Below are 70,441 nucleotides of genomic sequence, written 5' to 3'. Positions count from 1 at the left end.
ACCAGCAGATCTGTCTGTCTGTCTGTCTGTCTGTCTGCCTCGGGCAGCACACATTTCTGGGTTTGTTTTCACTCCCAGGGTGGCACCTGGCTCTGGGTGTCACTGTTTGGGTCTGGGGTGCTGCCCCAGCAGGATGAAGGGCTCTCCTAAGAGGGGAGAAACCAGGAATGCCAGGATTTAACCCTCATTTATGCTGCCAAAGTAACCACATCTCTTCATTAATGGATAATTAGCAGTGAGAAACTCTGCTGAGGACTCCAAATGCTCCAAGAGGTTTTTTGGAAGGGGAGCAAGCCAGGCCTTTCAAGAAGTGCTTCTCCAACAGGAGACAGGAGCTGAGCATGGGGCAAAGGTGCTGCTCCTGTGGCCCCTCAGCACTGAAACTGGGTTAGAGCTGACCCAGAGCACTCAGAGGTGGTGCAGACACGAGGATGGGGTTGGAAATAACAGCAGGAAGGGGGAGGGTGGGCTGGGGGCACAGAGATCCACCCAAGTCACACAGAGTCACAGAATCACAGAATGACCAGGTTGGAAGAGACCTTCAAGACCATCGAGTCCAGCCCAGCCCCAACCCCTCACCTAAACCCTGGCACCCAGTGCCACATCCAGGCTTTGTTAAACACACCAGGGATGGGGACTCCACCACCTCCCTGGGCAGAACATTCCAGAACTTTATCACTCTTTCCGTAAAAAACTTTTTTCCTGCTATCAAAGTCACTGAGGATTGGGTTCAGCAGGTTCCCTGGGGACACTCACCCCAAACCTGCTCAGGCCCAGCCAGTCCCACCAACACCTCCAGAGTAGCCAGTGCATTAAAATGTAATTTAGAAGGGAATAAAGGTTTAATCCATCTGGTTTAAGAACAGTCTTTTCCCATATCCTGCTTTTGGCACGTCCCCCCAGCTGGGCCATTGCAGCTCGCTCTGTGACAAGGGCACAGCTGCTGGAGGCACCGAGCAGCCAACGAGCTGGGGATGTTAATATTTTATTTTTTATTAGCTTTTTTTTTTCCTTTTCCCCCCATTTTCCCCTTTCTTCACCACGGCTCCCTTGGGGCCCAGTGGAACACCTGGCCAAGCCACTTCTGGTTCCATTTATTGGCAGATAATTTATTTGGGGATCAGCAGGGAAAAGTGACCCAACAACTTTTACTGGATGTCTATCAGCTGACCCTTTGGTGATGTTGGAACGTGGGTTCACTTGGTGTTTGGGGCCTGATCCACACTTCCAAGGGAGTCAGATCTCCCCTTAGATCTCAGTTCAAAAACACTGGGGGAAATTAGCCAAATAAATACTCTGGGAATATAATTACATATTATTCACTCTCTGGGCGTATTTGAAAGCATTATTCACTCCTTGTGCATATTATGAGAGCAGCTCCCACTCAGAGAAGGATGTTAAATTATAAAAATCAGTGGGTTTCTTGATCCTTTTATCTTTTATGCTTTCTTTTCCTGCCATTGCTTTCTTCCAACCTTTATTTTTTGATAAGGATAAGGGAGAAGCACCCCAGATCCCAGGAACACTTGCCTTCCATCATCCCCGGTGGGTTTTGGTGTTGTAGCAGGAAATTCAGCTCATTGCATCTGAAAGGTGTCAGCAGGCTAATGCTCCCTTGCCAGCAGACCCTTCCAGGCACTCTAAAGCCTTTCCAATGGCCATGGACCCTGTTCAAATTCTGTTCCCCATGTTTGGCTAAAATTATCCACCTTTCAAAGATAGAAATGATTTCTTAAATTTATTTTGTTTTTTTACTTGCACAATCAAAAGCATGGGCTTATTTCCCCTTTGAATCAAAACACAGAGGTGTTTTCCAAGGAGACATTTTGGGAAAAAAAAAAAAAAAAGAATGAAAATTCTGCAAATTTTGCAGCCAAAAGCAATTGACCCCTCTCCCCGGGGAAGGGTTTCATTTACTTCTGGCATTGCCACACATACCAGTGCTCAACCCCAACATGGACAGGGCTGATCACAGCAAGAAAAATGGAACAGGATTCTGTGCGTGGGCTGTTGGGAACAGCCAGAGCCTGGGCTGTGCAGGGAACGTGTCAGGGAACCACCAGCAGCAAACCCTGCTGCCTTCCTGCTGCCACCAGAGCAGCAAGACCCAGGAGCTGGCAGAGGATCACATCTTGTTGGCTAAGAAATTTCCAAACCACCCTGAAAAAAGCAGTTTTCCTGTTCCTGGGTAGCACCTGGGGACTGATGTGGGTTTTTACAGACCCAGCCCTTGTGCCAGCCCCCCCTGAGCCTATTTAACAGCTTTGGTGAACTGCTAACACCCTGCTCTGCCCTCAGGAATGTGTTACTGCAGGAGCACGAGCAGCATCCTCTGCAGAATCCCTGGTGGAAATGCTTTCTCCAAACAGACCCCGTGCAGGTGGGACTGTGGTGAGGAGACAAATCTCCTCCCAGGGGGTGCTTGGGGACACAAATCTCCTCCCAGGAGCAGGTTCACAGCAACAGAAACACTGTCTCGGCTTGGAAAGCCAGGTGTCTGCTAAGGAAGGCAGGAACCTCCCCTGAAATGGAAAATGTAAACCCCCTCCCTCTGAATTGTTATAATTTCGAAATTAAGGGGCTCTCAGGCAAAGATATGGGAACAGGAATAACAGTTTTTATTAGGGAAAGAATTAAAGAAATAAAGATAAAAACAAAAATGCAATAATACAAAACACCCCTGCCAGAATCAGAGAACGCCCTGTCCCATCCCAGGGGGCTCAGGCTGGTGGCACAGTCCCATCCCAGGGGGCTCAGGGTGGTGGCACAGTCCCATCCCAGGGGGCTCAGGCTGGTGGCACAGTCCCATCCCAGGGGGGCTCAGGGTGGTGGCACAGTCCCATCCCAGGATGTCTCAGGGTGGTGGCACAGTCCCATCCCAGGGGGGCTCAGGGTGGTGGCACAGCCCCATCCCAGGGGGGCTCAGGGTGGTGGCACAGTCCATCCCAGGGGACTCAGGGTGGTGGCACAGTCCCATCCCAGAGGGGCTCAGGGTGGTGGCACAGTCCCATCCAGGGGGCTCAGGGTGGTGGCACAGTCCCATCCCAGGGGGCTCAGGTGGTGGCACAGTCCCATCCCAGGGGGCTCAGGGTGGTGGCACAGTCCCATCCCGGGGGGGCTCAGGGTGGTGGCACAGTCCCATCCCAGGGGGCTCAGGGTGGTGGCACAGTCCCATCCCAGAGGGGCTCAGGGTGGTGGCACAGTCCCATCCCAGGGGGCTCAGGGTGGTGGCACAGTCCCATCCCGGGGGGGCTCAGGGTGGTGGCACAGTCCCATCCCAGGAGGGCTCAGGGTGGTGGCACAGTCCCATCCCAGGGGGCTCAGGGTGGTGGCACAGTCCCATCCCAGGGGGCTCAGGGTGGTGGCACAGTCCCATCCCAGGGGGCTCAGGGTGGTGGCACAGTCCCATCCCAGGGGGCTCAGCCCTCCTGCAGTGCCAGCTGTGGCTCTGCTGGAGCAGGGATCCTGCACAAGGGGGGAGTTTTCCTCTGCAGCTCCAGGGCTGCTGGAGATGGGCCTGCTCTCCCTCTGGGAATGCAGGGCAGCAGAAAGCTGCTCCTCTGGGAATGCAGGGGGCAAAGGCTGCTGGGCTGTTCCCAGGGCAGATTGGATCCAGGTAGGAATGCTTGGCTCCTCCCCTGGGCAGAGCATCTCCCCATGGGATGGTGGGATTTGATCAGCCCTGCAGGGACACTCCCTGGCCATGGACAGCAGATAATTAATAATGGATGGCCCATGGACAGCAGAGATCTCCTGGAGGGAGGATGGGCTGTGGCAGAGATAAAGAAAACTGCCCCAGGAACAGCAGAGAGCTGCCCAGCTCTGACAGATGTAAATAAAATACACAGCCCCATTTCCAGCCTACGACAAACACACAGATGGATTTTAATTCCCCTGGCATTGGTGGGAAGGACTTTGGCTTGTGCCAGGAGTGCTGGAGGTCATCAGGAACTGCCCAGCATTTGGGGCTCCTGCAGGAGATTTCCTTTCCACCTGCCTGACATCAGAGCTCAGGGTGGATTTTCAGCTGTAATAAGAGCAGCTTTTCCTGCTTATGACCAAATCCAAACAATTAAAAAAAAAAAAAAAAAAGAGGAAAAGAAGAAATCCAAGCCAGGAATGAAATCACCACGTGCTCTCATATCTTGGTAGGGCTGCAGGGTGGGTTTCAACCCTGCTGTCCTTTGCCTTTTATTTCCAAGTGGGGAGGATCCAATGGGGCTTTGGGATGAGGAGACTGTTTATAGAAACAAACTTCCCCATCAGACTTCTCCTGATGGATATTTGTTTGGAAAGAGAGTGATCTCTCAGTGATGGTGGAGTTCACTTCTGCAATGCCTTCGAACTTTCTGGCTTACTGACCCCGCTCAGGGCTTCCCCACTGATGGTGAAACAGTTGGGAACTGCAAAAGGAGAGTCCCCTCCAATGCCAAGGGATTGGGTGCTGCTCTCCTCTCCAGCAGGGACCTCCTGCCTGGCCCTGGCTGTGTGCCATGTCTCCTCTGTGTCCCTGTGTGCCCATGGATGTGCTGCCAGCCTGGGGAAAGCCAGGCATTGGTGGTTTTAGGACAGTAGCTGCAGGGATGTTTGTGTCACTGGCTCTCTCTGTGTTCCTGCCTTTCTAAATCCTGAGCCCTTTCAGTTTCTTGGGAAAGCATCTGGTTTCCAGCACTGGGTCTCTCCAATCTGTCATTTTACATAAATATACAAACATCCCTTTTTTGGATGATGGATTAGGGCTGCACTCTGGCTCGGATCACACAGCCCAGACTGCAAGAGGGGCTTTGAAGCATGAAAATTTCACATTCCCCTACTGCCAGAAGAACAGTGCACAGGAGAGACATCCTTGCTGGGAATCACAAACCTGGCTCCTTTACACTGCTCCAGCATCACCCCCTATAGCATCACACTGTTAATCCACACAAGAGGCATCACTGCCCTCTGTTTCCTCTGCAACAGAGGGACCAAGGTGGGTCTCCCATGGATTTACACAGGAGAAGGAGCTCCTGGCTTTGATGGAGCCTTTGAGCCCCCACTCCCACAGATCCCAGCAGCAGAGTGCTGCAGTGCCAGCTCAGGGCAGGCACAAACTGCCTTCCCAGCAGTCAGATCCTTTCCCAGTATCTCCATCTCCCCACACCATGGGGATTTGGGTTGGAGGCTCCTTGGCAGGGGGAGCAGGGCCTGCAGGACTCAGCACTGAGAAAAGCCTGTAGTCTGGCTCCCAAAATAAGCACGGGGGGTGCTATGCTGGGTCCCAGGACCTTTCACCTTCCCTGTGAGAAGGCTCCACTTGGAAAAATATCAGCCCCCACTGTGATGATTTTTCTGCTGATTTCCTCACTGAAGCCATAAATCAGCATTGCCAGGGGCTGGAGCTACCTGGCTGCTCCAGGGACTGATGGAGCCAACTGCCAGGAGGAATTACCTAGAAGCAAGCTTGAGTCTGAAATCATTGCTTTAGGCCTCAGAGCAAGCTCAAATATTCCGGTGATTTATACAGGAGGAAGAGTTTATGTCCTTTGCACTGGAGGTCTGAGCACTGCCAACAGACCTGCCAACCCTCCTGCTTTCAGTCTCATGCTCACTGAGGACAGCACCAATGTCATGAATTTACATTCTGAATTCACCTTTTGGTTGGGTTTATGGATGAACTCCTGCCCTCAGTGGCAGAATTTGCCTTAATCTTCTGCAGAGCAACTCTACCCACCGTGGGCTGCCCATCCTTTTTTAATCCCAATTTTAACATTTATTTTAGATATGGTCCTTGTGTAACACCCACAGAAATGCTCCTCAGATGAGGAGCAGACCAGATGGAGAGGGCTTGTTTGGCTGTCCAGCAGAGCAGAACTGGCTGCATTAGGAAAAGGACATCGCGTGTGGCATGCAAATAAACAGATGCAAATAATGAGTCAGGTGCCAGCAGATGGTGCTCAATAATTTGCAGCATCCTGGCTGGGATGAGCTGGTCCATTCCCAGCAAATGAGGATTAAAAAGCATTTGTTGCACCAAAAGAGCTCCAGCAAGTTGAGGCACAGTTTATTGCTTCGTGCTGACTTTATTTCAAACACATTGTGGTAATAACCAGAAAAGCACCTTTTTATTGACCCCGCTTCTTGTTTGCATCCCCACGGTTTAGTTTGGTCAGAAAACATTTGGAGGAGGAAAAATAACATGAAGAAAGGACATTGCAGTTCAGTTGCAAAAGAATCCCTCAGTGGCCTGGGAAGATAAAACTCCCAATGGTGTCATTGGCTCTATCTCCCCTGGATGTGCCACTTCCATCTGCTGCAGGGGAGGCTTTGGTTTTTCTCATGAGCAAATGGAAAAGGATGAAGCACAATGGTTCAGATGAGCAAGTGGCCTTGAGGCAGGAGGGGAAGGTTTTCCTTTCTTCTCTTTCCATGGCTTGCAAGCTGCTCCTTTCCTTTTCAAGGCCAGCTTGGATGTGCTTGGAGCAACAAGTCTAGTGGAAGGTGGGGGGGGCTGGAATGAGATGAGTTATAAGATCCCTTCCAACCCAAACTATTCTGGGATTCCTGGATATCCCATTGTCTGGGACACCTGCATGCCTGCCCTGTCCCTGCTCCCATAACCTCCTCCTGGAATGCCCAAGGTCACACAGGAGGTGCCTGTTTTCTTCTTCTCTGTTCCAGCTTCAGATACTGCAGGGAGAGAAGGTCACTAACAAATCCTCCTCCTAAATATCCCAAACTGGGATGGCTCTGGACACTGGGATCAGGTAGTGGCAGGATGGGCACCCATCCCTCCAAAGGATGCTCCAGCCTGCAGAGCACCACAGGATAAAAAAGCTGCAAGCAGCTTGGAGCAGAAATGCACTTTTTGGACACGGCTGGTGCCCCACCTGCCAGGAAAAACAGTGTTCTCCCAGGGGAGCAGTGCCATGAGCTCATTTCCCATCAGCACAAGGAGCTGCCAGTGTCAGTGCCAGTGAGATCAGGCAGCTTGGGGCACCCTGTGGGCTCCCCATCCCCTGCATGGCCCAGCATCCTGGCTGGAGGCACAGCACGGACAGCAGGTGCAGGGATGGAGGCAGGAAATGTTTATAAGGCTTAGGAAAAGCTGAGGTTTCTGGCAGGTTCCCGAGACAGTCAGCTTGGCCCAGAGCTCCCTGCTGTATAAATTGTGGAATTAGAGTCAAATATGAAACTGGAGCAATAGGCCAAAGGCAGAGCTGGCAGCTGGGAGGTCAGGTTTAACTTCATGTGAGCGTGACCCAGCCAGGCTTTCCAAGGAGAGAAAGCTGGGAGGGGGCAAACAAAGAGGGGGAAAGTGCAGGGAACTGGGGGTGGAAAAGCCCCCAAAGGAAGAGGGATGGGGCAGCAAGGGAACAGAGAGTTTGGTTCAGAGACTGGGGAAGTGGGAAGCAGCTGCAAGGCAAAGCAAAGGGAGATAGGGAAGGCAACACCTTGCAGGGAACTGTGTCCCAGGTGGGGGCCAGCAGAGCCAGCCCTGCTCCTTGGTGGCACTGGGTGGCACTGGGTGGCACTGGGTGCTCCCTGGCTCTGCTGCCCTGCCAAGGGGAGGCTGTTTCTCCATCCCTGTCTTATCCCTGGCTTTGCTCAAGATGCAGCTCTGCTTTTCAGGATCAGGACCGTGCACTGGGTTGACCTCCCTGCCGTGTGGTTTGGATTAGCTGACTCATTGTTTATGGCCAGGCTTCAGGGCTGCTTGGTGGGGCCAAGATGCACAAAAAATATCATTTGTGTTGGGCACAGAGGGTGATTTTGTCTGCAGAGCAGGAGAGCAGGGTTTTCCTGGGAGTCTTGGAAAAACCTGTGCTTTTTCATAGAGAATGTCTTACATGCTGCAGGTAACCCCTGGGACCAGGGAGATAAACAGATTTCCAGCACCAGAGACCTTATCTCCATCCTCCCAACTCTTGTTTTCTCTTTCCAGTCATCCAGACATGCTGGGGCTAGAAGTCAGATGTGGTCTGAGTAGATATGAGGAATTCAAGTGGGGAAAATTGTACCAGGTGGATGAGGTAGGAATCTGGGAACAGAGACATTGGTTGGTGCTGTCTCCTCCTCAGCATGAACTACTGAGTAACCTTCATCAGAAACCAGTGAGCTCAGCTCTGAGGGGCCAGGGCGGTCTCATCAACCTCAGCAAGCCAAGAGTTCTCCTTTTGGAGGCCACACAGAGCACCAAGTCATACTTCTTCTTGGTGGGGTGTGCCAGCAGCTGTGCCACAGCAGCAGGTGCCCTCCTGGTGCCACTGACTCCAGGCAGGGATTTGCTGAACAAACTCACTCCTGTCTGCAGCATCAAAGGATGTTTGGGGCCTGTTCCTCGTGGAATGTGTGACCTCAGAGGCAGCTCAGGGCCGTGGAAGGAGTCAGGTCCATGTGCAGATGTCCACGGGGTCTGTGGGTGTTTGGATTGCAGATTCCTTCCGGCCCCAGCCCCGTTCCCATTGGAACTCACAGGAGGTTTCTGTTGACTTCACCATGATCCAAACAACAAAAATTCAACAAATGCAGCTGCTGTCACCAAGGAGCCCCAAACCTGCTGGCACAAGGCTCCTAAATAACCAGGGGGGCTGTCACCCCTAGAACTGCCATAGCCTGAGCAGGGATCCTGCCCTCGCTGCTCTCCTTGGTGTCAGACAGGCACCACCACCCTCAAGCATTGCTGGTGAGCAAATACCTATGGCCTCAGGCCTAATTTGGGTTCAGCCAAAACTGAAACAAAGGCAAAGTCACAAAATTTGGATCAGACCATATTGGGCTCCAAACTCCAGTGCAGGGCTGTTCCCAGTAATTTGCCTTCCTGCAGACCATCCATGAGCCCTGGTGCAGAGCAAAGGGCTTGGCACTGCTCCCAGAGCCCTGGAGCAGCACGCTGTGGGCCTCATCCTGCTTTTCCTTCCCTGATGGAGCAGCAGTGGGAGCTCCCTGTGGCCCTGCTGCCATTGGGACCCCAGGGAGATCCATTCCTGCTCTGGAAGGTGCCTCCTGAACCCTGAGCTCCTCGTTTGGTTTTGTCAGGCTTTGACATGGAATACTGGTGCTCAAACCTACGAGGTGGGCTGGAATGGGAGCAAGACTGAGCATTGAAAAGCTGTCTTAGGCTGGAAGGTGTGTCTGGGCTGGGTGTTCTGTCCCCATCTGTCAGAGCTGGGGCAGCTCTCTGCTGTTCCTGGGGCAGTTTTCTTTCTCTCTCCCACAGCCCATCCTCCCTCCAGGAGATCTCTGCTGTCCATGGGCCATTCATTATTAATTCTCTGCTGTCCATGGCCAGGGAGTGTCCCTGCAGGGCTGATCAAATTCCACCATCCCAGGGGGAGATGCTCTGCCCAGGGGAAGAGCCAAGCATTCCTACCTGGATCCAATCTGCCCTGGGAACAGCCCAGCAGCCTTTGCCCCCTGCATTCCCAGAGGAGCAGCTTTCTGCTGCCCTGCATTCCCAGAGGGAGAGCAGGCCCATCTCCAGCAGCCCTGGAGCTGCAGAGGAAAACTCCCCCCTTGTGCAGGATCCCTGCTCCAGCAGAGCCACAGCTGGCACTGCAGGAGGGCTGAGCCCCCCTGGGATGGGACTGTGCCACCACCCTGAGCCCCCCTGGGATGGGACTGTGCCACCACCCTGAGCCCCCCTGGGATGGGACTGTGCCACCACCCTGAGCCCCCCTGGGATGGGACTGTGCCACCCCCCTGAGCCCCCTGGGATGGGACTGTGCCACCACCCTGAGCCCCCCTGGGATGGGACTGTGCCACCACCCTGAGCCCCCTGGGATGGGACTGTGCCACCACCTGAGCCCCTGGATGGGACTGTGCACACCCTGAGCCCCCTGGGATGGCACTGTGCCACCACCCTGAGCCCCCCTGGGATGGGACTGTGCCAACACCCTGAGCCACCTGGGATGGGACTGTGCCACCACCCTGACACAGAGGGGGCAGGGCATGGTCTGACTCTGGCAGGGCTGTTTTTTTGTACTTTGCTTTTGTATTTTTTATTTTCCTAATAAAAACTGTTATTCCTGGTCCCATATCTTTGCCTGAGAGCCCCTTAATTTCAAAATCATAACAATTCAGAGGGTTGGGGTTTACATTTTCCATTCCAAGGGAGGCTCCTGCCTTCCTCAGCACACACCTGGCTGTTCAGACCAAGACAAAAGCACAAGTGAAAGACTTTGCTGGCGACTTTATGCCCTTGACCCCTGTGCCACCACTGCACGCTGCTCCATGCCACCCAGAGCTCTTGCAGACAATACCCCATTGAGTCCAGCCCGTGCAGAGGGCTGTGCTGACCTTCTGCAGTGCCACAGGGCCCCCAGGCACCCTTGGGAGTGGCTCACACAATGCTCAGCCTGTGCCCCCCGACACACGCGGGGCCAGCAGCACACACAAAGGGGTTTGTGGTGCTGGGGCACAGCCCTGCCTCTCCCAGCCTGGTGCACGTCACCAGCTTCTCACTGGAGACAAAATGCCCTTTGGAAATAAAGCCCAAGAGCTGAACTGGCCGTGCTTGGGCCTGGATGCTGCCTGTCCCCCTTGCGTGGCCTTTCCAGGGGATGCCCTGCCCCAGCTGATAACCCCAGCTCAGGCTGGCCCAGCCCTGGGGAGAAGGGAATTAGCACTTCATATTTCTAACATGCCAGGCAGGAGCAGAGGCCGTGGCAGACAGCATCCAGGCTGCCAAAATTCCTCCTGCTCCTCAGCAGCAGCCCCAGTTGGGTTTTGTCTGAGCCCTTTTTCGGCATCACCCCCAAATCTCCCTCCTCCTGGGACTGTTGGCAGCAGAATGTGAGAGGCTGGGGCCAGGTAAAATGCTGAGGAAACCTCACATTGAACAGAAATCCTCCTGGCTGTGAAATTTGGGCAAAGTTTCCAAAGGACTGGGCTCCTGCTGGGGTCTCCATCCTCCAGCATCATCCTCGGGGTCATGCAGGGGCCTCGTCCTGGGCTGTTGTTTGGTTGTGCTGGTTTTTTGTTCTTTAATTTTTGTTCTTCAATAAGGGATTTTTATAGCAGCCTCTTTCCCAAGCACGCCCTATAAAATCTCCAAGCCATGTCCCCCCTCCCTGCCCCTTCTTCCCCAAGTAAATATTTTTAGCTCTCATAAACACAAGCCATCAAGCACTCAAGAGAGAAAAGCAGAGTTCTGGGGAGGCACCACTGTGGGGGCAACCCACAGTCCCCTTGTTAAAGCACAACCCAAAAACCCCTTTATGAGGGGGTCCCTGCACTTCCAGGGGTTCCATACCTCCAGATGTTCAGCACTTCTGCCTGGATCCCCTGGGGTGTGTTTGGGACCCACCAATGCTCAACCCAACTCCTGCTCCCCTTTTTGGGGAGATGGGAGGAGGCAGAGCTCTGCAAAGTGGGTGCTAAACTGGGATTTTTTGAAAGGAAAACCAAAAGGATGAGGCAGACAGATCTTAGGGGCTTGCAGTGATCCTCAAAATGTCAGAGAGCTTGGAAAATTCTCATCCCTTGCCTAAATCCTCCCAAGGCTTTGCTGGACACCACACAGGAGATGCTGTTTACAAAGAAGCTTTGCTGTCTCTTGGTCCTGGGTTGTGTGATTTGATCACAGAATACCTGTGAGATAAATTCCAATGCATTTCCTAAATTTAATGGAATATTCACCCTTCTTCTGCACTCCCTCATGTCGAAATGTTGGAATTTGGGGAAATCTGAGCAGCCTCATAATTTCTCTGTGTTCTGCTGGAGGCCAGCACCCCTGACTTTATACAAATTGCACAAGGGACCACAAAGGGGATAAATAAATTCCCTGCAAGGATCACTGAGAGCAAGGCAGGGAGAAATTCTGTCCAGGTCTTGGCATTGAAGCCGGGTTGTGCAATGAGCAGGAGGGTTGGGATTGCACTGATGAGTGCAAGATGTCCCCAGGGAAGGGACATCCAGAAAAGGCTGGAGCAAGGCAACAGTGCCAGGAAAGGACCCTGGGAAAGGTTTTGATGACAGCAGAGGTGACTCTGATGGGTGCAAGAGTCCTTAGAAGAAGGAAAGGGGTGAGGATGTGGGTTTGGACAAATGTGGCTGTTTGGGCTCTGGAGTGTGGGGCTCAAGAGCTGGACCCACCAAGGCAAGGTTTAGGGACAAGGGCTGGGAAGGGCTTAGTGGCACGGCTTGAAGAGAGCAGGATCAGAGCTGGGCTCCCCTCCAAGGTTCAGGGCAAGGCACAACTCTGAAGTTTCCCAAGCTGCCCAAGCCTCCTGGGTCTGCAGCTTTGCAGCCTCCCAAGATCACATTCCCATGATGGATTCTTAGTGGCAGGAACACAGAGCTTCCCCAAAGGGCCCAAATCCCATCTGCTGTGCAGCCTCCTCAGGCTATTTGTGATATTTAGGATTCTGAAGAAATCAGTGAACAAGGAGGAATTTCTGCCTGCTTTGATGCTCCTGCTTCCCTCCTCCCTGGGGAACGTCCCCTCCCCCTGCTCCCATGAAAGTCCAAGGTCAACCCATCCAAGTTCCCACAATCCACAGCCCAAAACAGCCTCCTGCTGGGAAACCACCCTGCTGCCATCAGGTGCAAGCAGACCTGCTCTCCTTCTGCATCAGGCATTTACAGGGTTTCTTAAGATGGGATTTCCACAATTTAGGAAAATGAGGGCGTTTTGAGCTCTCCTAATCTCTGAGCAGGATCATCCCGATTTTTGCAAGTCTAGAAGGTTTTCATAATTGTTCCTTTCCCTTCTGCTTCTTTCTCACACCTTCAGTGCCAGCTTTATGGAGGAATTGTGTCATTGCTGAGGCTTTGTGGGCTTTGCTTTCCAGATGGAAAGGGATGCTGAGCACCTTTTCTAACCCAACAGCCAAGCCCTCAAGCATTGTTTTCCATCCTATGCAGCCCTGAAACAGGAGAGGTCTCATCACCAGCTGGTGTAAAGGGGGTGACATTGGCTGGGAATGATATTCCTTTCCCTCTTTCACAATAAACCCCACCCATCCTGCTGCACTGCTCCTTTTCCTCTCCCCTCTCCCTGTTTCCTGAGCCATGGATCCAAACCCCTGCTCTGTGGATGGGGTTTGCCGGGCCTGCACCAAGGCAGTGCTAGGCTCAGAATGGGGGGAACGTCAGCTTGTCCTGAGTCACAAAAAAACCACACACATCCATTTTCCTGTCAAGTGGGCTTTAAACAAGCCCAGTGTGAGTAAACAAGGGAGCACAGACTGCTGAGGCTGTGCAAACACTGCTGCACACCGGGTTATCCCTGCAGATGTGAGTGGTCAGCAGGCAGGGATGGGCCAAGGGGCAAAGGGAGAGGTGCTCTGGCCTCTGGAGCTGCTCCTTCCTCCTGGGTGGGGGCAGGAGGCAGCAGCTCAGAGTGGTGTCTTCTTGGGCTGCCTAAAAACAGAGACAAAGTGAAAGGAATACAAAGCATTCCTATTTATTGAAGGGCCTTCAGGTACATTTAAGGCAGACAAAGCCCCCCGGGGGCTACACCCAAAAATGGACTCAAGGGTTTCACACTTTTGTAAGTTTGGTCCATTTGCATTTTGGGGGTCAATCTTCCAATTCCAGCTCCAGCTAATGCAGTCATGCAGTCAACTTGACCCCAAGTTTGCTGCCCCAACTCCCTTTTGTTCCCATCTCTGGGCCCTGAGGCAGTGAGGTGTCCTTGGCTGCCAGGCCTGGAGAGGAATTGTTGTGTCTGCCCCAAATGGGGAAGCAGCAGCTCCCACTGAGTGTGGGGTTTGGAGTTCTGCACTAAAGAACTGCAGGTTACAAATAGATGGAAAATAGAAAAGTTTTAGTTACACACTGCAGAACTGCAGGATTACAATTTCATCATTGTTCCTTTCCCTTCTGCTTCTTTCTCACACCTTCAGTGCCACCTTTAAGGGGGAATTGTGTCATTGCTGAGGCTTTGTGGGCTTTGCTTTCCAGAGGGAAAGGGATGCTGAGCACCTTTTCCAACCCAACAGCCAAGCCCTCAAGCATCATTTTCCACCTCATGGATCCCTGAATCATATGAAAAATAGAAAAGCTAAAATCCTAAGGCATCGAGAGCATCCCCAAACCCACTCCCACCCGCCTCATTTGGCTCTGACTCAGCTCAGATCCCCCAGGGGCTGTGCTGGGGGGAGATCACCTTGGTGGGGCAGGCTCTGGGCAGGCTTTGCTGGTTTATTATCCACAGGGGCTGGGCTGAGGCACGTGTAGGAGAGCAGCCACCACCCTGCAATAATGTTATCTTAGCAAATGGGTTTGTTATGGTTGTCAGCTTCCTCCAGGAGCCTTTCTTAATCTGGAAAAGCAGCAGGCCCAGTGCAGAGGGAAGTGTTTCATTATGGGCTCCGAGGAGTTCGGAGATGAGAGATTAGGGGGGAAGGCACAAATCCACTGTTCCAGGAAAGAAAAATACAGGATTGCTCTCTGCAAGATGTGAAAATACCTTGCAAGTACTGGCTGCACCCAGAGCAAGATATTGCCTCTATTTGGATTGTACTGTTATATATTAGTATGTATTATATATGCTATGCATCATATATTTCATATATTATTAGTAGTAGTAGTATTAGTATTAGTATTAGTATTAGTATTATTAATACTATAGCAAACAGGAGTTGAACTCAATGATCCTTCTGGGTCATCATTTCCAACTCAGAAAATTCTTTACTTCTGTGATCATTGAGTTGCATTATTAGATATCATGATGACAATGATGACAATGATGATGATGATGATGATGATGATGATGATGATGATGATGATGATGATGATGATGAATCTATAATGTGGCATTTCCATCCTGCACACCACAGGCACACCCAGGACCTGCAGCCTGGCTGGGAATCAGGAATTCCTCAACATCATGGGGCTGCACCCACCAACTTGATATTTTTTTCCCATTTGGGAAAAATTATAGGGGAATTTGGTTTTTTGTTGTTTTTTGGGGGGGTTTTTTGTTTTGTTTTGTTTTTTGGTTTTTTGGTTTTTTTGTGCTGCAAGATCTCTTTTTATAAGAAGCACCTGCAGAAACTGAAGGTGATGGGTCAAGAGAGGAGTTTTGTTCATCCCCTGCAGCTGGATGGCCTCTGATCCAGCAAAGCAATGTGATTTCTTGTAAATACAAGTTTTTCTAGTGAAAAATTCCTTATATGTCTTTGCTCATCTTCCAGACTTGAGCCCTAGCACAACTGCAAAGGCTTTGGAATCTGTCCAGCAGGAGCAGCCATGTCTTGAGCAGGGACTGAGCCTCTGCAGCCTGGATTTGAGCAGGAGCTCAGGTTTAAATGTGGCTTCAGAGGTTGTTTGGCACAACACCCTGCAGTCGGGGGAGAAGGGGTATAGATCTATATATACTGATAAATTAGATATAAATATAGGTGATATAGATAGAGATAGAGATAGAGTAGAGATAGAGATAGAGATAGAGATAGATACAGATTTATAAGTATAGAGATAGAGATAGATAGAGATAGAGATAGAGATGATAGAGATAGAGATAGAGATAGATAGAGATGATAGAGATAGAGATAGATATTGATTAGATATAGATATATGTATAGATAGATATAGATAGATATAGATATCGATAGAAATTGATTAGATATAGATATAGAGATAGATATAGAGATAGATAGATAGATATAGATAAATATATATAGATATAGGTGATTAGATATAGATATAGATATAGATGTAGATAAATGTATATATAGGTATATATAGATGATATAGATATAGATATATAGATGTAGATATGATAGATATACATATAGATATAGATACAGATATAGTATAGATAGATATTGATAGATATTGATTAGATATAGAGATAGATATATAGACATATAGATATATACATATATAAATATAGATAAATATAAATATAGATATGGATATAGATACAGATGTATAGATATGAGTACAGATATAGATATAGAAAACATGTAGATATAGGTAAATATATATATAGATATAGGTATAGAGATATAGATAGATATAGATACAGATATAGATATATATGGATAGATATTGATAAGACATAGATATAGAGATAGATATATAGAGATATAGATATATAGATAATATAAATATAGATGTGGATATAGATACAGATATATAGATATAGAAAAAATATAGATATAGATAAATATATGGATAGATATAGGTACAGAGATATAGATGATACAGATATAGATATAAGTATATAGAGAGATAGATATAGATATAGATACAGATACAGATACAAATATAGATATAGATATGGATAGATATTGATTAGATATAGATATAGAGATAGAGATAGAGATAGAGATATAGACATATAGATATACAGATAAATAAATATAGATAAATATAAATATATGTGGGTATAGATACAGATATATAGATATAGGTACAGATATAGATAGCTATAAATATATACATAGATATAGGTATATAGATAGATAGATATAGATGTAGATATATAGATAGATATAGATATAGATATAGATATAGATATAGATATAGATATAGATATAGATAGATATAGATATAGACACAGATATAGGTATAAATAGATCTATAGCTATAGATATACATTTGAACCAATTTGGGGGACAAAAAATGTGACGCGGAGAGTGGAAGGGATGGAAACAGCAGCACAGGATGCAGAATGTCCCATCCCAAGTGGGTTTCACCCTAATACAAGCGAATCTCACTGCTGCTCCAGGAAGGATTTATCCCCAAATGCCTGGGCTCAGAAAAGGAGGATTTGAGGCCTTTTCCCAGACATCTGGGCTGGTGTCTCTCCCAGCACACTGCTGGCATCCAGCAGGGGAGCTCCACGTCCCCTTCCCGTCTGTCCCACATTTTCAGCCTCTCCACACCACGAGGGAAATGCTGTCAGGGTTTTTTTAATCTCCTTCCCCTGCAGTTTGATCAATTTGTTATTTATTTGGGTTTATTGCCTTCCTTGTCATGTTGTCGTTCCGTTTACTCAGTCCCCCAGGCTGCTGAAAGAGGCACCGAAAAAGAAAATATAGGACAAATAATTATTATTTGCATGTTCTCTGGAACAAGCCAAGATTCTCTGGGGAGAGGGTGGGATTTGCCTCTGTTTGTTTCCTCAGAGGCAATATTAAATAGAAAAACGTGGCTGGAAGAGTTAACCCTTCCCAGGGCCACATCTCTGCACCATGGAGAGGGGGCTGAGATGCCCCAGCAGCAGGATGGAGACAGAGCAGGAATCAGAAACAGGTTCCCTGGTGCTTTTGGCTTCCCACCAAGCAGGAACAATGGGAAAAACAAAAGGCAAGAGGAATCCTTGGCAGGGAGCAGAACAAAGCCCTGCAGTCAGGGCAAAGCCCAGGGCAGGGTTATTCCTTTCCCATTTAAACACACACTTCCCCATCCCCAAACATATATATATATATATATATATATATATATATATATATATATACACACCCCCTGGCATTGCTAGGAGTAAATCCCAGCTGGATGGGGGGAGGGATTGGCAGCCTGGCTGTGGAGGTGGGTGGCAGGTGCCAGGCTGAGTGCCCAGCTGGGTGGGAGGCTCTGCTCAGCACCACCCCAGGGACCAGGACCAGCCCTGCCCTCCCTGGGGCAGCTCCCAGGGGAATATTTGGATTTGGATCTCTTTGTACCCTCACTTTGTGGGGCTTTGGTTTTTCTTTACTAGGAGGAAACAAACCATTGATGCCTCCAGCTCGTGTGCCACACAAATTCTGGGAAATTTGGCTTTTCCAGACCCAAATAGGCCCTGAAACATCAGCCAGGACTGGAAAACCAACACTTCCAGCAATCCTTTGGATGCATGAAAAATGGGGAAGAGGAGGGAAGGGAAAGAGAAAGGGAAAGAGAAAGGGAAAGAGAAAGGAAAAAGAGAAAGGAAAGAGAAGGAAAGAGAAAGGAAAAGAGAAAGGAAAAGAGAAAGGAAAAGAGAAGGAAAGAGAAGGAAAAGGAAAGAAAGGGAGGGAAAAGGGAAAAGGGAGGGAAGGGGAGGGAAGGGGAGGGAAGGGAGGGAGGGAAGGGAAGGAAGGGAAGGGAAGGGAGGGAAGGGGAAGGGAAGGGAAGGGAAGGGAAGGGAAGGGAAGGGAGGGAGGGAAGGGAAGGGAAGGGAAGGGAAGGGAAGGAAGGGAAGGGAAGGGAAGGGAAGGGAAGGAGGAAGGGAAGGGAAGGGAAGGGAAGGGAAGGGAGGGAAGGGAAGGAAGGGAAGGAAGGGAACGGGAAGGGAAGGAAGGGAAGGGAAGGGACGGGAAGGGAAGGGAAGGGAAGGAAGGGAAGGGAAGGGAAGGGAAGGGAAGGGAAGGGAAGGGAAGGGAAGGGAAGGGAAGGAATTGTGGAGATTTGTTTATGCTGGAGAGAGAATTTCTACAATAAAGAGCAGCTTAATTGCTTTAAAATCCTGTGCTTCCCATTTTCTTCAAGATGCCAGGTCCTTGCTCCTGACAACACAGTCTAAGGGCTGAAGGGAGCTGTGCCATCAGATGTGTCATCACTTCTCACTTCCCTTCTCTTCCTCAAACGCAGAAAAAAATTTAAATGAAAAATTAAATGAATTAAATTAAAAATAAATTTTTAAATTAAACTTAAAATAAATTTTTACATTTAGTCCTTTTCAAAACACTACACACTTCAGGCAGTTTGACACACCCCAGAGAAGCTCACTGTGAACAGCAGACCAGGGATTTTCCTTCCCTCTCCCATCTCCTGCCAGCCCCTCCAGAGAGGGAGCAGCAGAGCAGGCACCAATCCCAGAGGGGCTCTGGCTGCCCTGGGCTCCTCCAGGGGTGTGGAGCAGCCAAACCCACCAGGACTCAGGTGGGATAACATCTGCTTTGCATTAGCATCTCCCTCTTGAGGTTTCTCGTGGTTTTATTCTTCCTCCTCGTTTCCTTTTCTCTCTGCTCACTCCTTTTCTCTTTCCTTTGGGAGAAAACAGCTCAGCCCAGGTTCTCCCTGTCCTTCAGTGTCCCCTTTTGCCCCGTGTTTGTTTTTCCAGCTAGGATATCCTCACCTCCACAGGCAGTGCAGCAGCCCAGGGGTTAATGGGCAGCTTGGGAAAATTGATCCAGGCCATTCCTGGCCCTGGTGACCCTGCATGACCCCAAAGCCCAGAGCTCACCTCCTGAATCCTGGGGCTGTCTGGAGATGGATGAAGAAGTGGCCTTTCATCTCCCTAATTTCACAAATCATCCAGCGCTGCAATATTGGTTTTTATGCCCAAATTCCCTGAGATTTCTTTAAGATGCCCAGATAGGCCATGCTGTGAGAGACTCAGCCCTCATCACCATCCTGCTGCTCCTGTCCCTCCATCCCTGGTCCAGATGTCCTTCCCTGCTTCTCCTGCCTGGGTTTCCACAGCTGGGGCAGCACATGGAGAGCACGGAGATCCTTCATGAGCTCTGTCAGGATGATTCTCTGCAGTGAGCACATTTGGAGATGTGTTTATACTCTCCAGAGCCTGGGTGCTGCCCTTTGAAAACATTCTCAGTGACAGAGCTGCAGAAAAGGCCCACAGCACCCCATTTGTGGGGTGGGGAGGGATGAATTTGGGGTATTTTCTCCTCTCTGAACACCCCAAAGGCTTTGATTCAGCCTCAGTGGAAGCTTCCAGCTTTGCTTGCAGGCTGTATTGAGCAGGGAGGTGCTGAGGTCCCTGCTCAACATTAAGGCTGTGATTAAGGGATGAAAAAATGTGCAGTTTTTAAAGTGAAAATAGCAATTAAATACTGAAACGTGGCCCTGAGTGCCTCAGGAGCTCAGGGACAGTGTCTTTAGCCAGCTCTGACTGTGCCCAAAGCTTCAGCCACCTGAAAATGTCTCAGATGCTCTGACGAATCCCTGTGGTCTCTATTCTTTAATTTAGAGCAAAAAGCAGCTGTTACTGCAAATAATTACCTTTATATCTTGGTTGCACACAGTGTTGTTCCCTTCACAACTCCAAAACATTGTTCCTTGAGGACTTATATTTCCAGGGCTGTCAATCCAACACCTTTCACCAGCGCTAAATTCATTTACAAGTGGGGGGAAAATAAAGAAACCTTTAAAAAATAATCACGGCACATTAAAAATCCATTTGGGAGCCCATCCACCTCCCAGGCTTGCTTGGCTGAACTTGATATTAATTAGGCTAAATCCAAAGGCAGCACCTTCCCCAGGAGTTGGCTGGAAAGCTCTCAGCACTCACCCCATGGCTGCAATTTCCAGGGTTTTTACCTAGTTAGGGATTAGAATCTTTAGCAGCTGCCTGATTTACTCAGCTCATTCCCTCGGAGATGCTGAGGCTCCTCCTGCCATCACTTCTCAGGATTTTGCATTTATAGGAGTGAAAGTATGTGATGGAGACCTCCAAAAAGATAAATCCCTCCTCCTGCCTCTGCTCAATGAGAGGTGGGGGTTTGCTTGCCATAAATCCACGAGCTCTGCCTGCCAGATTCGTGTTGGACAGACACACTTGGCACTGACCGTGTTGGATAATTAGAAAAAAAATATTAAAAAAAAAAAAAAAAGAAGAAGAAAAGCAAAGAAATAAACCCAAACCAGCAGAAATGCTTGTGGGAACGTGTCAGTTTGCTGGCTGGGAGGAGAGCAGGGGAAGTTTAGTCTGCTGCAAGGGCCGGGGGGTCGGCACTGCCGGGGCCTTGGCATCCCTTCCAGCTGGTCCCACACCGAGCTGGAGCTCGTCCCCATCCCAGCCACAGCAGCTGTCCAGGCTTCCTCGGAGTGCCTGAGCAGGATTCAGACCATTCTCAGAGGTTCCACATGGGAGAAGCCTTTCCTGGCTCTGGAGCAGGGTTTGTGCCAGCCGTGGCTGTGTTACCACCGAGGGGTCGGGGCTGGGGGAGCTGAATGGGGAGAGGGGCTGGGGTCTCACATCCTGCCTCCACTCAGCACTCTGGTTCACATCCCCGAGCTCAAGTGAACATTCCTCTTTTCCCAGGCACAGCAGAGCCCTTCCCAGTTTCTGTCTCCTCCCAGGAGAGGCTTTCTGCAGGACATGTGTTATCAATTAGCTCCATTAGCTCAACACACGTCTGGTTTTGCTTTTGTCTCCTGGCAAAGCCCAGTAATTATAATTATTATTAATAGTGATGGCAGTAATATATATTTATGTGTGTGTGTGTGTATCTAGAGATATAAAAATAGCAAGGCAGCATCCCAGCCCCAGGGAGCTGATCCACAGCCACGTCAAGGCCCTGGACAAAACTCCAGATGAGGCAGGAGCATTTCCCTCCCCCTCCATAGTTTCTCTCCCTTACACTCCAGGTAATCCCTCTCTTACAAAAATGTTTGGGCTTCCTGTGTTTCAGCATAGGAGAAATGTAAACCAGCAGATTTGCAGGCAGTCCAGAGGCAGGAGTGAGTTTTAGCTCCCTAAAGACATTTGGTGTGCTCTGCCCGAGCCATCTTCAGCTCTGCAGCTCAGCCAGGGATGGATTTGGACCAGAGTGGGGATTCCTGGGCAGGATTCCTTGGCCTGAGGGGATGGGTCTCATGCCTCTTGCTCCATCAGGTCATGCTGACCTTCCCTTCCCTGCAGGTGAAGGCACAGCAGGGTCCCCTGAAGGGAAAAGCAGCCAGGTCAGTCTGTTATTGGGTACTGGAGAATCCAAACACGACAAATTCACAGCCAAGGGAAGAAACAGTAAAACCTTTTAGTGCTGGAAAATGAGGAATCCAGAGAAACATCAGCTGCAGCATCTGATGACACTGGGAAAAGCCAGCCCTTCTTCCCAGACAGCAAATCTGATGCTCCACATCATTCCTCCTGCACGAGGAGCCTGCTCCTGTGCCTTGAGGCTTGACAAAGGGGCAGGACATCACCTGTGTCACCCACCTGTAGCCCCACTAAGCCAGCACCTGCTTTCCCTGCCTAAACACCCCCCTTCCCTTCCACAGGGTCATTCTGGCCTTGATCCTGGGTTAATTTCTTCCTCACCAGCTAAATTTATTTATTTATTTATTTATTTATTTAATATACTTTTATTTTTATCAATATAGATAACTTTATATTATATTTCTATATAATAAATAAAACGATGCATTAAATTATTATATTATATTAATATATATATTAGATAATATATTAGTATAGATTATAGATATATATATATAGTATGATTATATAGATATATTATAGATATATAATTATTAGATTATATTATATTATATTATATTATTTATATTTATATTATATTATATTATATATATTATATTATTTTTACCAGGTAAATACCTTGAGATTGTGTGGGTTTTTGCCTCTCTGGGTGATCTTTAAGGGCACCTGGTTAAAAGTGTGGGGCTGTCACCTGGAGGAGCAAGGTGATAGTTTTCACTGGATTTTCTGCTCCTGAGCAGATACTTGAGGCCAAAGTTATGGCTGTAACAGGAGGGAATCTCCCTCCTTGCTCCCAATAAAGCAAATTTCAGCTGTTGCCTTTGCAGTGTGGGATGTATTTGGGGTGGAAGTGAACTTTATTGTGAGGGGAGGCTCCCTGTAGGAGCTGCTCCAGGGGAAGGTTCTCAGCTGTGTCTGTTTCTTTGGGATTAAACATTGGGGAGAAATTCTTCCCTGTGAGGGTGGGCAGGCCCTGGCACAGAGCAGCTGTGGCTGCCCCATCCCTGGAAGTGTTGAAGGCCAGGCTGGACAGGGCTTGGAGCAGCCTGGGACAGTGGAGGGTCCCTGTTTGTGGCAGAAGGGATGGAAGATGATCTTCATGGTCCCTTCCAACACTGACTCTTCTGGGATTCTGTGAGGATGGAGAGCAAACTGAGCTCTCCCCCAGTAAACCACATGAAATTTGCCAAATCATTACATCATGGGGGAATAAACTGTGTTTGCTGGGGGAAATAAAATCCCAGGCAACCTGCTGAGAGCTGGGGGGTGACATCAGGCATCCCTGAGTGACACAGCCCAGGAGCAGGAAGGGCTTTATCTCAGCATTGGCCCCGTGCAACAGGGCAGAGAGAGGGCTCTGACTCAGGGAGGGTGTGCTGAGACTTTTAGGAGGAGCACACAGACAGGGCTGTTCCAGGATGTGAGTGCTGTTCCAGCTTCCATCAATCATTTTAACTCTATGTTCCTGTCACCCTGACAGAAGAACATCCTGAGTGAAGCCTCAGGCAAACCAGGCTCCCTCAATGAACATCCCCAGTTTTCCTGGGGCTCACAGGAACTGATTCACCCCAGAGCTCCTTCAGGTTGGGTTTCTTTTCACCAATAACCAATTCTGTAGCAGAACCAAATCAGAAATAACCTCTTGGGCTTATAAAGGGGTTGGCTTTGATTCTTTAGGACTTTAGCTGTTCTATTTTTCATATGATTCAGGGATCCATGAGATGGAAAATGATGCTTGAGGGCTTGGCTGTTGGGTTGGAAACGGTGCTCAGCATCCCTTTCCCTCTGGAAAGCAAAGCCCACAAAGCCTCAGCAATGACACAATTCCCCCTTAAAGGTGGCACTGAAGGTTTGAGAAAGAAGCAGAAGGGAAAGGAACAATGATGAAATTGTAACCCTGCAGTTCTTCAGTGTGTAACTAAAACTTTTCTATTTCCATCTATTTGTAACCTGCAGTTCTTTAGTGCAGAACTCCAAACCCCACACTCAGTGGGAGCTGCTGCTTCCCCATTTGGGGCAGACACAACAATTCCTCTCCAGGCCTGGCAGCCAAGGACACCTCACTGCCTCAGGGCCCAGAGATGGGAACAAAAGGGAGTTGGGGGCAGCAAACTTGGGGTCAATGCCTTCATTAGCTGGAGCTGGAATTGGCAGATTCACCCCCAAAATGCAAATGGACCAAACTTATAAAAGTGTGAAACCCTTGAGTCCATTTTTGGGTGTAGCACCTGGGGGGGCTTTGTCTGCCCTAAATGTACCTGAAGCCCTTCAATAAATAGATCTGCTTTTTATTCTCTCCATTTTGTCTCTGTTTTTAGGAAAGCCCAAAAAGGCACCAGTTTTGTTCCTTAGGTGATGAGCTGACACTATAAAGGAGTCAGGCTCACAAGAACACAAAGAATACCCTGCAGCCACCAACAAAACAACCCTTGCAGGACCGTGTCCCCCCAGGGGTAACTTTAAATACAGATTTATTTCAGGTTTGCTACTGACGCACAAACAGCAGAGATCGATGTTCAGTATACATGGTATACACAAAGCAGCCAGAACCATCGGCATCTCCGTCCTCCTGCTGCACCCTCAGCAGAAGAACCACACACGAGGAACCCCTCCCTCCCTCCCTCCTCAGCAACCAGGCTGACGATTTCTCGGTGGCTTAGAAACCAGCTGTGGGACGGCAGGACACCAAGGGGCAGCTCCTCGGAGCTCTGTCCCCAGAGGGAAGCGCAGTGGGCTCAGATATGCAGGAAAACCCTCAGAAAATGGGTGGTGTGTTCATGGGAATGCAGACCTGGAAGGGATTTCCTAAGAACATTAACTCCCGTTCCCTGCTGTGCAGAGCAACCACAACATCTGCTCCTGGCTCTGTGGAGCAGCGTGGAGACCCAAAACATGATTGTGTTGAAAGAGGCATTAGAAGGATCCTCTAGGAGGATCCCCAGGGAGGATCAGCCCACAAACATTGTCACAAGGAGTTTGTGAGCTGCTGCAAAGACCTAAGAAAGGAACTCTCGTGCCACCTGTCCCATTTCTTTCATTCTCACCTTGCCCACAGCTGGAGACCTTCTGGAGCCACCCAAGGGGCAACAGAGTTTCCTTGTTGGACCTCCAACAAGCATGGCAGGCTCCAAGCCTTTACTTGCTGAGATGGCATCTTCTGCCTACCCAAAATCTGTGTCTTATCCCTGAAATACCTTTCTGCTGATCCCAGTAACTGCACAGCTTGACCCAGAAGCTTTTGCTTGTTTACAGTCACAGCTCGTTGATTAAGAGGCACCTGCATCAGTGACAAAGCAAAAAATTCAATGGTGCCTTAATGATTTGATCTGAGCAAGAGACCTCAATGATAAATGGGGTTTGGGAGAGGTAAAACAGCCTCTGACCACAGTGAGCACGATGCTACAAAACTGTCAGAGGTGCAGAATAACCCCAGAGGCACAGAACAAGCCCAGAATAAGTGGAGGGGGAAAATGGTTGTAGAGGCTTTGCAGCAGCAAGAGGGTTGACAGTCCCTCTCTCCCTGCATGCCTGAACCCCGCTGAGCCCCTTTTCCCTCAGGAAAGCCAAAGACCCAAATTGATCTCCCTCTCCCTCAGCTCCAAAGGGATGCCAGGGAAGTGACCCCAGCTTTGATGGAGCTCAGGGTATCTCAGGGAGGCTTTCCACAGAGGAAAAATATCCCAGCCTGGTTAAAGGCTGGAGTCTATGGGAAGTCTGGGCAGGACAAACTGGTTCCATTGAGCATTGAGCACCATTTCCAGAGCAAAGCAAAGTCTCAGTGGCTGGGGGGGCTGTGTCTGACCCTGTGGAACTACAGCACAGCTGCTTGCTGCTTTTTTGAAATGACAGCCCAAACCTCAGATCCATTATGATCCCTTTTAGCCCTGAAAAGCTTCAGGTGGACCAGGGTGTAAAGGAGCATCCAGATGTTCACACAGCCCCATCCCAAAGCACCATAGGAAACCTCAGGCTGGTGAGATCCCCTGGGAATAACACCAGCCCTGTAATGCAAGGTTTACATCCATCAGGAGGGAAGGAAGGAGGTTAGAAAAATACAGAGTTAAGCACCATAAAATTTACACTGGTCAGGTCATAAACACGAGGAGAGAATGAAAATAAAGCCACCACCTTCCAGCCTGGCCCAGGGATGCTGCTGGGACAACAAAGTCCCCACCAGCAAGCCCTGGAGGCATCAGTCCCAGTGCCTCATCGCACCGGTGGTCGTTGCATTGGTAAATCCTTTTGGTCCCGTTTAGCATGAGTGTTGGGGGAGTCCAGGGAGAAGGGAGGTAGGGTTGGTCCTGGCAAGGTGGGGGGAGGCTTCATCTGTGCAATTTAGGGGCATCTCCCTGCCTGTACCACAGATCCATCCTAGGCAGGGATGATCCTCCTCGCTTCCATCTGTCCCCCCAGTTGCCAGCCTCCACCGGTGGTTTCCGTGTCGTTCAGTGGCTTCGAGGTAGATGTTCATTCCCGCTCTGTCTCCAAGCGACCTGGCTGGTAAAAGCCCTCTCTCCCAGGTGCATGGGGCTGTCCCCACACCCAGGTCCCTTTTTGTTCCCTTTTTTTTTTTTATTATTTTTCCCCCTTTTGCTATGTGCTATGGACATCTCCCCCACTCCCAACCTCTGGCACGCAGCCATAGGAACACCATGCCCTTCCTCGCAGGCACCCCTTGACCTGCTCAGCACGGCCTCAAGGTGCAGAAATCCAGCTCCTGCGGCTTCCTCCGAAAATTGCAACTCTCCCGGGGCAGCAGGCGCCCGGTGGGCACCACGCACTTCAACGCCCGTCTCTTGAAACCCCGACCACAGCTCTTGGAGCAGGAAGACCAGGGTCCAGCTTCCCAGGCCGGGCAGGGCTCCCCGCAGAGCCGGACGTCGGCGGGGCGCTGCGCCGCGTCGCACTCGGCGGCCGGCTGGCCGTAGGAGTCGCGGCAAGCCACCGAGCGCTTCTGCAAGCCGTCACCGCAGGTGACTGAGCACGCCTCCCAGCCGCCCACCGCCCACTTGTACGAGGGGCGCTTGTAGCTCGGCCTCCCGCCGTCCAGGCGGTTGGACAGGCTGAGGACGCTGTTGTTGAGGTCCGGCGGGGTCTTGCCCTCCTTCTTGTAGGAGGACTTGTCCTCCTTGCTCTCCTTGGGGAGGTAGAAGGAGTAGCGCACCCGGGGAGGGGTCATCTTTCCCACGGAGAGCACCTCCAGAGTCAGGGGCTCCTGGATGGGCTTGAAGGCCTGGAGGCTCTCGACGGCCGTGCCGGTGCCGCTGTAGCGCAGGACGCTGCCCTTGACCATCAGGTCCCTCTCGACGGCCGAGACGATGAAGTGGCCGTTCAGCAGGTACTTGCCCTGCGCGTTCTTCAGCGCCAGGTAGTTGTCGTCGCTGACGAGGCCTTTGTAGCCCCGCTGGCGGATGTCGATGTTGGAGGCACCCGCGGGGATGACCACCACGAAGTTGTAGCCATGCCTGAAAGAGAAGAACAGGCAAGGAACGACATCAGGCACAGGACACAGTGCACAGACCACGCTCGAGATACATGGAAAAAAAACTGTCCAGAACCAGCGAAACGTGAGAAAGCGCCCAAGATGCAGGAAAAAGAAAACGCGATGCAAATCAATGTTATTCCAAATATGATGTAGATCGAAATCTTCTGTTGTGAAAAATGCTTCCCAGAGAGGGAAACCACCACGTAAAGATAAAAGTATTAGTAATGATACAACTGCACAAAATGTCTCTGAAGACAGAACATTTGGGAAATGTCAGTCAGATCCTATCTGTGGCATGGTGCATGGTGCATTACTTCAGCCCTGAGATCCTCCCACCCCTACGTTTGTCTTCTTCCTGTGAAGATCAGTTTGAATTTCCTCGCTGCATTGAGTTTTGTGTAGGCTGATGTCACCCAGTTACAGAAGATGCTTCAGCCCCTCTGGCTCAACAGCACTCCATCAGCAGAAGTCAAGAGGACATTAAATGTGTCCTGCAGCTCCTTCAGAGCCAGCCCAGGAGACTGGGCAGTGATGTGCATGAGCACCAGCAGATTTGGCTCAGGATGGATTTATCCTACACCATCTCCACAACCTTCCTGCATCCCCCATACCAAAACACAGAGCTGGGAGTAGGGGAAGCACACGTGGTAACCAAACACTCACATGGGTTTGGTGAACAAGCCTGAGACCTTCTTGCAGCTCTTGTTGTCTCCTCCACAGACGCTGCATTTGTCAAACTTCTTCTTGGAGCCCAACTTCCCATCACAGCCTGCCTTGATGCATTTGCCCTGGACACAGACCGAAGTGGAGTCCGGGGAGCAAGGGGTGCCATCCACAACCTAAACCAGGTGAGAAAAACAGGCTGCTGCATTTCCCTCTCACACCTCCCAAGGCCTCCCAGCGGTGTCCATCCCACCCCAATCCATCTGACAGGTCCTGAGGAGAAGCCAGCAGGCACCATGTCGCTCTTTGCTCATGTTCTGCTTTGCAGGCAGGATTTTGGGGTCTCTGAGAAGAGACAGATGGGACTGAATCCCTTTTCTCCCATCCACAGAATTTCCTGTCCTTTCCATTGCAGGGAACAAGCTGCACAGGGGACACCGCTAACACCATCCCGCTCAGTCCCGTGTCTGGATGTCCACCCTGCCCTGCCTGTTGCTTCCTCAGTACCCAAACAATCATCCTTTATCCCAGGTCCACAGGAATATGCCGAGGCATCTTTATAACAGGTTAAAATTACATCTTCCAGAGGAAGACCCTCCATGGACCAGCTCCAGTGCCAAGCTGATTCATACCACACTGGTGGCACCTCACCTAAAACCATCCACCCACCAGACAAGAAAAGTCTATTCATCTCCAGGGGCACTGGAGCCATCCCACAGTCCAGGCACTGACCCTGGGGGTCTCTCACCAACCTTGGGTGCCAGCACATAGAAGTAGCCGGTGCCGTTGGCCCGGCAGATGAGCTTGCACTTGTCCCGGGGCGAGACACCAGAGTATTTGGGAACCCAGGAGACGGAGGCAGTCAGGCGGTTCGTGCTGTGACTGTAGCCATTGAAAGCCTCACACTGCTCCTCACGGAAGCTCTTCCCTGGCACTGAAAATAATAAATAGGGAGGTGGTGTTGGGCACCTGCCTGCACCTCCAGCTTTAGTTTTCTGGGGTTGTCACAGGCCGAGCTGAGCCCCAGCCCTTACCTGCAGCAGCGCAGGGCTCCAGGTTGCAGGAGCGGTACTTGACGCGGACGCCCTCGCAGTAGGAGCCGCCGTTGGCCGGCACGGGGTCGCTGCATTCCCGCCTGGCCAGCTGCACCCCGCCGCCACAGCTCCGCGAGCACGGCCCGTACGGCGCCCACCTGGCCCAGCCGCCGTCCACCTGCAGGGAGGGACAGCCTGAGGGGCTGCACACCCACCAATCCCACCCTTGGAGCCATCCCTGCACAAGGAAAACCTCCAACCGCTGCACACCCATCATCCCACACTTGGAGCCATCCCTGCACAAGGAAAACCTCCAACCACTGCACACCCATCATCCCCACACTTGGAGCCATCCCTGCACAAGGAAAACCTCCAACCACTGCACACCCACCAATCCCACACTTGGAGCCATCCCTGCACAAGGAAAACCTCCAACCACTGCACACCCATCATCCCCACACTTGGATCCATCCCTGCACAAGGAAAACCTCCAACCACTGCACACCCATCATCTCCACATTTGGAGCCATCCCTGCACAAGGAAAACCTCCAACCACTGCACACCCATCATCTCCACATTTGGAGCCATCCCTGCACAAGGAAAACCTCCAACCGCCCACAAACAGAATCACAGAATAATGAGGTTGGAAGAGACCTCTAAGATTATCAAGTCCAACCTATGCCCTAATACCTCAACCAGACTATAGCACCAAGTGCCATGTCCAGTCTTTTTTAAACACATCCAGAGATGGTGATTCCACCACCTCCCTGGGAACAGCATTCCAGTATTTTATTATTCTTTCAGTGAAAAATTTTTTCATAATATCCAACCTGTACCTTCCCTGCTGTAGCTGGAGACTGTGTCCCCTGGTTCTGTCAGTGCTGCCCGGTGGAAGAGACCAACCCCACCTGTCTGCAACCTCCCTTCAGGAAAGTGTAGAGAGCAATAAGGTCACCCTCCTGGTGAGGGGACCTTCCTGGTGAGGGGATCCGAGGGGTGGATGCTGATCTCTTCTCTGTGCTGACCAGTGAGAGGACCCAAGGGAGTGGTCTGAAGTCGTGTCAGGGGAGGCTCAGGTTGGATATCAGGAAAAGGTTCTTTCCCCAGAAGGTGCTGGGGCACTGAACAGGCTCCCAGGAAAGTGGTCACAGCCCCAAGCCTGACAGAGCTCAAGAAGCATTTGGACAATCCTCTCAGGTGTGTGGTGTGGCTCTTGGGAATGGTCCTGAGCAGGGCCAGTAGTTGGACTTGATCCTTGTGGGTCCCTTTCAAAACAGCAAATTCTGTGAAACTTGCCCAGGGCTGGCTGGAGCAGAGCAGCAGCCTTGAGAAATGCATGATACCCAAGGGTATCTCAGTTTCCACATCAGTGTCCCCATGCTGGGTCTCCACCATCAAGAGATGGGGGATACCTCTGCCAGCAACTGCTCAGAGTGACCCTGTGGGATGTTTTTGGGGCCCCCAGTACAGGCACCCATCCTGTACTCACTGAGTGACCCTGTGGGGTGTTGTTGGGTCTCCCAGCACAGGGACCCAACCTGTACTCTGAGTGACCTGTTTTTGTCTCTCCCAGCAGAGGCACTCACCCTGCACTCACTGAGTGGGTGTTTTGTGTTCCCAGCACAGGGACCCATCCTGTACTCACTGAGTGACCTGGTTTTGCATTCCCAGCAGAGGCACTCACCCTGCACTCACTGAGTGGGGTGTTTTGGGTTCCCAGCAGAGGCACTCACCCAGCACTCAATGAGTGACCTGCTTTTGGGTTCCCAGCACAGGTACCCACCACTGCACTCACTGAGTGACCTGGTTTTGGGTTCCCAGCAGAGGCACTCACCCCTCACTCCCTGAGTGACCTGTTTTTGGGTTTCCAGCACAGGTACCCACCCCTGCATCCCTGAGGGACCTGGTTTTGGGTTTCCAGCACAGGTACCCACCCCTGCACTCCCTGAGGGACCTGTTTTTGGGTTTCCAGCACAGGTACCCACCCCTGCACTCCCTGAGGGACCTGTTTTTGGGTTTCCAGCACAGGTACCCACCCCTGCACTCCCTGAGGGACCTGTTTTTGTCTCTCCCAGCAGAGGCACTCACCCTGTACTTGCTGATGTTGTGCCTCTCCACGCAGGCTCCCTTGAGGCAGAAGCGCCCATCACCACAGGCGGTGCCGTCGGCCCAGGGGAAGTGCCGGGTCTGGCACACGATCTGCCCACGGGCCTTGCCCGTGCACCACAGCTTGGCACAGTACTGCATGTAGGGGCAGGGCTTGGAGCCCACCCCGAAGGCCAGCTCGCACTGCTGGTTCAGGCTGTAGCTCGTGCCCGGCAGGTCCTCGGGCAGAGGGATGGGTTTGGCAGGCTGGTCCAGCAGACAGTCCCCTGCAGGAGTGGGAGAGGGGGTCTGTCAGGTCCTGGGGGTTGTCGGGACCAGAGTGGGAGGGAAAGCACTGCTGCAGGGAGATAAGGGAGAGATTGGGCCACAGCTACCCCAGGGATGCCCTTGATCTTGGCTGTATCCCAGATGCAGATGATTCCATCTCCTGGTGATGCCTTGGAGCTGTGCCAGCAGCCTGAGTGCAGATGTCACTGCTGGGGACACCCAGGCGGTCTGGACGCTACAGAAACCTCCCATTTCCTTCTGAATTTGTTTACAGAGCCAGGAGAGGAAGAGCTTTCCAGCCAACCATATTTTCCCAGTAAGCAGCTGCAGGGCTGGGCCCTGTTCCTAGGGGACAGGGACACGGGCAGGGGGTGAGGGGCACAGCAGGGCTTACCGTGGCCACTGTCCAGGAAGTCAGTGATGATGGCAGCGCTGCAGGCTGACCAGGGGTTGGCACGGTCGATCTGGATGAGCGTGGGGGACATCATGTGGTTGGTCTTCAGCCGGCCAAAGACCTCCTCACAGGCCTTCACGTTGTCGTGGGGCATGTTGAACACGTGGCCTGGGGGTGGGATAAGGGGGGCAGCATGAATAACCCAGCACAGCATGAGAGCAGGAACCCCCCAGCTTCTTTCAGCAGAGACTGAGACATGGAGTGGGGCAAACCCTTGCAAGGATTGCAATGTGGACAGCCCAGAAGAGTCAGCAAACATTCCAGCCCTTTCCCGGATGCCTCATGCACACGGAAAGCACATAGAAAAGGACAAGGGAAATTGTGAAGAGAAGGTGACAGGTGACTGCAGCACTTGCCCCGCTGTCTCCTCCCTCCCAGAGGTAGGTGTGGTCTCTGCCTGTTATTTCAGGACTCCTGAATCCTGGAAACCCAGCTGTGGTAGCAACCATGAGAGCAAAGCTCCTTCAGCTCCCTCAGCAGCCCTTTCCCACCTGGCTCAGGGGGAAAGGCAGAGTTTCCCTATCACCAGGTGTCACCTATTGTCTCATTTCCCAGAGACCAAAACCAGGGCTGTTCTGAACCCTGGCAGCCCCTGGCACTGCTGCTGAGAGGAAGAGGGGAGCTGGGAGCCTTACCCAGCTCGTGGGCGGTGGTGAAGGCCGAGGGCAGCCCGTCGTCCTCGATGACGGAGCAGCTGCGCTTGGGGTCACACATGGTGCCCACGTCTGCCATCCCCAGCGTGTCACAGGTGGTGGCACCACACAGGTCCTGCCAGTCACAGAGGGAAGGGGTTAGTCCTGGGGACAGCACAGCTGTCACTGTTCCTCTTTCCCACCTCATCCCTGGCCCCCCACGGGGAGCTTCTGATGGGAAGAAAGCCCAAAGGGATGGGAACCACACTGGGACACACAGGCAGGAAACCTCAGTCCTGACCCAGCCCAGGCTGCAACCGTGTGTTTGCACTTAACCCCAGCACCAGGGATGTGTGTAGCAGCATCCTGCCCTGCCTTCAGCAACAGCTTTTCCCACCCAAACAGCTCCTCTGGCCAGGGTGGAGCTGGTTTTGTCACGGATGAGCCAGTCTGGTTCCTTTGGTCTTAAGTGTGAGCTCAAGGACTAGTCCCAGGTGGGTGGATGGGAACACATCTGGCCTTGGACTCAGGGCTGAGCCACTTCTCAATCTCATTTCTCAGCTTCTTCCAAGGAACAAGAAAGTCCTGGACCAGGTCCAGAAGTTTCCAAGGGTAAAGAAGGTGCTCCTGCCTGTCCAAGACACTGCAGCCATCCTTCAAGGAGCAACCAAGCCCAGCTGATCAAGGGAGGAACCAGCCCAGGAGGAACCAGCCCAGGAGGAACCAGCCCAGGCTTCTACCCCCAAACTAAAGACAGCCAGATGTTGCCAGGAGAGTAGCTGGGCAGCGTCTCATCGTGGGCAGATCTGCCCTTCCCCAGGTGCTCGTGCTAAAAAAAGTCCATTTAAGAGACACCAATACTGCAGCCTGGCAGTAACCTTGTCCCAGGTGCTCCCTTCCCCTGCTGGGTGTGGTTTGGGTTTGGGAGGGCTGGAGCATCCTCCCCTCCCTCGGTGCTGCCCCAGAGCTGCCAGGGAGGCCGTGCAGCGGGCACAGAGCTGTTTTCCACATGAAAAGAAAAGTAAGGGACTCGCTGGGCGCTCCCATGCTATAAATAAGTGTGATTCATGCTCAGCACTTGCCCAGCCAAAGCGCCTGGGTTGCTCAAAATCCTGCAGGAGCTGCTCTGCCAATATTTCCAGCAAGGTTTCCAAGCTGCAGGCATTCCCGCGCAGGCAGGTTCAGCCGTGGGTAAATCACAGTCCTGATGACTTCAGAGAGCCCCAGCCAGGGCTGAGATGGCTTTAACAGGAGACCCGGGGCCAGGAGTGTGGAGGCACAGGCAAGACCAGGATCTCCTGAGAGGTGACGTGAAGAAACGTCTGGGTCTGCTCTGGTGGTGGAAAACCCCATCATACAAGTGAGTTCAGCACTTTGCTCTGCAGTTTTCCTTCCCAGCCGGGGCCCTGCTGCATCCCTGATCCCAGGAGAAGAGGTGGCAGCCCCACCTTGCACTGGCAGTGCCACCACTGCTGGGCACAGGTTGATTAATGGTGCTGGCAAGCCCAGGGGCAGAATCCCAGTCCCAAAACACCACCAAGACCCAGTGGTATCATCACCCCGAACCAGTCCAGCCATGCAGCTTGCCCAGGAGCCCCTGACCCTGCTCTGGCCAGCACTGGGGGTTTGGGGGTGAGGATGGGGCATGGGGAGGAATGTCCCAGCCTCACAGCTCCCAGCTCCCCGCTCAGTGCTCTTTGAAGAGCTCTCAATGCTCTTTGAAGAGTTCTTTCCTCGCCAGCACAGCGAGCTTTGGCTCCCAGCCCAACACCTGCACTGACACACTGATCCACTTCTCACTCTGAGCCTCGCTGGGATTCACCACCAGCAGCTCTCTGGGGGCTTTTCCCTCACCCCAGCCTCCTCAGGACAGCCTGGGCGTGCCAGGCAGCATCTCTGACCTTAATGACAGGTCCTGATCCCCCACCTGAGCACCTCCTTCAGCCTTGCCAGCGTGGAGTGAGCCTCCACGCTCACTCCAGTGAGCCTCCAGCGTGGAGGGGAGCAGAGATTTAGAAATGGAAGAGGTTTAGGGTGGGAAGGCACCGTGCAAGGAGCCAGCTCTGCCTTTGCTCTCTGTCACTGGTATCCCCCCTGCTGGCACAGGTACAGGGAGGACCCTTGGTCCCCTGAGGGGCTGCAGACAACCTGCTCAGTGCATCAGCACTCTCCTGCCAGCCTGACCTTCCCACATGGCACCTCCCAAGGCTTTTCATCGTCCCTTGTGAACTTCTCACAACGTTCCACAGGTCAGTCAGGGGGATCCTTGTGCATTAATTCACCTACTCAGAGTCATAAGCACTCTCCCTGCCACAGAGGCTTCCTGTGTGCATCCAAAGCAACTCCAAAATCTTGAGGCTTGAGCTGCAGTTTCCAAATTCCCCCACGTGCAAGGCTGCAGCCACATCCTCCTTCATGCAACTTCCCTTTGGTTTTACAGCAAAGCAAAGATGCACAGCTGGTGTGACACCAAGGTCCAGGAGGGGTGGGAAGGATGGCCAAGCTCCTTGCCATGGTGTGCAGGGATATTTCCAGGAGGGCAGCTGGAGGCTGGATGCTCTGCAGGACCCTCCAATAAGCCGTGGCTCAGGTAGGAAGGGAATCTGCACCCACCAGCTGATCAGGACTGAGCTTCCCAAAGGCAAATCCATCATTCAGTGTTGGAAGGGAGCAAATCCAAGCAGTAAAAGAGAGCCCCATTCGTCAGCAGCTCATCATCACAGTGAAAACTGCCTATCAACCAGCCTGGAGGTGAAATTTAAGTCGGGGGCTTATGTAACAGCTTTTTGGCAGGAAGATAAGCTTCAGGATGTCAGGGGACCACAGATGGATGCACTCAAGGAAGGCAGATGTCTCCCTGACCGTGTGCCTTTGCATTGAGCTTGCTTTGGGATTTCAGGAATGGATGGTTTAGCAATGTGTAAAAAATGCAGCCCAGACGTGATCCACATCTTTTGAATGGCTGGGACCGACTCTGTCCCACGTGCAGCTCCAGTGACCTCACGGGGCTTCCACCAGAGGTGGAGCTGCCTCGTCCCTTCAGAGGTGTCAGCAGTGTCCTCCTCTGTGAGCTGCTCCAGCAGCCTGGGCTTCCATCCTGTCTGTGCTTCCAGAGCATCTACAGCTGGCCCGGGGTGGGGAGGACAAGAAGACACACAGGACACGATCCTACACGTCCTGCACAGCTCAGCCCTGCTCCAGCCCTGGCTGAGCCCAGGCTAGGGACAGCTGAACTGAGCTGGATGCTACATCCTTCCCACCCACCACAAGTGCTTGACCTGGAAAAATGTTTTGGGAATGGTCTCCCTGCTCGCTGAGGGGAGTTTCTCACCTGTCCCTAATCCAAAAACATCTGGGCAGGGATAGTGGAAGGAGAAAATGCAAGGAGCCTTTTCTGCCAAAGCCTGCTGCAGCCAAAATAAGACATGAGTGTCCCCTCCACGCTGGGCTCATCCTCCTCCCATCCCATCAAGAGCACTGGACTGATGTCCACACTGAGACAGGACTACAGGGAGGGAGGAACAATGGGGAGAGGCTGTGGGAGCTTCAGTGTCACTCAGTTTGTGGGGGTGAGAGGATGCAGAGCTCATCCCACACGCCACATCACCACGGAGCCACGCCAAAGGCAGCTCCAAGCCTCTCTCCCACCACAGGGATGCAGCCAGCCCACGGCAGTGGTGGCAGTGGCTCTCTGCTCTCCCCCACTCGAGGGCTGTAGTGCTGGCTCAGTCTCTGGTGCTTCACTTCCAGCCCTGAACCGGGTCCATGCAGCGCAGCCAGAGCTGAGGAGAGGTCCAGGTTCTCAGGAGAACCTCACGCATGAGTCAGAGGAAGCAGGGAGAGGTTTTTTCTTGGCAGGTGGCACTGTGAGCTCTTCCCAGCTGAGGAGGGGGAACAGGACCATGCTCCTCCTCTTCTGGGCTCAGACCTCTCATTTCAGAGTGCACTCAGAGCCGCAGGGCACTCGCTGCCAAGCTCCTGCATGGAGGCAGGAGATAGAGCAGCAGGTTTCTGCCCGTGGGGCACCTTGCCTTTGGACACCTCCCGGCCTCATTCACCCCATGGCAGGAATTTTTCCAGGCTGCTAGCCACAACCTGCCCAGGGGACACCAAGGACTGGCCCAAGTCTGCTTGCTCCATGCCTCTGCATCCCCCACCCAGCATCTGAGAGTGGAGGTTCCCTGGGAAAGAGGGACAGGCACACACACAACCTCCCCCGTCACGCACTCAGGTGGCAGAACGCCTCAGCCCAGGGCCGGGCTCTGTGACAGGGGGGAGCAGCTCCTCGGGCCCCCCTGCACCCACCTGCTTGGTGAAGAGGATGGCGGTGTCCCAGTACTCGGGGTGCTTGTCGCTGACCTTGTTCCACTTCTTCTGCCAGGCGCAGAAGTTGCGGAGGGTGAGGGCAGCGTTGCTGGTGACTTTGGGCCCCTTGTCATCCTGCCCGATGAGGAGGAACTTGACCACGGAGATCTGGATGGGGTTACGGATGCTGGGGTGCTTGTAGAGACGGGCGGCCGTGGCCATCAGGGTGAGCAGGTAGTGCTGCAGGTCATCCCCGTGGAACTTCACCATCGACTCGTCGGCCACCACCAAGGTCTCCACGTAGCGCGGGACCGAGGCGAAGCGCTTGGCGCGACCGCCTTTCCCCCCCGCACGCCCCCGGTACTTGTCGAGCGCCTGCAGCACGCCGGGGGTGAGCCCGGAGCCCACGGCGCAGCGGGACGCTCCGGCCCCGACGGGGCGGCCGGGGCTGCGGCGCTGCAGGCGATGGAGGCCCCCGGCCGCGCCCCCCGGCAGCGGGCTGATCAGGTACTCGGCTCCCCGGTAGCCGAAAGCCCCCCGGAGCCCCCCGCAAAGGCTGAGGGCGGCGAAGGACTCGCGGTCGGCGTTGACATCCCCCGAATAGAAGCAGTGGCGGAGAGCGGGCAGCGGGCGGGCGGCCGCCCCCAGGTAGTGGGCGGCGAAGGCGGGCGCGATGAACCGGGCGTCGGGGGAGAGGTGGAGGTAGAAATCCTCCCCGAAAGCCGAGAGCTGGATCACCACCGCCTGCCCCCCGCGCGGGGGCTCGGCCGGGCCGCCCCTGAAATAAGCGGGCCCGTTGATGTCGGGGTCCAGGCGCAGCGGGGTGACCAGCGCGGAGTCGGGGTCCGGGGGGGCCCCCGCGCTCAGGCGCAGCCCCGGCGCGCCCAGCAGCAGCAGCGGCAGCAGCGGCAGCATCGTCCCGGCGGGCTCAGGCCGGCCGCATCGGGGTTCGGGGGAGGCGCGGGGGGGAGAAAGCAGCACCCGGCCCCCCCCTTCCTCCCTCCCTCCTCCTCCTCCTCCTGGACCCGCCGAGGCTGGAGGAGCGGAGCGGCCCCGCCGGTACCTGCTTTGCGGGGCGCACCGCGCTTTTATAGCGAGGGAGCGGGGCGCGGCTTGGCCCCGCCGCAGCCACTCCGGGGCGGGGGCCGGGGCCGAGCGGGGCCGAGCGGGGCCGGCGGAGGAGCCGAGCGGAGCCGGGAGAGAACCGCGCTCCGCCCGGGGCTGCCGCCGCCTCCCCGGGGCGGAGCGGGGTGGGGGCGCGGCACCGCCGGGAGGACGGGAGGGGATGGAACGGTGGGGTGGGATGGGGTGGGATGTAGGTTTGAGATGGGTGGGATGGGGTGGAATGAGATAGGGGGAGATGGACGGGATTGAGGAGTGGGATAGGATTGTGTGGGATGGAATGGGATGCTGGGGTTGGAACAGGATGGAATAAAGGGTGGGGTGGAACGGGATGGGGTCAGGTGAGATGGGACAGGATAACGGGTGGGATGGGACAGGATGGGATGAGAATGGAATGAGGTGGGATGGGAGGATGGGACAGGGTAGGATTGGGGTATTGGATGGGATGGAGTGGAAGGAGACCCTCTTCACTTTTTTTCCTGCAGCAAAGAGGGAAACTGTGCAGCCCCCAGGGATGCTCCCACCTGCCAGGCTCCCTCCTGCCACTCTCCAGTTTTTCTGGACCCTGCTCTAAGTGAAGGGATGGAGCTCAGTGACCCCGTAGGGAGAGGGACTCTGGTTACAACAGGGGTGTGCAGGGAAGATAAAAGGTCATAGAATCATTGAGTCATGGAACAGTTTGGGTTGGAAAGGACCTTTAAAGGTCAGCTATTCCAGCCCTCCATCCTCTGCTCCGTGCTGGTATTTGAGACAGATCTGTGGAGTGGGGAACCTGCTCTTTGACAGCTGAGGGCTTAGTTCCCAGATTTATTCAGGAAGATAAATGTTTTCCACAGCCCAGGAGTGTCTAGCACCGAGACCTGGGCTGTGCCCCTCTGTGCACCTCCAGACCTGCCACCCCAGTGTCACACTGCCCCAACAATTCCTGCATTCACACCGGGGGGATCCCAGGGCACTCCTCTCCACCCATCCCAACCTCATTCAGGTGGGGGTAAAGGTGATTTCCACTTCTGAGCTCAGCCTCCCTTCATCCCTGAGCACCAAAGCACGCTCCATACGTGTAAACATCTGCAACATCCCCTCCTCTGAGACTGCAGGACAGCCTGTGTGGGGTATGTGGGATTGCCCACACCCACCAAATGCAGGGATCAGCAGAACAGTGTGTACAGGGTGCTGGGGCAGGTAATGCTCCTGGGAGGTGGGAAGATCTCGCTGTGGATGGGATTTTTGGAGAGCAGAGTCTTTAGCAACAACCTGTAGCTGAGGGACAGATTTATCAGCCCCCTAAGCACCACAGTTTGGTTTAGAGATGAAATTAAGGCCTCTCATGGACAAGCTGGCTTTGATGTGATTTCAGCAAAGGCTGAAACCCTTTGAAATGCAAGCACAGCTTAATAATGTGTGCACGTATGAAACAGAATCCAAATTATTGCCTAAGGCACAGGGCCCACAGCCCACAGCCCAGCTCGTTTTGCTGTCAGTGCACCCCCGTGCTGTGGTTTGCTCAGTTGTGTGCCTTGCAGCTGAACTTGTGACCCATAAAACCATCTGACTGCGCTGGGCTGAGGCAATCAGGGATTTTGTCTGCTGGCCAAAGGGCAACGTGCCCAGGGGTGCTGGTAATGGGCAGCCCAGGCAGTGGAGGAGCAAGGGAAGAGGGGGGCACAGTCTTGAGCATCTTGAGGTGCCAGGAGGGAATTTCTCCTTCCCACAGCCTTGCTCTGCTCAGCAGGGTGGTTTCTCCAGAGACCACAGCAGCATCCACAATGCCACAGGCTCCCACAGCTGCCACCAGCTCCCTCAGCCTAGAGGTCATCAAGCCAGAGTTAGTGAGTGCTGCCCCTGAGCTCCAGCCCCTCCATCTGGGAGCTCTCATCAAGAGGATGAGTCAAACCAAGCTGGCAGGAACTTTATCTCCAGCCTGGAGAACATCTGATTGCCTCCTGATGGGGAAAGGCAGGCAGAAAATGTGAGTGGTTTGGCTGTGCCTGGGCTGAGACCTGCTGGAACCTCCAGGCACGGGACTGGCTGTGTCCCATGATGCTGAGGGAGAGCCACGGGCTGGAACACAGGATGGATCAGCTGGATCTCCATCCCAGCCTCCCCAGCCCTCAATCAGAACAGCTGGGAATCACCTACCCCAAGGCTTTGCAAACCAAACCATCACTTCCCAGCAGCAGCACTTCCCCAACACAAACCCTAAACCAAACCCAAACCCTAACCCTAACCCTAAACCAAACCCAAACCCTAACCCAAACCCTAACCCTTAAACCAAACCCAAACCCAAACCCTAACCCTAACCCTAATCCTAAACCAAACCCAAACCCAAACCCAAACCCTAACCCTAACCCAAACCCTAACCCTAACCCTAACCCAAAACCAAACCCTAATCCAAACCCTAAACCAAACCCAAACCCAAACCCTAACCCTAACCCTAACCCTAACCCAAAACCAAACCCTAATCCAAACCCAAACCCAAACCCTAAACCAAACCCAAACCCTACCCCTACCCCTAATTCTAACCCACCCCAAACCCTAACCCAAACCAGCCCTTCCCTGCCCAGGGTGAGCAGAGGAGCTGTGGAGCTCAGGAGCACACACTGCTCACCCCTTCCAGCAGGTACAGGAATGTTCCAGAGCACTCCATAAAAGAAGGAGGCACATTTTTATTTCAGTTTTCCTCTTGCTCAAGGACCTGATGGGATTTTTCTCTCCAGGGACAAACCAGCAGCTGCTTGAACCCCACACCCGGAGCAGGAGCTGGTCCAGGTGACACCTTGGTGTCACTCCCTGCCTTTCCAGGCTGGCTGCTCCTCACCCCCTGCAGTCCAGCTGGCCTGGATGGATTTGGGATGAAGGTGAGCACACAGAAAGCAGGAATGGAGGTGGAAGATGCCTTTGGAACATTCTGAGCAGCTACAGATAATGAAATACATCAATGAATATATTATCCAATATAATGAATATATAAGGGATGTAAGGTGGATTCTGCTTCTACTTTGATTTTTGTCTAGAAACCACTTTAAGGCAAAGCTTATCTCACTCAGGCTTAGTCCATTGCTCACTCTGATCTTGAAATATCAGTGTGAGCTGGTCTGCAGCGTGGGTTTTCCTTCTCCCACCTTCCTTTTCCTTCATCCCAAACATCTCCAGGAAGCACCAAGTTGTTTTGTTTCATTTATCCATCACCTTGATGCAAATGCATTCATTTTAAAACACAAAAAGAGCAAAAATACCCACCTTAAACCCCACATACCTCTTGGGTGTTCCAGTTCACCAAAGAAATTGTTTTAAATAGAGCATCTGAGAATTTTAGGCCCAAGATAGAGCAGAAAGGTGGTTCAGGCAGGGGAAACTGCTACTCAAGCAGTTGATTTTGGCTAAAACCTTGGCATATCAGAGGCTTGGGCTCACCCAAAAGTTCAGGCTGTGCTCTCCCAACTCCCCATCAGCTGGGCAGGAAGGAAGATCCTCTCCAGGGACTGAGGGTGAGTCAGAGTGCATTGTTAGTCAGCTTTCCAGGAAATAAAATTAAATAACATTTTCTTGGTGGAAAAAACCCAGCTGGGTCTAGGTAGGGTCATTGAGGGTGAGATACTGAGAAACCTGAGCATGTGGAGGACTCAGTAACCTAAAACCTGCCCCATCCTTGGAAAATGCTGGATTTAATTAGCTTCATTCTGCCTGACTGATAGCACAGGAGATGGGCAGGGTGCTCCTCCTGGGATGGTGGGAAGGAGGATCTGTGCTTTGGAGGTGTTCCAGCACCATCTCTGTGTCCCACAGCAAAAGCCAAATCAGCCTGCAGCTCCCCCTGTGCACAGGAGACACAGGAGAGGGATCCCTGAGCCTTGGTCACCCCTCTGCCCTGTCACAATGTCCTGACACAAAATGTCACCTCTGCAATCTGGGAGGGTTCCCAATGGGGATGTAATGGTACACTGAATAAAACCAATGGAGCTCCTGGGTTTGGGAGATTTCCAGCTGGTGCTGCAGGTCCTGGGGATGCTGATAGTCCATTCCCTCTGAAAGCATCTCAAACCCCCTCTCCTCACTCCCCTCAGCATTTAAGGCTTTCTCCTGTTTGAGGAAGAGAGACACAGGGTTTTCCATGGTGTTTTCAGACAGAACATGGGAATGTAGAAGAGGCAGATGCCAGTGCCACCCATTCCACCAAAGCCAGCATCAGGAGCTCCTGCTCACCTGCAGAGATTGGTGGCCCAGCACTCAGCACTGCCCTGTTCCCACCTGGGCAGCTCCATCCTGTTCCCAGCTTGGGATGGAGGAGGCTGTGTCCTCCAAAAACTGGAGAAACCCCAGGGAATGCTCCACAGCCTCTGCCTTGATTTGAATAAAGCCAGAAAGGACTCCTCTGTCTCCTTTCTGGACATTTTGGATTCCCTCTCTGGGATGCTGCTGTTAGGGACAGGGACACCAGAGGTGCACAAAGGCACTGAGCTGTCCCAGGGTGGGGCTCAGGGCTGGGCAAGCCTGAGGGGTCACTAAAGTGATCCACACCTGGAATAAACCTGGGGGGACAGAGGTTCTACATGGCAGCTGTCTCTCATCAAAACCATTACAAAGTTTTCATCAACCCACAAACCATATGAGACTGGAACAGAGAGGGGAGATCATTTATTATTATTATTATTATTATTATTATTATTATTATTATTATTATTATTATTATTATTATTATTATTGGAAAAGAGTATTTCATTCTAACATACCATAGTTATTTACAGAATTGATGGGCTGTTCCATAGGAAAAGCAGCCCTAGAGCAGGCTTGGAGGGTTTCAGAGGGTTTAACCCCAGAGCAGACACAACTTTGGAGTCTCAGGAAGGACCAGACTGGGGTGCTTTGCAAACGGGTTCACCTCTAAACTTGCAGCTCCAGGCTGAGTTTTCATCATTCATTTCTGCCCTCAGGGCAGAGAAAACACTTGGGATAATTATTTGAGCTGCTCATGAAGCAGCTATAATCCCCAAAAGGATTTTCTCACTGATGTTCTGGTCTCAGGACACCTTGAAAGCCCCAAGACCCAGACAGGAAATAGAGACTCCCCAGGGAGGAGGCTGCAATGCTGGAAACAGCCCTTGATTTTGATTTAGCCCTTGATTTTGGAAAGCCATAAACCTGTTCCCTTGCACCTGGAGACAACTGGAGCTCCAAACCCACCCTGAGGCAAGGCTGACCTCTAGTGCCACATCCTTGCTCTGGAAATCCAGGTATGAAATGGAATGAAGGCAATGGAGTCTGGCATTACAAATCAAAATGCAAATAAAAAATAGAGAATAAATACAGAAAACAGAGAAAATTATATGGGAAAAAAATCTAATGAAGGTTTAGAAATTAGAAGTGGAATTTGTACGAATTGTATCAAATCACAGCCATGGCTCTTGATTTGCCCAGCACCAAGGGCACCAAATCTCAGAGGCAGCAGCATCAGCTGATGAACCAAGACCCAGCCTGCATGTCCCTGCCCTTCCCTGACTCCTAAAAATCTTTTTTTCCCCCACGTTTAGGGGACCCAGGAGAGTTAGCATTCGCCCAGCATCACTCTCACAGCAGCCAGCCCTCTGGGGCTGCTGAGAAATCATCTCCAAGGATGAGCTGCTGCATTCAAATACAGCTCCAAGGGGAAGGAAACCCCTTTTTAATGGGGTATTCAGGGTGTTGAGGCACCAGACCCTAAATCTCCACCACTTTTAAGGCAGGAGGGCCCTCTCGTGGCTGTGGCCAAGAGGGGAGGGGAGGGCAAGGCAGCGATCACAGATTCCTAGTGGCACATTTCGCTTCTTCTTTCACTCCCTGGATCCAAATCCAGCCCAAATCTCCCCTTTCCTCACAGGAACAACCATTTCCCTGAGTTCCCTCACCATCCTCCACAGCCAGGATGGTTTCACGGAAGGGAACTTGGCAGGACACTGGCCAGGACTCTGATTTAAAGCCCAGCTCCTTTTCTGGCAGACATTTCCACCCACCTGATCACTTTCAGTGAAAACTACTGGAAGTGTTCCTTTTGCTGTGGGGTGGGGTTTGGGCTGGCGGCAGGACCCCTTCGCTCCCACTTCCCCGGGAATTCCCAGGGATGGATTTCGTATTTCCCACCCAGCGTAGGGCAGCACTGACATCTAGCGGTCTCAATTTTGGGCACTGGAGCTGCTTCAGGAGCAGCTCAAATAATTATCCCAAGTGTTTTCTCAGCGCTGAGGGCAAAAAGGAACAACTAAAACTCAGCCTGGAGCTGAAAATTTGATGTGAGCCCGTTTGCAAAGCGAGGAGGGGACAGCAAAGCACCCCAGACTACCCCAAAAAGCAGTGAGAGGAATGACAGATTTGTCTTTACAAACGAGCTGTGGGGCTGCTGGGAGATAAAACCAGCACTGGGAGAGAGAAGAAACAACGGGAAGGATTCCACTGGTTGATGAATGGAAAAAGAGATTTGTTTTTACAAATAAACTTTAGGTTTGCTGAAAAATTAAATTAGATATTGAAAGATGAAAGAAACAATGGGGAAAACCCTTAAATTCCGTAAGAATTAAAAATTATAAGGGAGGGTTATGCATTAGAGGGGAATCTCTGGGATCAGGTGTTCTGGGGAGTCTGAACCTCTCCAGTACCCTCAGAAATGGGGAAAGAGAGAAGGGAAATGTGGCTGGAAATTGGGATAAAAAGGAGGCTGAGTCCTCCAAAAATGGGAGAGACCCCAGGGAGATGCCCCATGGCCTCTGCCTTGATTGGAATAAAGTCAAGAAGGACTCCTCTGTCTCCTTTTTGGACATAAACCTCTGCTGTTTGTAAATCAATTTTCCAAACAGCGGCGATTTTGCTGCTGCAGAGCGGGAACAGCAAACACAGCACGGGGCTCATCCTGGGAGCCAGAAACGCCTCCCAAAATCCTCCCAAAATCCTGAGAGCTGCGTGCCGGGCAGGAGCAGCCCCGGATGGGACAGGAGGGACCCTGCAGGGCTGGGGACACGCGGGGGGCAGCGGGGCAGGGGGTTCCAGGCTGTTTGATCAAAAGGGTCTCTAATCCCCCGAGGCTGAGCAGTTCATGGTTTTCACATGCTCGGGCAGCCCCTGCAAAGGCGAGCGCAGGGCGAGCTTTGATGACGGCGCATCCTGCGAGGGGTTAAGAAGCAGAAACCCCAAAAAGTCTTTGGGCTCCTCACGCTTTGCTGGGAGGAGATGCTGAGGGGCAGCCAGGTGAGGTTTTGCTCTTTCCCAGCGCGTTTTTGGGCTGGCTCGTAACGAGCCCGGCGAGGCCACAAGAAATTCCAGCTACTGTTTGCAGGGCGAGCCGCTAATGAAAACCAGCGGTGCCTCCGAGCTAAGATGCGAGCGTGTCCTCCCGGATCAAAGATGCAGCTCCGGGAGCGGAAAGCCGGCAATAAATGACATCCTGTTGCCTGCAGCCTTACCTGTCCTGGTTCAGGGCAGGGGCAGCGCCTCCCCGCCTCCCCTCCCGCGGGAAGGGAAAGCCCCGGAGGGGTTGGCACCTTCCGTGGGGTTTGGGCTTGGAGGAGGCAGAGTCAGGGCTCACTTTTGGCTTCTGGTTCTGACTCTGCACTTTGCTGCTGGTGTTAAAACACAAACTGTGCCCAGTTCGATGAAGCTGCAGAGGGAGGAAAACCCACCCGAGTCAGGGGAAAGAAGCAGCTCCAGCTGCAGGCTGAGCTCCCTGCCAGGAGAGGAGGGGGCTGCTGAGACCAGCCAAGGCTCTGGGTTTTGAAGGAGCCCATTAGATATGGAGACATGTCCCAGACCAAACTCCACTGGACCTGCGCTTGCTTTCCTCCCTTCCTGCACTTTTCTGGCCACCCAGCATCTGGATTTTAAATGTCCCCTTCCACACCTGTGTCACTGTCCACCACAAGCATCCACAATTGGTTTTAATTATTATTTCCCCCTCTGCTAGGGTTGCAAACCCCACACTTCAAAAAGGAGTGAGCAGAGCCGTGGCCCCAGGGCAGCGGCTGTTTGAGCCAGGGCTGTGTGTTTACTATAGGTAGGGATGTGGCTTTTAAGAGGAGATAATAACACAGAGGGGGATGTAAATACATCCTGGAGGAAAGGGAGAGCAGCCTTTAACCCCACTCCTCATTACTCTGCACTGGCCAGACTCTGGTTTCCCAGGAACCCTGAGGTGCCAAACACTGCTTGGGTCTTTCAATTCTTTTTCAGATGAGGCTGAGGGGAGAAAAAAACCAAGTGTGGAGGAGCTGGTCCTTGGGCTGGCACAGCCAGCAAGGCCGAGGGAGCACAGCCCAAGCCCTGAGCCTGGGCTACTCCATGTAGGAGGTGTAACAGGATGGCTCCACCACCCCCAAACTGCAGCAAGGACGTCCCAGGATGTTCCAGTGCCACACAAAGGGCGCTCCAGAGGCCAGGAATTTCATGAACTAATGGAGAAGGAGGGCTTAAGAGGAAAGAAGGAGTAATATATACGTAGTGATTTCCCTTCCTCCGTGACAGCTGGTTGTTCCCTGTTTCTGAGTGGGTTCCTAGCCAGGGACAGAATGTTTCTGCCCATCTCCTGGTGCTTGCCACACTGAGCACACAGCAGCTACCTGGATTTACAGCCTGAGACTTTTATGTTGCTGCAGGGTTTTTCCTCGCTGCAAGGGAATTCAGATGGGAATTCCAACTCAGTCTGAAATTGGGTGAATGAAGGGTTTGTAAATGAAGTCACACAACACACACACAGAGAAACAAACAAAGAGCAACAGGAGGAGCTGGCTGCATTGTATTATTCTCATAGGTATTTTCCACAAGTCTGATTTAGCCGGTTGTCTTATTCCAGCTGGAGGAAACCCCATGTGGATCCAGCTGTTGGTTCAGAGCATGGAAACTCCTTGTACGTGTGTCCTGTCGGAGTTTTCCCTGGGGCCCATAGCCCTCTCTGTCCCTGGCTAAGGGAAGGACATGGGAACCTCCCGAAGCACCTTCTGAAACGAGATGCTCTCCAGCTGGCATGGGCCCGGTGCTTTCCAGCTGGGAAGGGATGCTGAGAATCAGCCCTCTGGAGTAAACCCCTCCGTGCTGGTGGAGGGGGAAGTGTGCCAGCGCCTCTCCCGAGGGCTGCACCCCCAGAGCCTGGGAAGGATCAGAGCCTTGCGGGCAGCGCTGGGGCTGAAGAAGGGGTTAATACTGGGAGAGCAACAGGCTGGAGTTGACACTTGCAGGCAGGCGGGGCTGCCTGCGCCTGATTGGCCTCAAATCGTATCCAAAAGTGGGTTGGGGTTTTTTTTTTTTAGTTTTTTCCCCTTTTTTTTTTTTTTCTTTCCTTCTCTGCTTCTTCGTCTTCTTCTTTTCTTTTTTTTTTTTCTTTTTTTTTTTTTTCCTTTCCCTAGTTTGGGGGGATATTTTTGATTTTTTTTTTCCTTTTTTTTTTTTTCGGTGGCGTTTTTTTTTCTCTCTCTCTCTTTCACTTCTCCTCCTCCCCCAGGCTCCGGCTGGCAGGGGAGGGGAGTGGGGAGAACAGCGAGAGATCAAAAATAAACCTCTTATGTCAAAGCCGGGGGGAGAAAGTATAAATACAGCGGGCTCGGCGGCCGGCGCGGAGGCTGCGGGGGAAGAGCCCGGGGGGTGCGGGGCCGTGCCGTGCCGGGATGGGGCGGCGGGCGCTGCTGGCCGGCCGGGCCCCGCTCCACCTGCTGCTGCTCTGCCACGCCTGGGCGCTGCCGCCGCCGCCCCCGCGGGACACCCAGCCCGTGCTGCCCGCCCGCCTGCCCGCGCCCCCGGGGCAGCTGGCCCTGCGCCTGGCCGCCTTCGGCCGCGCCGTGGTCCTGCGCCTCCGCCCCGACACCACGTTCCTGGCCCCCCGCCTCCGCCTCCAGCGCCTGGGCGGCCGCCGCCCGCCAACGCCGCCGCCGCGCCGCGGCTGCTTCTACGCGGGCGCCGTCGAGGGCAGCCCCGACGCGCCCGCCGTGCTCAGCAGCTGCGGCGGCGGGCTCCGAGCCGCGTTCCTGCTGGACGGGGCGGCCTACGAGCTGCAGCCGCTGGGGCCGGCCGCGCCCGGGCCGCCCTGGGGCCGCCTGCACCGCCTGAGGCGCCGCGCGGCCCCGCCGGGAGCGCGCCCCGCCGGGCCCGAGCCCGAGCCCGAGCCGCGCCGCAGGGCCCCGCGCTTCGTGTCACAGGCCCGCTACGTGGAGACACTGCTGGTGGCTGACGCCTCCATGGTGCGCTTCTACGGCCAGGACGTGGAGGTAAGGGCTGACTGCCCGCCGTCCCCCTGCCCGCACCTTCCGTCCGCGCTTGTGCCGCTCCTGTCTCTCCATCCTCCCGTCCCTTGCTGTCCCCGTCCCGGCCGCCTCTCCGCCTTCTCCCAGCTGCGCTCCTGCGCTCCCGCTGCCTGTCTGTAGCCTTCCTCCCTCCGTCCTCCCTGCACATGCATCCCTTCATCCCGCTATGCCCTGTCCCCATCCCCTCTGCCTCTCCTCCTCCTCCCAAATGCACTCCTCCAGCCCTTCTGCCTCTCCGTCCCCTCCTGTCCTGCCCGCTGCCGGGTCCCCCCAGCCCTCCCGATCCCCCCAACCCCGGGACACCGCGGACAGCTTCGGGTGAGCGAGGGGCCTCGGTCCCACCTTCCCTGGCGGTGTGGGGGCTGTCAGTCCCCGGGGCAGAGCTGCAGTGCTGATCTGTGGGGCTCACTGAGCCTTTGGGAGCCTTTCCCAGACCCATGAGCTTGGCTCTGCACACAGAGCACTGCGATGTCCCTTCAGCCCCAAAGGTGTCCCCAAAGTGCGGGACAGTGCGGGTCAGTGCCCTTCTGCTGCCAAGCAATGGCCTTAACTCCCTTCCGAGTGGGAGCCGGGGACAGACAGTAAATGGAGCAGGGGCTGAGTAATGCACAATCCCGCTCCCGAGCCACCTGTTAGCGCTGAGCAGATGGACGAACAGCCCTTCCTTCCCCTCAGCCTCCAGGGACTCTCACCCTCCCTGAACACTCTCTGCTGTGAGCCTGCCCCGACCAGGCTTTTGGGGAGACCCCAGGAGCAGAGACCGAGGTGCCTCAGCCCCCCAGCCCCATCTCCAGGGCTCTCCATGTGCCTCGTTCATCAGCACCGGGTCATTTTTCAAAGCCAGCTCGCCACCCCTACCCTGCAGGCATGGCTGCTCCGAATTCAGCTCCAAATTCAGGTTTGCACCATCGGAAATGCTCTGAGGTCTTTGCGAGGGGTAATTGTGCATTGAAATTGCTCTTTTCGTGTTGTTTGGGCTGGGAGAAGAGTCCTTGAAGCCGGAGCTCAGCAGGGAGCAGTTGGGAAGCTGAAACCAAGGGCTGCACTTTGGCAGCCTGGCTTTGCCACTTCTACCGACTTTATCCTTCCCCTAGGGGCTTCTCTGCTCCTAACAAAGCAGTGTTTTAATTCCTGCCCTGCTCAGGCCAGGCTGGACCTTGGCAAATGCTAAACCTTGGGGTTTCAGATGATTTCAGCTGCTCAGCATCACTCTGGTTTTGCCCCTTGCTTGGTTTTGCTGCCCAGCCAGGCTGGCAGGAGCAGATAGCAGAGGGTCAGTGAGTGAGGGGTGATGCACTTGAAGGTACCTTGAGTGCTCACAGGGCTCAGAAAAGAGTCTGAAGTGGAGTCAGCTGAGTTTTTTAGCAGCAAACATATAAATGGTGGTGGGAATTACTCTCCCCACAGTGTGAAGTTGGTCTCTGATTCCCCAAGAAGGCAGAAAAAACAATACAGTGAACCTTCTGCACCCAGCTGCGCACCTGATGGTTTGAAAGCAACACCCAAGGGTGTCTACATTGCTAGAAATAAAGTGATTTATTTGGACTGGGGGAAGCTCTGATGATGCCCAGCTTGAGCTGGGGAAGAAGCAGCAGCCCTCTGGGTAAATCTGTGAAGGCAGCAGGAGAGGAAGTGGCACCTACACATGACCAAGGGGCTGGAACTCGGGCACCCTGCCCTGGTTTGGCTGCCCCAGCCCTGGGCTGGGTGATGTGCCTGCTTGGCTCCCATTTCACCATCATTTCCTCAAGCCCTGGAGCAATATCTTCACATCAGCTCTCAGGGAGGGGAAGGAAACCTTCAAAGATCTTGTTTTAGATGATTAGAGTAATAGCATATTGAAATATTTGAGAGAAAACTTCCACCAGCTCTGGTGTAGCAGCTAAAAAAACAACAACCAAAAACCACCTGCTGTGTTTCTGTGTCTTTTGTTCTCTGGAACAAGAATGCTGGGAGCAGCACAGCAATCATGCTTCTGCCTAAATACCTTTCTAGTGGGGTGAAAAAAGCAGTGGCAAGTGCTGGAGAGATCTAGGAGAGATGCCCAAGGAGTAGAAATGTTGAGTCAGAACAAACCATATTTATATAATGACTTTTCTTCCCGTAACCACACTTTAATTACCAAATATTTATTAAAGGTCACCAGCATTGTTTGTATTCCCAGTTATTTTCTTGCATAAGTTGTAACAGCTCGAGCAGAAGAGTCACCCCAAGATGCACTCAAGCGTTGAGAGTTATAATCAATGCCATGCTTGTGGTGGGAAAATGCTGTTCAGGATTTATTTCCCATCAATTTGAGCTTTATAACTCAGCTGTTAACCTAATTTAGACAATAAGAGCTCATTTTACCTTCATCAGTACTTTTGTGTAAACCAGGAGGGAATGGTGAAGTGAGAGCAGAACTACAGCTGAAATTTGGGGGTTAAATCATTGTTTGGGCTTGATGGGTGCAGGGGATGGGGTATTTGGGGGGGCATCAGCAGCAGGGCAGTGCTGGGCAGTAAATCCTGGGGGATGTGGCAGGGTTCAGCCTGCAGGGACTGGGAAGAGCCCTCTGATGTAGGGATCTCCAGGCTGGACACTTCTGCATTTTTCTTGCAGAGGATCCCAAGTGCTTGAAAACGAAGGGACTGTGAGCATCCCTCCCAGAGTGAAGTGGGGTTTTGAGCAGGGGAACTGAGGCAGGGGACAGGGCTAATCCTGCCTGTGTGCAGGAGGGCTGAGCACCTGCAGCTGGGCTGCACTTGTGAGGCTGCTCTGCATGGCTGGGGAACGTTTGCCAGGACACCTAAAGCACCAGGCAGCTCCAAAACCCAGCTGCAGCATCCCCAGCCAGTTGGCAGCCAAATGGGATTCCTGTGGTGGGATTTCTCCAGTCTCTTGGGAGCAGATGAGACACATTTCCAAGCTTTCCTCTGCAAGCACAATGGCTGTGATCCCCATTCCCTCCTCCTCTCTGAGTGAGGAATCTGCCCTTCCTGACTCCCAGGGCTGGGAATCACTGAGGACCACAGCAGAATCAGATCAGTCTGGAAAAGCTGGGATTCCTTGCTGACTTCTGTGGTTTTTTTCCAGGCAGATTGATGAGGTTTTAGGAGTGCTGCTGCAAACCCTTCCCTTTAAGACCAGACAGGAGTGCAGGGCATGGGGCATTGCCAGGGTCCTGCTGCCAGCTCCCACACCCACATGGACTGGGGGTAAATCCAAAACCAGGGCTCTCCCATACCCACATGGACTGGGGTAAATCCAAAACCAGGGCTCTCCCATACCCATATGGACTGGGGTGAATCCAAAGCCAGGGCTCTCCCACACCCACATGGACTGGGGGTAAATCCAAAACCACCCTGGAGCCCCAGGTCTCCTCATGTCTGGCTCTTAGCCTTGCTTCAGGGTGTTTTGCAGTGTGAGTGGGTAAATTCACTTAATCCCTTGAAAAAAGAAGCCAGCCCCTCCTAAGCCCATCCCAAAGGCAACTGGAGTGGGATTAAAGGGGATGCAGCGTGATGCTGCCATCCACCAGCTTTTCTTCTGGGATTTGTCCTCTGAGGGTGACCCAGAGCCTGCATCCTTTGTGGGGCAGGGGCTGGAGGAGCAGGCAGCCCCCCTAAATGTTCCTCTGGCTGGGGCACTCACCTCACACCAGGATATTCAACAGCTGCTGCATTCGAGGCTTCACAGTGAAATGTGCTGGCTCCCACTGAAGCAGCTCCATGCTGGCTCCCAAAGTGGAGCACTCCTACTCTGGGATGCTCTCAGGATGGGGTTTTACTCCATCTCTGCCTCTGCAGAGGTGAGGACAGTCTGGATGTGCCTCAGTTTCCCCTGCCCTGAACAGGGTAATTGCTGCTCTTGTGGTTCAGCCCCAAATATCCAGCAAAGAGGGAAAGAGAAGGGGGAAAATCATGTGGCAAACAGAGCAGGGATGGGCAGAGAGCTGGGCAGGCAGGAGGGCAGCCAGGCACAGCAGCAGGCTGGCAAGGTGTGCCCCTCTCCACTGGCTTTACCCCCATTTCCCTTGGGGGGAAATTCCCTTTTTGTGAGGGAATTCTTGGCCCACAGGAGGCTGGCAGGGCAGCCAGCGGCCCCTGGGCACCCCAGCCAGGCAGGGAGCTCCCACATGGAGCCTTGCGGGAAAGGACAACCTGAGATGTTTTTTACCAGCAGATTTTTAAAAGCTGGGCAGCCTCTCCATCTAACCCTGGTTTTGCTCCCTTCCATCTGCCTGTGCTCCACAATCTCAGCTTTTCTTCTTTCCCTCCTCTGCAGAAATGCTGGTGTTGAGGGAGAAACCAGGGGAAAAACCCAACCAAATCAAACCAACAAGGAATTCTACAGCCCCAGGCTGGGCTGAACACTGCTCCCCCACGCTGGGGGGAGCCAGGTTGTGCTGGGGTGTTCTGTGGGTGCTCCCTGCTGTCCCTCTGTCCTGGGTGGCTCCAGCAGCATTAAATCATTCTGTGCATACCACAATAATAGTGTCTGTAGAAAAGCAGTTTCACCCATCAAAATAATAATAATAATAATTAAAAATAAATGCCAGGCTTCAGCTTCTGAGTGGTTCCCATGAAAGGGAATGCCAGCAGAGACTTTGCAAAAGCCTGTATCAGAAAACTCAGTCCTTCAATGACGGTAAAGACAACCACTTCAGTTCCCCTTGCTCTGATTTGTAGTTTTTTTTCCTGTGCCTGTGCTGTTTGCTGCTGGAGGGCTCCTGGCAGTGCCTGGCCCAGGGCAGGGCTCTCCCAGACACAGTGATGCTGTGGCACGAGGATCTCAGAGCTGCTGTGTGGCAGACAAAAGTCATCCCTTATTTTTAGGTGTAAGTGGGTGGAATTTGATGTTGGAGCAGAGGGAGCCCAGGGCTGCAGCTGGGGGTCAAAGGGGCAGGAGGTTTGTGGGATTTCACCTCCACAGTGCCTTCAGTGGCAGTGAAGGGATGCTCCACAACCCTCTCTGGTTCACACTGGTGTCCTCTGCCCCCAGAGCAGGTAAGAGGCTGATTTTCCAGCTGTGTTCACCAGACATCCTGCCAGATCTCCCGGGATGCTGGTTGGAAATGGCAGGGAAGCTCCTTGTGCCTGCAGGGCTGCAGTGCCTGGCAAGAAGGCACAAACAGCCCTGGGCTCCTCAAACCCAGCCCAAAACACTGCCCAGTGTGTTTGCAGCCCTGGGCTCCTCAAACCCAGCCCAAAACACTGCCCTGCACCTGATCCCAGTCCCCACATCCTCAGTGCTGGGAAAGAAACCCTGGAGAAGGCAGCGTTGCCTCCTGAGTGGATGGTCGAGCCAAGAGCTGGTTTGCAAAGGCAGAGGGAGGATGGGACCAGCAGGATTCAGCCCTTCCCCAGCCTGCTCTTGGCCAAAAGCACTCAGCTGGCCTCTCCTGAGCCCTGAGGATCCATGATTTGCTTTTGGCCGTGGATTCAAGCCCTTGGCTAAGCCAAGGCAGTGCAGGTGGATTGCTGCTCTCCCCAGAGCAGTCAGGGTCCATCTGAAACCCAACCCATTCCTGCATGGGCCAGGGATGGGTATAAATAGACACCAGATGGTGGAACAAGTGGATTTGACCTTTTAATCTTCACTAAATAGCTGTTTGTTGGGTTTGCTTTCCATCTTTCTTTCCAGACACAGGGAAGGTGGACAGATGTTTTCCAAGTCCCTCTGTTCCTACTGCTGAAAGAGGTTTTTGGCTGGATGTAGCCCTGAGGATGTGAGGGCTGGTGTCCTGGGGGATTTGTGGTATGAACTGAGATCTCCCAGGTCAAATCTACTGCTATGGACAGAAACCTCTAATGGGTTAGAAAAGGACACAGATTTATTCCCTTGGAAATGAGGGATGATCCCAGGATGAGCAGCTCCAGCAGAGAGCATCTTTCTAGATCTTTAGGGGCCTAATTTTAAGAAGGCTTGTGATATTTTTAGCAAGGATCCCAATGGACTTTCCCCACAAGGGTGAACAATTCCCCCAAGTTTCATGGAGCAACCCCTTGTGGGGATCTCTCCTCAATTTCTTGCCTCTGCAGTGACTTCTCTGGGACATGAGTTGTATGGATGTGAGTCATGGCGTGGAGATCTGGCCAGTCTAAATAAACCATTCCCTGCTCCCAGCAGCCTTGCTGGGGCCTGCCCTTGGATAATGAGCTGGGGAGGACTTGGGATCTGTCTTGTTGAAACAAAACATCTGTTTACGTGGAGCTGCCAGTGGCAGGATAAAATGTGGCAGAATAATTTAAAATAGCCACAAGTGCCCTGGGCAAGTGGCTCTTGGTGCAGCAAATATGCTGTGTCTCACTCAACATCTCCCTCATTTGCTAAGAAAACAGCATTTTGTGTCTCAGAAAATGGCATTGTCCTGGCAGTACCATGATGGATGAGCACACAGAGTCAGCTTTGCTGAGGAAATGTATTTTGGGTGAAACTTGGCTATCAGAGAGGGCTCCCATCGAGTCCTTCCACTTTAATTAGGCTCTGAATTGAGACTGCAGGGTGTAATTTGTCTGGGGAGGAGAGAAGCCACTTTCTCTTTCCCAATACCATGTTGTGTAATAGCTGCATTTTTTACTCCTGACTCGGGGCTGTGAGTGGTGCCAAGCAGAGGAGGAATTTTGATGCTCTGATAAGATGTTTACATCAGCCTAAACATCGCTGGCGCTTTTGACATATTAAGTAATCCCTGGTCATCACCAGACAGGGGATGCTGCCGGGCAAAGTTTTGGCTGTCAAAGTGTTTTAGTCCCAGTTTGCTGCTGGGTTCAAACCCTGTGAGCAGCACAAGCAGAAGTTTTACTGGGTGGTTTTGCTGAGCAAGGTGTGTGTGAGTTGGTTCCTGCCCTGGGGCAGCGAGGGCTGGGTTAATGCTTTGGGAATATGCAGAGAACTCTCCAGAATGCTGAGGTTTTCCCCAAGGAATTTCTTCCAGAGGGATTTCTAGGTGCAAAGGGTTCATGGGAGAGGAGTCACACCATTTGCAGAAGGGGATGCAGGGTTTGTCCACCAGCACAAGGTGTAAAGCATCACATACAGGAAAGGCAGCACTGAGTCCATCAGCCCATGGTCTGGACGTGATGGGCTTCATAAATGAGGCTGATTCTTTCTTTTCAAACAAAAACAATTGCCTCGTAGCAGAGTTTTTACCCAGGCCCTGCCTGCCCATCTCTTCCCCCACAGAACCACATCCTGACCCTGATGTCCATGGCAGCTCGTATCTACAAGCATCCCAGCCTGAGGAACTCCATCAGCCTGGTGGTGGTGAAGGTGCTGGTGGTGGAGGAGGCAGCAGCAGGGCCCGAGGTGTCTGACAATGGCGGGCTCACCCTGCGCAACTTCTGCAGCTGGCAGCAAAGGTTCAACCCCCCGAGCGACCGGCACCCGGAGCACTACGACACTGCCATCCTGCTCACCAGACAGGTCAGCAGCCCAGCCTGGGGCAGGAGGAACAGGCTCAAGGCATCCCTGCAGGGGAGAAGGGGGTTGGTTGTGGAGGTGGGTGCCCCACTGTGCAAAGAATGCAGCAGAGCAGTAGTGGGGGTGTCATTTGGGGTGCAGACCTGTTGCAAGACAAGCTGACTTGTACTGAACATTAATTTGGCTGTGGATAAGGAATCCAGCCCAGTGCCATAAACCTCTGGGCTGACTGGCAGAGGTCTCAGCCAATAACAACTCTCCTAAAATACAAGCATTAGACTGGTTCAGAGTCCAAGGGGTGTAAAGATTAGACCAATGGCTGTTTAGAGCCAGGAACTTTGAATTGCCTGTAACACCAAGCCCCAAACAATAAACCTGGCTGTTTGGCTGATGAGCAACCCAGGTCTGTCCTGTGTTACATCTCAGACATGTGAACATCACGTTGTACCTCAGACCAGCAGCGTGTTGCTCACAGAGATGTTGGGGCTGAGCAGCCCCCTCCCAATGCTGACCTCTCCCCCTGGCACTAACAGGACTTCTGTGGCCACCAAAGCTGTGACACGCTGGGCGTGGCAGACATCGGCACCATGTGCGACCGCAACAAGAGCTGCTCCGTGATCGAGGACGAGGGCCTGCAGGCAGCCTACACCCTGGCTCATGAACTGGGTAACACTGGGGAGGGTCTGCTTCTTCCTGTCCTGCTGCTGGGAGGGGTCATGGCACTGCCCAGCACCAGCATCTCTTGGCTGGGAATCACCACTGAGCCTCAGAAAGCTTCTGGCACTGACAAAAGCTGGGTTGCACCAGCAGAAACACTAAGTGCCCAAATTGGTGTAAATTGGTGCATTTGCACCAGTTCAGGAAGCATTTCTTCACCGGAAGGGTTGTTGAGCATTGCAAGGGGCTGCCCACGGAGGTGGTGGAGTCCCCATCCCTGGAGTTGTTCAAGAAACACCTGGGCATGGCACTCAGTGCTCTGGACTGGGTGACAAGGTGGGGATCAGTCACAGTTTGGACTTGAGGATTCTGGAGGTCTTTTCCAACCCCAGTGATTGTATGATTTACCTGTTGTGATAAGCTTAGGCATGGGATCGAGCACATCTCTGCCTTGGTTTGCCATTCCTGCACTAATTTTTGCCCAGAAAAGCTGTGGCTGCCCCATCTCTGGGAACGTTCAGGGTCAGGTTGGACGGGGCGTGGAGCAGCCTGGTCTAGTGGAAGGTGTCCCTGTAAATGACAGGGGGTGGAATGAGATGAGCCTTAATTCCCTTCCACCCCAAACCATTCTGAGTTTATAAAAGTTTGGCTGCACACAGCAGCCTTACCACTGAGACAGACCAAGCAGGTCTCTATTCCTTCCGAGTTATGGAAGCAAATAGCTTTGGCAGACATAGGAGCTGCTTGATACCTTGCAGATGTTCCCCCACACCATCTGCTGAGGAGCAGGGGCTGGGGAGCTCAGCTGTGCCATGCCCTCTGCTCCCCAGGCCACGTGCTCAGCATGCCCCACGACGACTCCAAGAACTGCGAGCGGCTCTTCGGGCCCCTGGGCGAGCACCACGTGATGGCCCCGCTCTTCATCCACCTGAACAAGAGCCAGCCCTGGTCCCCGTGCAGTGCCATGTACCTCACTGAGTTCCTGGATGGAGGGCATGGTAAGGCTCCAGTCTGTTGTATTTCTGGGGTTCCCAGATGAAGGAAGGAATGATGAATCTGACTCCATGTTTTCAGAAGGCTAATTTATTATTTTATGATACTGTATTATATTAAAGAATAAATATTAAAGAACTTCTACACTGTACAGGGGTAGCTTCTGGCACTATACTATACTTCAACACTATACTAAAGAATACAGAAAGGATACTTACAGAAGGCTAAAAAGATAATAATGAAAACTTGTGACTCTTTCCAGAGTCCAGACACAGCTTGGCCCTGAATGGCCATAGAGTGAAAACAACTCACAGCAGAGTGCAATGAAACAATCACCTGTGGGTAAACAATCTTCAAACACATTCCAAAGCAGCAAAACACAGGAGATGCAAATCAGATAATATTGTTTTCCTTTTTCTCTGAGGCTTCTCAGCTTCTCAAGAAAAGAATCCTGGGCAAAGGGATTTTTCCAGACAATATGACTGTGACAGCAGTCACAGCTGTTTGGAGACAGCTACAGCATCTCTCCAAACAGCCTTTTCTTAGCTCAGGCCTTTGCCATGCCTGGAGGGGGTGTGGGGTGAAGGGGGAGTCAAACCAGACCATGGACAGAGGTGTGGGGTGCCCTGCTTGGTGCAGTCAGTAGCACCAAGCCCTGGGAGCTCCATCTCCAGCCTAACTCTGAGCCTTGCCCAGGTGACTGCCTGCTGGATGCCCCGGCCGAGCCCGTGTCCCTGCCTGCCGAGCTGCCCGGCCAGAGAGCCCTGTACAGCCTGGACCAGCAGTGCCAGCAGATCTTTGGCAAGGACTTCCAGCACTGCCCCAACACCACGGAGGAGGACATTTGTGCCCAGCTGTGGTGCAGGACGGGCAGTGGGGAGCCCCTGTGCCACACCAAGAATGGCAGCTTGCCGTGGGCTGATGGAACCCCCTGCAAAGCCGAGGGGCTGTGCTGGGACGGGCGCTGTGTGCAGCAGGATGCCCTGAAACCCCAGGTAAGGGGACTTCGGGCAATGGTGGTGTCCAGGTGCCCACCAAGCCCTCCCTCTCACTCCCCTCCACAGCTGGGCAGGGAAGGTTCATGAGTTGAGATAAAGAGTGTGAGAAATTGCTCACCAATCACCATCACAGGCAAAACAGGCTCAAGTTAGAGATGTTAATTGAATTTATTAGTGGCAAAATCATCACAATGAGAAGTAAAATATGACCTTAAAAACACTTTTCCCCAACACCTCCCTCCTTCCCAGTTCTCCCTTCTGTCTCCAGTGGTGCAGAGAGGCAAGGAATGGGGATTTTGGTCAGCTCATCATGGGTTGTTTTTGCTGCTGCTCAGGGAGAGGAGTCAGAGTCCTTCCCCTTCTCCAGCACTCCCTCTCATGGGAGACAATTCTCCACAAATTTCTCCGTGAGTCCTTCCCATGGACATGTTCTCCACAAGCTGCTGCAACGTGGGTCACTCTTGGACAGGGTCAGTCCTTCCAGGACAGGCTGCTCCCCTGGGGGTCTTCCACAGGCTCCCAAGTCCTTCCAGCATGGGTTCCTCTCTCCACAGGTCCTGCCAGGATCCTGCACCCGCTCAGGTTTCCCACAGGGTCACAGCCTCTTCCATGCATCCCCCTGCTCTGGCCTTGGCTCCTCCATGGGCTGCAGGTGGATCTCTGCACCCCCATGCCCTCCACGGGCTGCAGGAGCAAAGCTGCCTCACCATGGTCTTTCCCACAGAATTTTGGGGAAATCTCAGCTCCAGTACCTGGAGGAATCCTTGCCTTTCCTCCTGCACTGCTCTGGGTGTCTGCAGAGCTTTTCCTCTTACATTCTCACTCCTCTCATCTCTGCCTAATTACATTTGCCTAATAACTTTTTTTTCTTCTTCCTCTTAAATACATTATCCCCAAGGTCAACACCACATCTGCTGGGCTCAGCCTTGGCCAGTGGTGAATCCATCCTGGAGCTGGCGTTGGCTCTGCTGCACACAGGGGGAGCTTCTGGCAGCTGCTCACAGAAACCACCCCTGTATCCCCCTCCACAAACCCCATACAGCTGGGCTGGGGCTTGACCCTTTGGGATTTCCAAATCTCTGACCCCACCCCTGCTGTCTCTTTGGTTTTGGATTGGGCTGATTTATTTCTGGATATCTCTTCTTTGTTAATATTTATTACTGGCAAGTCCAGCTCATAGACAAAAGTCTGCTACTGAGCCGTGGGCTGGTCTGAACCAAAACAAGGAGTGTGGATCTCCAATTAAATCATGACTTTTTGCCCTGCTGGGGAAATCAGCAACAGTTTCAGAGTCAGAGTCAGTCAGCAAAGAACTCAAAGCTCAGCTTAACTTGAAGCATGTGAACAGACCGGTGGGAGTCAGTACTAACTTTGTGTGAAGTACGTGCCAGAGCGCTTTCCTGGATGGGGCTGGGGGAGATTTTAGCCTTGCTCCAGCCCTGAGCTCGCCCTGGCAGGGAGCAGCTGGGCATGGGCAGGCTCAGGGCTGGGCTCAGCAGCTTCTCGTGCCTCTTGCAGGCAGCGCTGGACGGCGGCTGGGGCCCCTGGAGCGCGTGGGGCTCGTGCTCGAGGAGCTGCGGGGGAGGGATCCAGTTCTCGCAGCGCCACTGCGACAGCCCCCGGCCCCGGCACGGCGGCAGCTACTGCCAGGGCCAGAGGGCCAAGTACCAGTCCTGCCACACCCAGGAGTGCCCGCCCGATGGTAAGGATGGCAGTGCCCTAGTGCTCCCACACCTGCTGCTCCAGAATGCCTTACAGGGATTGCTCTGCTCTCCCTTGGATATTCATATCTGGGGGGGGGAACAGCTTCCTGCTGGGGGCTGTGACCTTCTGTGGCTGATGGAAGGAGTGTGGGATCCCTCCTTTGTGACATTCCTCCTCTGCTTGCATGCTCACCATGTGCTGTCCCTGTCCTTAGCTCACTCCCACATCTCTGTGATGGCCAGGGACAGCAGCTCTTCTCAGCTTCCCATGGCTTTTGGGCCATGTTTCACCTTTCTTTTCAGGGAAAAGCTTTCGGGAGCAGCAGTGTGAGAAGTACAACAGCTACAACTTCACAGACCTGGAAGGGAATCGCTTGGAGTGGGTTCCTAAGTACGCTGGAGTGTCCCCCCGAGACAGATGCAAACTCTTCTGCCGAGCCCGAGGGAGGAGCGAATTCAAAGTCTTTGAGGCCAAAGTAAGATTCCTTTAGATGGGAATCATCTCCAAAGATTCCTGGTGATGGGAATCACCAAAGATAGATTCATGGTGATGGGAATCACCAAAGTAAGATTCCTTTAGATGGGAATCACCAAAGTAAGACTTATGGTGATGAGAATCACCAGAGATAGATTCCCAGAGATGGGAATCTCCAAAGTAACTCCTGGTGATGGGAATCACCAAAGATTCCTGGAGATGGGAATCTCCAAAGATTCCTGGAGGTGGGAATCTCCAAAGTAGGATTCCTCATGATGGGGAATCACCAAAGTAAGATTCCTGGAGATGGGAATCACTCCTGTTTTCCCCATGTCAGAGCTCATGCCCTAGTTCCTGCTGTGCATCCCCTTTCCCAGGTGATCGATGGGACGCTGTGTGGCCCAGAGACCCTCTCCATCTGTGTCCACGGGCAGTGCATCAAGGCTGGCTGTGACCACGTCATTGGCTCCTCCAAGAAGCTGGACAAGTGCGGGGTGTGCGGTGGCAATGGCTCCACGTGCAGGAAGATATCCGGCTCGCTCAACAGATCCAGGTCAGGCACCAGGGAGAAGGCTCTGCAGGGATGGGCTGTGGGAGAAACACCAACATCCTCTCTCATTCCCCTTTTTCTATCACTAAAGTTGTAGGCTTGGAATATTTTAGAATCCAAGCCAGCATCCTCAGCTGGCTGGCATTGCAAGAGCCTGGGCTCCTCCCCAGACTCCGGGACTTAAGCTCAGTTTATTTTGGGGCAGAATTATACAAGCCAAGTAGAGCTTATTTCCTAAAATAATAACTGATGTGATGGGCTCAGTACACCACTGCAAATAAATCTGCTGCCCCAATGAGTTTACAAAACACATTTCACACCAGTGCACTGAGTTGGACACACATTCAAGGGCTGATTGTGATATAAATGTTCAATAACTTTTCCCTGGGCTTGGGGGTGAATTTGAATCGTGGGACAAGAGCACTGGGGCAGTCACTTCCCTCACCCAGCATCTCTGTGGCTTTGCCAAAGAGCAGAATTTAAGCTTTTGTTGGAAAACTGTAACAAAAGCCCAACCATCCAGTTCCATGCAGCGAGGTGACTCACACAGTCAGATTAGATTTCCTAAATGGTTTCCTTCCAGGGAACAGCTGAAACGGGACTTCCACTCTCCTATGAGTTGTTTGTGGTTGACTAAATGGAGATTAGCACAGGAGCTACAGCCAAGAAGAGATCCCATTAAGATCAGGGTGAGGAAGGCCAGGGTGACGGAGAGCAGAGTTTGACTCAAAGGCTTTTTTCCAAAATACTCTGAACCTAATTACTGACCGCAGCATCCACCATGGGGATCTGTGGAAAATGATCCTGTGCTGGCCCCACAGTGTGAGTCACAGTGCTGAGGGCTCAAGTGAAACCTTCCACGTGCTGTCCTGGGAGCCGTGGTGCTCCAGGGATGGGCTTTGGCTCGCTCTGCAGGAAAACGTTTCCCTAGCATGGCAATGTCCTCTGTATCCTCCAGTGGGATTACTTCTGCATTGTAGTGGTGGCTGCAAAACCCTTCAAAAAGTGAGCTGAGAGTGCAGAGACTCCCTCCTATGTTGTTGTTCTACATCTATATCTGTATCTGTACCTACATCTATATTATCTCTGTCAATGGGTGATGTCACCCTTCAGCATAATCAGTGACAGGCTTTCAATCGCAAACACTTCACCATTTCCAAATATAGGGAGCAAGGGGAATTTCCCACCTAGGCTGGTAATCACAGGGCTGTTCATTTGATTGCATCACTCATTTTCATTTGTAATTCAGAGAAATCTTCCAGCTGAGCTCACATCTAGAGCATCTGCAATATTTCTAACTCTTGAGTGCTCGGGGTTACAGTGGGATTGCTTCAGAGCCGGGATCCTGAGCGCTGTTCCTTGCAGGAGTGTGCTCTTAGTAGATCTTGCAGAATAACCGTGTCCCTGTGCCCCGTGCAGGTACGGCTACAATGACATTGTCACCATCCCCGCCGGAGCCACCAACATCGACATCAAACAGCGCAGCCACCGGGGGCTCCGGCACGATGGCAATTACCTGGCCCTGAAGACCCTTGAGGGCAAGTACCTGCTGAATGGAGACTTTGCCATCTCAGCCATGGAGCAGGACATCCTCATTAAGGGCACCATCCTGAAGTACAGCGGCTCCATGACCACTCTGGAGAGGCTGCAGAGCTTCCGACAGCTCCCAGAGCCCCTGACCGTGCAGCTGCTGACGATTGCCAGCGAGGTCTTCCCGCCTAAAGTCAAGTACACCTTCTTCATCCCCAAGGATGTCCCTTTCAGCAAGCAGAAGGGCAAAGAGAAGAAGTCAGTCAATGTCATCCGACCGATGCTGACCTCCCAGTGGGTGCTGGGGGACTGGTCCGAGTGCTCCAAGACGTGTGGCTCTGGCTGGCAGCGGCGGACGGTGGACTGCCGGGATGTGGAGGGTCAAACCTCCTCTGCCTGCAACAGATCCCTCAAGCCTGAGGACATCAAGCCTTGTGGAGACGTGCCCTGCCCTCTCTGGCGCCTGGGTCCCTGGTCCCCCTGCTCCCAGACGTGCGGCGAGGGCGTGCGGACGCGCAGCGCCTCCTGCATTGACTACACCGGGAAAATCACCGCCCCCGAGAAGTGCAGCTCGCCGGGGCCACCCCCGGCCAGCACCGCCTGCCTGCTGCGGCAGTGCTGAGCCACGCTGGACTGCTCGGAGCCCGCGGGGCTAACCCAACACTGGGGCAGGACAGCCAGGGTGCCCGTGGGCTCGCTCGCCAGAGGTTCGTCCCCACCGCATCGATGTCTACCTCAGAGGGGAGAGTAACGGCAGCAGAACAGGGAGGAATCGCTTCTTTTCCTTTCTTTCTTCCTTTTCTTTCTGGCTGGCTGCTCGCAGGCAAGTTGTAACTGAAAGGGAAAAATCAGCAGATCCGTAGGGTGTTTCCAAAGAGCTGGATGTGGTTGGAGATTGCTTTTGTAGGGTTTGCTGGGGTTTGGCACTGGAGAAAATGGGGAGCCTGGTTTTGCTGTCGCCCCATCCCAGCTGCAGGTCCAGGAGGTCCAGGGTGGATTTCTTTGCTAATAAAACTGGGATCTCTTCTCAAAAGGCAATGAATGGGTTGCCATCCCCTCCCTGCAGCAGTGTGGGTGTCCTTGAGCATGAGGAGTGTTTTATCAGCTGTGGGTTTCACTTGGGAGATAAATTGCTCTTGTGAATGGGAGCAGGAATAAGCTGAGAGCCAGATCCCAGCATGAATCAGGCAGGAGGACAGGTGAGAGGTGGTTTCTGCTGGATTTATAATCTACAAGGCAACAAACCTCTGTCTCCAAACACCCCCAGCATCTGTGGTTATTCCTAGAGCTTTTACCCCACACCTCTGTTTCCCCAGGTATAAAACCAAGGCTTAATTACACCTGATCTGTCTTACAGGGCCACTGTGAGGATTAATCAATTCCTAATTCTGCAGTGCTCTGACTGTGAAATGCCTATTGTGATGCCCTGTGGAGCAGGCACTCTGGTGTGCCAGCGTTTCCTTTCCCATCCTTGTCCTTCAGTCCCCTGAGGGCTCATTCTTTCAGCTCTGCTGTAATTTTGGAGATAATTCCCTCGCCTCGTTTGCAGCAGGGATGAGCCCAGGATCTGTAGATGGTGCCAGAGGTGACCAGTGCTGCTCTTCACCTCTGCTCTCCTGGGATATTTGAGAATGCTCAGATCTGGTGCCAGCTCCAGCCTTTCTTGAGCAGGTCTCAGTGCAGAACCAAGCCTGGTGAGGCTGGAGCTGCTCTTTCCCAGTGGGAAGCAGCCCCAGCCCTCTCCCCAGCCCAGCTCCTGCCTGGCCCCAGCACAGATGGCTGTTCAGACCCTGAACTTTGCCCTTTCCAAAGCAGTTGCTGGCCATGTGCTGGCAGCAGCCTGTGCCTGGGGAGCGGGGATGGAATTTGGAAAGATTTTGCTGTTGCTGGATGAGCAATTCAGTATCTCCAGGCTCCTCTCATACCCTGCCTTGGCTTCCTTTTTGGCAGCAAAATGTTGAATTTCCAGTGGGATCTGCCTTTTTCTCATAGGAAGGGGAGGAGGGCTGGAATTTTTGATGTTTCAGATTCCCCATTCACATTTATGGAGCAAATCCTTTTCCTTGTCCCTTTTGCCTGAGCAAGCCAAGCTCATGTGAGACCCCTTCCTGGCTGTCCAGACAGGTTTGGAAGGGGATGGTGGGATCAGCTGCTCCTCTGAACACAGAAACCTCACTGTTCACCTGAAAACATGAAATATTCCTGTTTTATCTCCCATACATCATTTCTATCAATACCACAGGAGCTGCAGCTCAGAACTGAGGGTATTGAGTGCTTGGTCCTTTGATTTTTTAGGAAAGGAAAAAAAACCTGAAGGCCAGCTGCAGAGTTTGGATGCAGAGCTGTTTGGGCTGTGGTACAGACCTACCTTTGGGCAATGTTCTACATCTGCTAATTAATCTCCAGGAATTTAAGTTCTAACAAATAGCTGGATGCTAAAGTCATGTAGCCTTGCAGGGTTATTTTCTTTTTCCCCTCTGAGTCTGCAAGGGTTTTAAACTCAAAGCCAGCATGTGTTTCCTCTCCAGTGTCAGCACCAGTGTTTAGGATGGGTCAGGATATCAGTCTGAGGCAGTGCCAAGGAAAATGTCTGTATTTATCACCAGGATAATGTGTGCATGCCAAGGGGCTTTTCCAGGTTTTTATTATTTGTGTGGCTGCTTCTCTGGAGCTTCTTCGATGTCAAAACTCCTTGTTTAGGGCAAATCCTGCTGCTCTTCCAGCCAGGAGGAAGGTGGGGATCCCCCAGGAGGGGGGACCAGAGGCAGTGATGCTCTGTTGAGGTGTGGGTGATGCTGAGTGGAATTCCTGCCCCAGGCTTCTGTAAAAACAAGTAGCCTTTACTCTGATTTAAGTCAAAGAGGTTTTATATATTAGGCTATATATATATATATATGTATATATATATATGTTTCCCTTCAGTGAAGGATTGTAGCAATGTACTGAGCCTCTTGTGTTAGGTATTTATTACAGATTTCTGTTTGGTTTTGTACAGTAGCTGTCTGGAAAGGAGAAAAAAAAAAAGAAGGAAAAAAGAGATTTAAAAGACTGTGTTTTACCATGCTGCTCCCACATCCCCTCTCTGGAAGCTGCGGGGAGCTCAGAGAAGGGATGTCTTTGCTCATTGTTTATCCACTCTGGTGTCTGACTGGTGGTTCCCTCCTCCCTGGTGTACCAACCAAGCTGTGGAAGCAGAACAAACCCAACCAAAATTAAGCTTTGGAATTCATCTTAAGGAGAGGGGGGAAATACAATTTTCTGATTTTTAGCCTATTGTTTGTATTTGTTTTTAATTTTGAAAACAGTCTGTTTGTGGCTCTGCCTTTACCCCTCAATAAAGGACTTCCTGCCTTTTATCTCTTTGCATTTGTCTTTATTTGCACTCTTCTCAGGACTGTTGTTATCTCCATCCCTGAGAGATTTTAAATCTCTCTTTTCCATATCTTATTGACACTAAATGGATCATTCAGCTTTAAGATGCTGAACCCAAATATGACATGAGAGAATAGACAAAACCCACAGAGCCAGAAGTATTCTGCAGAAATTTGGAAGCAACTCTGTTTTGCAGATGCCTTATGAGCAACTACCTCTTTTATATACATAGACAGTATATCTTTCTGTATATATTATATAATTATATCTGTATAGATAATATATAATATAATATAATATAATATATAAATTAATATAATATAATAATATAATATAATATAATATAATATAATATAATATAATATAATATAATATAATATATATAATATAATATAATATAATATAACATAATATAACATAATATAACATAATATAACATAATATAATATAATATAATATAATATAATATAATATAATATAATATAATATAATACATAATATACTATATTCTAGATAGCATACTATAGTATAGATAATATACCATATTATAAAATATAGATAATATGCTATATATTACTATGATAATATATTATAACATATTATATTAGAATATACTGTATTATATATTACAGTATAACATACGATATTATAGATAACAAACTATAGTATAGATAATATACCATATAATATATTATACAGATAATATACTGTATATTACTATGATAATATAAAGCCATACAATATGAACCATATATCATATATATAATATTTATATAAACCATTATAGAATCAGATAGTATATTGTGTATATGATGTATATATACATCATGTACATTATATATGCATAATATACATATTAGACATGTAGTATCACATAACTCTGTGTTATATATCTATATATACATCATCTATTAGATATATACATGCTATATATACATAGAATTCTATTATATATATTATTATATTCTATATATATTTTTACATAGAATCCTATTATTCCATTATAATATATTTATTATATCTATATGTCATATATGTTACATTATACATTACATGTCATATTTATATTATATATGACATGTAATGTATAATGTAACATATATGGCATATACATATAATATAATAAATATTATATTTATATTTATATTTATATATTTATTTATTTATATACAGGTCTGGGTGCTGACTGACTGAGCTTCCCTGGTCTGTGAGGATTTTCTTTTACTGATGAAAAAGAAGTTGTTAATGCATAATACAAACTTACTAAGGAGGTTAAGCACATGAGCAATCAGAGGATACAGTTTCTAGCTGCTCTCTTCATAATTTTTGCAGCACAGTTGCATGCAAAAAACCACAATATACACATATAAAAACACAATATATACCTATATATACAACAGTATATATGTATATATACATAACATATACATATATACTATTGCAATATATAATAGATAATTATAATTCATAATTATATATATTTATATACATGATGGGTATATATTATATATACATATGTTGTATACACACAATATAGATATAATACAGACACATTATTATACATACATACAGAATATAAATCTGTTCATACATATAGATAATTCTGCCTCTTACAGCCTAAAGAGGACTTCACCAGAGGGAATTTTGGCTCCCACCTAACTGTGGGATAAGCCAGGCAGTGGGACCTGCTGCTCTCTGGGTGTGCAGCTCTCTGAAACACTGCAGGGCTGCACTTGGTTTGTGCCAGTGGGAATGTGGAGCCACCTGGCTGCAATCAGCCTGGGCTCGCTGCAGGGCAATCCTGGATACCTGCCAGCTGTCCTGGGGGAAAGCCACCCTGATGGCTGCTTTATTTTCGTATATTATTATATTATATTATATATATTATATTATATTATATTATATTATATTATATTATATTATATTATATTATATTATATTATATTATATTATATTATATTATATTATATTATATTATACTTATATTATATTATATTATATTATATTATATTACATTACATTACATTACATTATATTATATTACATTACTTACATTACATTATATTACATTTATTATATTATATTCCGTTACTATTATTACTGTTATAACCATTATACCATATATATTATTACATTATACCATTATTATAATATACAATATGTATACATTATACATTATTGCAATATATTATACATTATATAATATATATAATACATATAAAAAAATATATATATTGTGATATACATATATAATATATATAATTATACCTTAATATTCTATAAATATACAAAATATATACTATATACTGTACTATAGTATATACTATCAATATAGTATAAATAATTAAATATTATTATACTATAAATATACAAAATTTAATATACTATATACTGTAAATATACTATAAATATACAAAATATACTATAAACATACAAATTTTACATATACACCCAAATTGTATTATTACATACATATATATATATATATATATTATATATATATATATATGCACAAAATGGTATTATTCTAACATTCCACATTACATTATTGTTGTCTGCATTCTGGGGTTTTCCCTGCACTGCTGCAGCCAGAAGATGCTGCAGGGGTGCCTGTGTTCACCCCACCCCTGGCTGAGCCAGCACAGGACGTGTCCCCACGTCCATGGCACTGCCCCTGCTGCCACCCTGTTCCAGCCAGGTGTGACTTGCATCCAGGTGACTTCCCTGGCACAGGGACAGCCCTGCCTTGCAGCTCATTAGGGTGACAGCCTGCCCTGGCTTTTCCCCCACATTTTTACTTCCTTGTTTTGCTGCCATCGCTGGGTTTGAGTTGAATAATTTCAAACAATGCCACAAGGCTTTGGGATATTCCCAGGTAGGGAAAAAAGTCCTTAATTAAAGATATCAGTGTAACCAGCATAATTTAACTTTAAAAAACAAATAGTGGGATTAGAAAATGGCTGTGGGGTGAGAAATAAACCTTAGGGGAACATTTCTTACACTGTATCCATGATGGTACCACAGAGACAATGGGGACCAGCAGGCACAGATGGATCTCTGCAGTCCCACCAGGGGAAATCTTTGGGGTCAACCCTTGGCTGAGCCTCCCCAGCCTGTGCTGCCCATAATGCTGCTCCTCCATCAGGGTAATTACATTTTATGGGCATATTTCCTCTTGAAAGGCACTTCCAGAGGATGTAGGATGCCACAGGCTGCTCCCCCAGGCATGAACATTGCCAGCTCTGTGCTGAAATGGTGCTCCTTCATCTCAGGAGCTTCTCCCTCCAAGCACTAGGCTCTCCTGATCTCCAGCCCCAGCCACTGCTGGATCGTTGCTCCCCCTTATCCTTGTGCTAAAACTGTTCTTTATTTCCATGATTTTCCTCTCTGCTGGGTCCATCCCTCCCTCCCCATGTGTCTGTGGACAGCAGTCAGACATGTTCCAGCCTTGCTTTGCTAAACTCTGCAAGGCTCACCTCATAAAACCCTCCTCAGCTCTGGGCTGAATTATTATCCCTGGACAGAAGGGACCACAGTGTCCCAGCAAGGTCACACCAGCACCTGCTGCTTCAGCCACAAATCCATCCTTACTCCTGGTGAAATCATCCTTCCTGCCCTGTCCTAGAACCATAACATCCCTTTTCTGCCCTTCTCCTCTGCTCAGCTCATCCATCTTGCTCTTACAGCCCCTGCTCTGTCAGATCCCTCTTTCCCCACACAGATACCTGATAAATCCCTCTTTAGGTGCCCAAGCACCTCTCTGCTTCCTTGGCAATGGCATTTCTGAGGGGCTGTTGCAATTCAGAGCTTTTAGAAAGGTTTCTCTCCTAAATTCCTGCTTCACCCTCCTCTCCTGCCAACTAGGCTGCTTTAACCCTCAGCACTACACTCACTGGGGAAAAGGAAAAGCAATTCCAGGTCTGAAGGAGGACACAGACCCCAAATCCTCCCCATGCTGGGAGAAAAACAGGAATTTCCAACGAGAGAAGTCAGCAGGATGGAGTTACAGCAGATTAACTGAGCCCTGGAGACCACACCAGGCAGGAGGGTGGAGAGGAAACAGCTCCTGCACCCCGGGGGGAAATTCAGGAGTAGGCAACAAGTCCCTGAGTGTGGGAGCAAAGCTGTTTTCCCTCAGGGGCTGCTGGGTCAGGGAGGTGAGAGCAAGGCTGTGCAGGGAAGGTGTCACTTGCTGTGGTTGTTCATGAGGAATCCTGGCAGGAGCAGGCTGCTGGCAGTGCAGTGCCTGCTCCAAGAGCTGCTGAAGCACAGGAAAACACATCCCACAGGCTGCAAAACGAGGGTGAAGCAGCTTCCAGCCAGAAATGGCACCTTCTGGGTGCTTGAATGAGGTAAGCAAGGGAGAGATTCGAGGATTGAAGAAAGGGGCAGATCCCAGGGATGGATGGGAGATACACCCGGGTGTTTTCTGAATGTATGGGAAAACAGAATATCTGTTTAGACAGACAAAGGAGACCTTAAGGGCATGGCACAACCTCCAGTCATTCCCCTCATGCTGCAGACAGGAATTTCATTGAAAGCTGTTTTATACCCATCAAATTCCAGGGGGTTCAGCCCAGGAGCTCCTGAGATCCCTCCATGTCCCTAGAAGAGAGCAGAAGCTGCACAGAGCAGTTTTATCATTAATTACTCAGTGTTTCTATTGGTGTGGCTCCATCTACATCCACAAATCAATCCCAGAATATTGTAAAATGCATGTAAGAGCAAATCCCATCACTGGGCAAATACCAGGAATCAGGATTTGGCATTTCTCAGCCTCTCAGTGGGAAAGTGCAACTCTGTGGAAAAAGCAGAGTAATAAAGGGCAACCCAGTCACTCAGGAAACCTGAGCAGGTGAATCAACA

The 70,441-nt window shown here is 51.4% G+C and overlaps 2 protein-coding genes across 2 annotated transcripts; one reads left to right on the top strand and one right to left on the bottom strand.

Annotated features, from left to right (window-relative positions):
• Positions 1 to 24,003: 24,003 nt before the first annotated feature.
• On the bottom strand, positions 24,004 to 37,436 carry ADAMTS15 (ADAM metallopeptidase with thrombospondin type 1 motif 15). The gene is made up of 8 exons (XM_030233024.2): positions 36,522 to 37,436; positions 32,220 to 32,352; positions 31,525 to 31,692; positions 30,846 to 31,129; positions 28,757 to 28,934; positions 28,475 to 28,656; positions 27,723 to 27,898; positions 24,004 to 27,039 (listed from the first exon to the last, which is right to left on the bottom strand). Exons 1-8 carry the CDS (start codon positions 37,434 to 37,436, stop codon positions 26,259 to 26,261), a joined length of 2,817 nt encoding a protein of 938 aa, XP_030088884.2. The 3' UTR covers positions 24,004 to 26,258.
• A 9,824-nt stretch (positions 37,437 to 47,260) lies between these two features.
• On the top strand, positions 47,261 to 65,559 carry ADAMTS8 (ADAM metallopeptidase with thrombospondin type 1 motif 8). The gene is made up of 9 exons (XM_018923754.3): positions 47,261 to 47,857; positions 55,061 to 55,300; positions 55,831 to 55,963; positions 56,785 to 56,952; positions 57,644 to 57,942; positions 59,464 to 59,647; positions 59,952 to 60,124; positions 60,501 to 60,676; positions 62,093 to 65,559. Exons 1-9 carry the CDS (start codon positions 47,261 to 47,263, stop codon positions 62,823 to 62,825), a joined length of 2,703 nt encoding a protein of 900 aa, XP_018779299.2. The 3' UTR covers positions 62,826 to 65,559.
• Positions 65,560 to 70,441: the final 4,882 nt, after the last annotated feature.

The sequence above is a fragment of the Serinus canaria genome, chromosome 24 (assembly GCF_022539315.1).
Source record: "Serinus canaria isolate serCan28SL12 chromosome 24, serCan2020, whole genome shotgun sequence".
NCBI lineage: Eukaryota > Metazoa > Chordata > Aves > Passeriformes > Fringillidae > Serinus > Serinus canaria.
Note: the sequence above shows the minus strand (reverse complement) of the source record. Positions and strands in the feature narration are given on the sequence as shown.

Coding starts and splice junctions, on each gene's coding strand:
- ADAMTS15 (XM_030233024.2), bottom strand. CDS start 37,436: ATGCTGCCGCTGCTGCCGCTGCTGCTGCTGGGCGCGCCGGGGCTGCGC. Junction 31,130..31,524: donor CTTCCTGGACAGTGGCCACG/GTAAGCCCTGCT, acceptor CCACTCCTGCAG/GGGACTGTCTGCTGGACCAG. Junction 28,935..30,845: donor ACAACATCAGCAAGTACAGG/GTGAGTGCCTCT, acceptor CCCTCCCTGCAG/GTGGACGGCGGCTGGGCCAG.
- ADAMTS8 (XM_018923754.3), top strand. CDS start 47,261: ATGGGGCGGCGGGCGCTGCTGGCCGGCCGGGCCCCGCTCCACCTGCTG. Junction 55,301..55,830: donor CCATCCTGCTCACCAGACAG/GTCAGCAGCCCA, acceptor TGGCACTAACAG/GACTTCTGTGGCCACCAAAG. Junction 55,964..56,784: donor CACCCTGGCTCATGAACTGG/GTAACACTGGGG, acceptor TCTGCTCCCCAG/GCCACGTGCTCAGCATGCCC.